This window comes from Arachis hypogaea, chromosome 16 (assembly GCF_003086295.3).
Source record: "Arachis hypogaea cultivar Tifrunner chromosome 16, arahy.Tifrunner.gnm2.J5K5, whole genome shotgun sequence".
NCBI lineage: Eukaryota > Viridiplantae > Streptophyta > Magnoliopsida > Fabales > Fabaceae > Arachis > Arachis hypogaea.
The window spans coordinates 79,828,230-79,900,318 of NC_092051.1; the positions used below are offsets into that span (position 1 = coordinate 79,828,230).

Genomic DNA, 72,089 nt, shown 5'->3' on the forward strand with positions numbered 1-72,089 from the left:
GGTTGTCATAGGTTAGGTGGGAAGTTTAAGTTAATCAAAGATTCAAATTTCAAGCTCACTTGACCATATGCATCCTACCTTGACCCTAGCCCCATTACAACCTATGGGAAAGCCCTCATGATATTTGTATGCATGCATAAAGTAATTGTTGATTGTTAGATGAAAAACAAATCTTGGAAAACATGATTAGGGGAGGATTGAGTGAATGAACCCCATACACTTGAGTGACTGGAGCGGATACACATCCGGTGAGGGTTCGATTGCTCAATTACATGTTTCTACCCATGATCATCTCTTTTCTTGCAAGTTTGTAAAATCTTTTTAATAATTCAATTCAATTGTGGGTTGAGTGATTGTTATTGCCTTAGCCCTTGTGTTTGTATATGTATTCTTGGAAATTGATTTATTTTGACTAAGTGGATGCATTCATGTAGATAGATTGCATATAGATAGGTTGCATGTAGTTAGTTTGCATTGAATAAATGTTGATACCCTTTGTTCTCTCTTGATTTTAAGCATGAGGACATGCTTGGTTTAAGTGTGGGGAGATTTGATAAACCCCGATTTCCTGGTTTATTTTGTGCTTATTTTGGGGGATTTATCCACCTTTTCCCGCATTTATTCAATGAAATAGCATGGTTTTGTAATTCTCCCTTGAATTGTGCTTGAATGTAAAAACATGCATTTTAGTCCCTAAAATGGTGATTTTAATTCACTTTAATTCCATTTGATGCCTTGATGTGTTTGATGAGTGATTTCAGGTCCATAAGGCAAGTATCGGATGGAAGAAATGAGGAAAAAAGCATGCAAAGTGGGAGAACTCATGAAGAAATGAAGGAACTGTAAAGTTGTCAAGTCCGACCTCTTCGCACTCAATCGACCATAACATGAGCTACAGAGGTCCAAATGAGGCGGTTCTAGTTGCGTTGGAAAGCTAACATCCAGGGCTTCAAAATGATATAAATTTTGCCATATGTTGCTTCACGTTCAGGGGCGCACACGCGCACTTTGCACGCGTGCACCGATGCTGTCCGTGGCCCACTTTAATGAAATCGCCCCCAGCGATTTCTGAAGCACTTTGGGCCCAACCCAACTCATTTCTGATGCTATTTGAGCCAAGGATTGCAGGGGAGTCAACACACTTAGTCATAGTCTAGTTTCATTATGCTTTAGTTTAGTTTTCTAGAGAGAGAAGCTCTCACTTCTCTCTAGAATTAGGATTAGGATTAGGTTTAGTTCTTAGATCTAGGCTTTAATTCATGTTTTCTTCTACTCCTTCTTCTTAATTCCTTGTTGTTACATTTATCATTCTTCCATTGTTGTTATTACTCTCTTCTACTTTGTTTGTAGATCTACTTTTGCTCATCCTAATTTCTTTTTGTGTAATTTGAAGTAATTCATTTAGATATTGTTTCCTTTGATTGTTGTTATTGATTTCTTACATTCAATTGTTGTTAGGATTTACTCTTGTCACAAATTTACTATGCTTTGCTTTTTTGCCTTCTAAGTATAGTTGGATCTCTTATTAATTCTTACATTTTGTGATGTTTACTTTTCTTGCACTCTAGGTGTTTGTTAAAATGCTTCCTCTAGTTTTTGAGTAGTGTTCTTTACTCTTGGCCTAGGCTAAGGGAATTGAGTGACCTTGAGTCATTGGGTCTCATTGAATTGGTGATTTGAGAACCCTTGGTGATCAATTTGATACTCATTGACGCCAACCCACTACTAATCTAAATTAGTAGGTAGGTTGGGACTTATGGGTTGATGTGATCAAAGCCATTTGACGTACTTCAAGCCTAGGAGTAGACATGACGTACTTAAGGTTTTGGAAGTAGACTTAATGAGCTTGGCCTCTCATAATTATCAATATATGGTTTGTTGACAAGGATGGTGATCTCAATTACCTATGTCTAGCCAAGAGTATTTTTTCCTTTATTTTATTAGTGCTTGTTATTTTACTTTCTTGTCATTTTAATTTTTCTTGTCATTTATATTTTCTTGTCAAATATCAAATCAATCCCCCCTTTGCATTTTCATAGCCAATAATTAAACACTTCATTGTAACTCTTCGTGAGACGACCCGGAGTCCAAATACTCCGGTTATAAATTCATTTGGGGTTTGTTACTAGTGACAACCTAAATTTTTGCATGAGAGGACTATTGTTGGTTTAGAAACTATACTTTGCAAAGAAACTTCAATTGTGAATTCTAAACCGTCAAAAATTCTCTTCATCAGTAATTCATGTCAATTGTTTCGTTGATTGTTGTTGTTAATTTTTTACAATAAAATGTTGTTAGATTTCATTGTTGTTGTCAATTTACTATGCTTTCCTTTTATGCCTTCCAAGTGTTTGCCAAAATGCTTGAAAGGATGTTAGAGTAGAATTTTATGCTCTTGGCTTGGGAAGGTGTTCATACCCTGGGTCGAGCTACCCGACCTGGGATGATTGGCGACAAAGCGACCGACTTCTTCAGGTCAGACTATCCGACCGCTTCCTAAAAGAGCTCGGCCAAATCGACAGGAAAGCCCAAAAAAGGGCCCAACCCAAGGAATACGCCCCAGATCCAAAGGCAGCCCAAAGCCGATAGAGATAAGGGCGGTTCCATAGAAGATAAGCTGACCTCGCCAAAAGATAAGATAAGATAAGATATGATAACTAACTTATCTTATCTAAAAAGGTCACTCTACACCATTATAAATACACTGGAGCACCCAGGTATAACTCATACTCTGATTCTACTAAAAACCTGTTTAATACCCATGCTAACTTAAGCATCAGAGTCTCTTGCAGGTACCCCCCACCCTCCGGTGATGAAGAATCAGCAGTGTAGCTAGATCAACGAGTCGAACGCAACCGTTCCGGCCACCACTCACCAGCCGTACACGTCGGCACCGACCCGTACAGAAGATCTCGACTGAGATCGACCTCCAGTTTCAGGTAAAACTCGGAACATTGGCGCCGTTGCCGGGGACCTGGAAGTCATCCCATCATCATGGCGGACGACCATGACAACGACCATGATTCAGATCTAGAGGACCGAATGCCGCACAAAAACGTGGACGCTACACCAAAAGATTCTCCGGAATCTAACGGAGACAAAAACTCATCACATCTGGGAGTAATAGAAGCGCTTCAAGATCGCCTAAAGCAACTTGAAAAATAAAGCCAGAATCAACGAGAAGTTGGCAAAGATCTACAAAGAGAGGTAAGGTGACGTCGAGAGCTAGAAGATAAAATCCTACAACTCGAAGCCGATCTCAAAGCAAAGGCTACCCGGACCACCCCTGAGGACAATTCATGCAAAGATCAAGATCCATTCACTAGGGACATCATGAAAACTAAAATTCCTAAGGACTTCAAACTCACGGATATGACTCTGTATGATGGCACTACAGATCCCAACCATCACCTCAGCAACTTCAGAAGCAGAATGTACCCCACCGACGCCTCGGACGCTGTTCGCTGCAAAGCTTTTCCAACGACCCTCACGAAGATAGCAATTAGATGGTTTGACAACTTACCTCCTAAGTCCATCTCAAGCTTTGACGACCTAGCTAAAAAATTCCTGGCTAGATTCTCCATCCAAAAGGACAAGGCTAAGCACGCCCCCAGCCTACTAGGAATCAGGCAAGGAGATCGGGAAAGTCTTCGCAACTACATGGAGAGATTCAACAAAACATGCCTAGACATACAAAGCTTTCCAACAGAGGCCGTCATCATGGGCCTCATCAATGGTCTACGAGAGGGACCTTTCAGCCAATCTATATCGAAGAAATATCCCACATCTCTGGATGAGGTGCAGGAGCGAGCAGAAAAATATATCAACATGGAAGAAAACTCTCGGTTGGGAAAAACCTCAAAATCCAGATTCTCCTACCGAGACAAAGATAAAACATCCAAAAAGAAGGAAGATTGACAAGGGGAAAAAACTAAAAAATATCATAATTACACCCCTCTTAGGGTGTCCCTGGTAGATGTCTACAAAGAAGTCTGCCATACGGAAAAGATACCCCCAGCTCGACCAATCAAAGGCAAAAGAGGAGGAGGAAATCGGAACAAATACTGTGAATATCGCCAAGTCCGAGGGCATTCCACCAACGAATGCTTCGACTTAAAAAACATTATAGAAAAATTAGTAAGAGAAGGAAAACTAGATCAGTTTCTGGCCACCCGAGATGATGATCAAAGAAAGAGAAGAAGGGATGAAGATGTCGGACGAATCGAGCGATCACCTCGTACGCCAGAAAGACATGTCCATATGATACACGGAGGATTTGCAGGAGGAGGAATCTCCAAAGCATCCCGCAAAAGATATCTCAAAGAAGTATATCATGTCGAAGGAAAGGAGGAAGCTCCCGACATCCCTGCAATCACATTTACCAAAGAAGATGTATCCGGTATCATCTCAGGACACAACGACCCCATGGTCATCACCATCATACTGGCAAACGCCAATCTCCACCGCACATTAATAGACCAAGGGAGCTCCGCCGACATCTTAGTCAAAACTGCCTTTGACAAGCTCGGCTTAGAAGAAAAGGAGCTCAGAGCATACCCGAACAACCTGTTTGGACTGGGAGATACCCCAGTACAACCACTAGGATACGTGTCACTACATACAACCTTCAAAAAAGAGAACCAATCCAGAACACTCAAGATAGACTACATCGTGGTCGACGTGAGTTCAGCCTACAACGTCCTAATAGGTCGGACAACACTAAATCAACTCGGCGCAATAGTCTCAACTCCACATCTATGCATGAAATTCCCAACTATAGAAGGGATAGCTACAATAAAAGTAGATCAAAAGACGGCACGCAGAGGAGAAGAGTTCCATACAATTGAGCTTGGTGGAATTCAGAGACATGAAGAACTCCGTCCGCAGCCCGAGGGTGAAGTAGAGAAAGTTCAGATCGGAGACACCTCAAACAAAACAACTAATATTGGCACGATCCTGACGGGAGATGTAAAAGAATTACTAGTACAGTTTTTACGAGATAATGTCGATCTCTTCGCATGGAAAGCTGCAGACATGCCAGGCATAGACCCCAAGCTAATGTGTCACAAGTTGGCGGTCTATCCAGGATCTCGGCCGATACAGCAGAGACGAAGAAAACTTGGGCCAAAATGATCCCAAGCTGTGGAAGAACAGGTACAAGCACTACTGGAGGCAGGATTCATAAGAGAAGTCAAGTACCCACTATGGCTAGCTAACGTCGTCTTGGTGAAAAAATCAAATGGGAAATGGCGAATGTGCACCGACTACACCGATCTCAACAAAGCCTGCCCAAAAGATCCTTACCCACTCCCAAGTATCGACGCTCTGGTAGATGCTTCATCCGGATATAGATACCTCTCGTTTATGGATGCATATTCAGGATACAACCAAATCTCCATGTATCCACCAGATCAAGAAAAGACCTCGATTTTGACGCCAAAAGCAAATTACTGCTACATTGTAATGTCTTTCGGTCTCAAGAATGCGGGAGCTACGTATCAAAGGCTAATGAATAAAGTCTTTTCAGATCATATCAGAAAAATCATGGAAGTCTACGTGGATGACATGTTAATAAAGACACAAAGCGAAGAGACATTACTGTCCGACCTGGCCAAGTATTCGACACTATAAGGAAGCATGACATGCGACTCAATCCCGCAAAATACACCTTTGTAGTAGAAGCGAGCAAAGTCTTAGGTTTCATGCTCACACAAAGAGGAATTGAAGCAAATCTGGACAAATTCCAGGCCATACTCGATATGGAGAGTCCAACTTGTGTCAAAGAGGTACAACAACTCAATGGGAGATTAGCAGCCTTATCCAGATTCTTAGCGGGATCAGCGATAAGATCTCTCCCCTTCTGTGCTACTTTAAGGAAAGGAAAGAAGTTCGTATGGACAATGGAATGCGAGCAAGCCTTTCAGGATTTCAAAAATTTCCTGGGACGACCACCTATCCTAACTCGACCACGAGAGGAAGAACCACTCGTATTATACCTTGCGGTAGGAATTCAGGCAGTAGCCTCAGCGCTGGTTCGAGAGGATGACAAAGTGCAACAACCTGTATACTTCATTAGTAACGTGCTCCAGGGATCCGAGCTGAACTACCAAAAAATAGAAAAGTTCACCTACACTCTCATACTGACATCTCGACGACTCCGCCCGTACTTCCAGGCTCACACCATTAAGGTTCGGGCCGACCAACCCATAAAAGGGATACTGCAGATAACAGATCTAGCAGGCAAAATTTTACAATGGGCGGTCGAGTTATCCGAGTTCGACCTCCAATATGAAGATCAGACAGCCATCAAATCACAATACTTGGCCGACTTCATTGCAGAATTTACAGATACCCTGGAAACCCCAACAGAATGGAATCTCTACGGGGACGGGTCTTCAAATAAGACTGGAAGCGGCGCAGGTGTGATAATAGAAAGCAACCAAGGAACTTAAGTTGAGCTTTCCCTCAAATTTGGGTTCCCGGCCTCAAACAACCAGGCGGAATACAAAGCGTTACTAGCTGGTTTGAAGTTGGCTAAGGAGGTTGGAGCTCAAAAACTCAACATCTTCAGTGATTCACAAGTAGTCACCTCACAAATAACAGGGAGCTACCAAGCCAAAGATCCCACCATGAAAAAGTATTTGGATAAAACCAAGGAACAGCTCGGACAACTCGAGGAATATAAGATCTGCCACATACCCCGCGAACAAAATGCCCGAGCCGATGCACTCTCAAAATTAGCCAGCACCAAACCAGGGGGCAACAATAGAAGCCTCATCCAGGAAATGCTGCAGAATCCATCAATCTCGAAAGGATGGATGACCCCCATAATTAATTACCTCAAAATAGAAACACTCCCCATAAATGAAAAGGAGGCAAAGAGGTTAAAACGGGAGGCTCAGTACTACACCATCATAAACAACACCCTATATAAAAGAGGGATTTTAATACCACTACTAAAATGTGTGCCGACCTCCAACACAAGGGAAGTTTTAGAGGAAGTACACATTGGCATTTGTGGTAATCATCTCGGAGCACAAGCTCTCACCAAAAAAGTACTCTGGGCGGGATTTTATTGGCCAACTCTACAAAAGGATGCTACAGAGTTTCTAAGGACATGCCCACCATGCCAGAAACATGCCAACTTTCACATCGCCCCGCCAGAAGAGCTCATCAGCGTAACATATAGGAAACGCCACTTCACAAAGGAGCCGAAAATTCCTATATAGGAATATTTTCACAAGGTTTGGGGTTCCATACTCCATCACTACAGACAATGGCACCCAATTCACAGACGCGGGCTTAAGAAAGTTAGTAGCCGACTTAAACATAAAACACCAGTTCACCTCCGTTGAACATCCCCAAGCCAATGGACAAGCCGAAGCGGCCAACAAAATCATATTGGGTAGGTTGAAATGGAGACTGCAAAATGCGAAGGGAGCTTGTGCTGAAGAACTTCCACAGGTCCTATGGGCATATCGAACTACGCCACATTCCACCACAAACGAATCACCGTTTCGATTAGCATACGGAGTGGAGGCAATGATCCCAGTAGAGGTCGAGGAAGGGTCGCCTAGAGTAATCCACTACAATGAAGAAGCCAACTCTCAACTTCAAAGAGAAGAGCTCAACCTACTTCCAGAAATCCAAGAAAGAGCTCGGATCAGGGAAGAAGCGCTAAAGCGCCAAATGGCTTCAAGATATAATCAAAAGGTAGTGCCAAGAGGTTTCGCGGAGAATGATCTCATCCTAATCAGAAATGATATTGGAACAACTCGACCCGGAGAAGGAAAGTTGGCAGCAAATTGGAAAGGACCCTACCGAGTCATAGAAGTACTTGGAAAGGGCTACTACAGACTGTCCGAACTCGATGGACGAGAGCTTCCCAGATCGTGGCACGCCTGCAACCTAAGAAGGTACTATAGCTAGAGAAGGTAAAAGATCTCATCATAGGATGCACTCTTTTTCCTGAAAAGGTTTTTCAATGAGGCACCAAGTTGAGATCCAGAAATTATCCAACTTAAAAGGATGAAAAACTCCAACATGTATATATTTGCACTTTCTTTTGAATAAAATATATTTTAGATATTCTACAAATTCTCAAGACGCATTAATTTGAAGCATTCATCATCCGATTATAAAGCAACAGATCGGCAGAAAGTGAAAAACATATTTACTGCACAATCACGATAAAAGACCAATAAAGATGAAAACGCGATTCATCTAAAGGTCGACCAAAGAAAGATAGAAACCACCTTCTACAAATCGGCAAAGATGAACACAGAATAATGCAAGAAGTTATCGAAAGTGATCCGAAAAAAGAACCTGACGAGGTCTTATGGATTGCTAAATAATAACTTAAAGACTGGACGACATTGAGAACTCGGACCAAGTCAACCCAAGTTATCAGCAAATCCCTAGAAAGAGGTCTCGCCAACCCTATAAAAGAGGAATTGCTATAACTTAGAAGAGATCGACGTGACGAAGTCAGTTTCCAACAAAAAACAAGTTATAAAAGTAATCCCTAAAAGAGACCTGACAAAGGTCCAAGAAAGAGGATTACAAAAAATAACTTAGAAGAGGACGACGTAAAGAAATCGACCTCCTACAAACAACAGGTTATAAAAGTAATCCCTGAAAGAGACCTGACAAAGGTCCAAAAAAGAGGATTACAAAAAAATAACTTAGAAGAGGACGACGTAAAGAAGTCAACCTCCTACAAACAAGTTATAAAAGTAATCCCTGAAAGAGACCTGACAAAGGTCAAAGAAAGAGGATTACAAAATAACTCAGAAAAGAACAATGCAAAGAAGTCGGTCTCCCACAAATAAGTTATAAAAGTAGTCCTTGAAAGAGACCTGACAAGGGTCCAAGAAAGAGGATTACAAAAATAACTGGAAAGCGGACCAACGTGAAGAAATCGGTTACGGAATGCTAGAAATAAATACAAGTAAAAGCGAGAAAATCGAAATACAAGTTGGACCCACATATCCACAACCTCAAAGGATCCAAGCTACAAGCAATAAGCACAAGGCAATCCAAAGAGGCCAAGCAGCAAGGCTCTAACACTCTCAAAACCCAGAAAGGTGTCAAGACAAGTGCAAACAAGCATAATATAAAATATTATAACAAGCTTCAGGGTCAGGCCCAAAAAGCTTGAAAGCTACTTGTTGTTTTTTCAAAATCAAAAGTTGTTAAACAAGCAACCAAAAGGAGTATCAACAGTCAGCATAATATTCAAGACTACAAAATAAAGAGTTTAAAAGCCCACAAGTCGGGCTATCCGCACAAATATCCAAGAAAATTCAGCTAAGACTAGAAGACTTCTTGGCAGCATCAGTCTGAGGTGAAGGAGGGCGAGCCTGAAGAGGCACTGCATCCACTGTACCGTCGTCCCTATTCAGAATTTGACAATCGGGATCTAACTCCGGACGAACGATCCCAGCGGGAGGAGCTATAGAAGTCGACACTTTAGCAACAGGCACAGGGGGAGGCCCGACGTCATCATCATCCTGGTCGTTCGGGACAATCTTACCATCCCTTACAACGTTGTCCAAGCTGAAGAGAGTAAGGTTAACCTCAGGAGCAAGAACTTGAACCTGCTCCTTTAAATTATCATAAGCAGCATTTACGCTGCCGACAAGATGACCTTGGAGCTCGGAGTAGTCAACTCGGGCAGACTCCAACTCCTCCCTCAGACGTATTACCTCCCGATAAGATGTGATGTAACTGTCCTTATGCCTCAAAGCAGTGTCCTCGGCCAACCTCACAGAGGCCGCCAGGGCAAGAGAGCTAGCCTTCTCGTTCTCCAGATCCTTCTCCAGTTTGGCTACTTTCACCTCAAGCTCCTCCTTCAAGCCCTTCAACTGATCAAACTCTTGTTTGGCCTCCTCCATGAAGGCTTTGGTGGCATGAAGAGGAAGATTTTGAGCAGTCCGATACAGGGCAGCCCCTATATAGGCCATCTTGATGCTACTCCGAGTTATGAAGTCCAAATGGCGAAGAAGAGAGGCGTCGTCAGTAGGGACGACACCATAAGGACCGATCTGCTAGTCAACAAACTCCACCGCATCAATGTCAGGAGCGTCAAGGTTGAAAGGCTCAATTGTTTTTTGTTTTTTGTTGGGAGGAGCACCAGAAGTAGCGACAGAAGCCTGTGGAGGGTCAGCCAGACGAACTCGAGGAGTGGGGATCACCTTCTTCAGCCCAGGAGAACTCGGCACGGGCGGCTTCATTGGAACTTGAGAAGATCCCTCTCCTGCCACCTTGGCTGAGATATTTTGAGCAGCAGCAGCCTTCTTTGCCTTTTTGTAGGCCTTCATGGAATCATTATTTTTCGACATCTCTGAAAATACAGAATCGACCACAGTAATGGGTTACAATCACAAAAAGAAGAAGCAAAACTAAAAAGCAAGTATAGAAACAAGTCAGACAGTACCCAAAGCAGTTCGAATCAAAGATGTATCACTCAAAAATCTTTTCGTATCAAGATGGGGTGGTTCCCCCCATAAATCTTCAAGAACAATTACAAAAGCCCGCTCAACCTCGTCAAGCATCTCCCATGTATAGCGAGACACTCTCACATTCTTTTGCCATTCTAGAGGAAAGGCAGGCTCATCATTTTCATCAAGAAAAAAGGGGCGGCCCCCTCAACAGCACAGACTCGGAAGAAATAATTCTTAAAATCTTTAAAAGATTCATTGTACATGGCAAAAACTTTATGCCCCTGGGCCGACCTGAAAGAAACCCAGGAAGCTTTCTTTTTGGAAGACCCTCCAGGCTTGGCAGAAACAAAAAGATAGAGGAAAAGAGTCTGAGAAGGTGTTATGCCTAACTCTTGGCAAAGCAGCTGAAAAGTCTTGATAAAAACCCCAGGAATTCGGATGAAGCTGGGATGGGGCAATATTACAAGACCACAATAAGTCGGTCTTGAAAGCAGTAAAAGGAAAAGTAATGTCCAACTGGCTGAAGAAATATTCATAGGCGTAGAAAAAGGGACGCTCCCCCTCGACAGAATTAGGAAAGCAAACCCTCTTGTCAGAGTCCGGCGCCACAAGCTCATAATCTCTCTCTCGGGCACCACCACCACAAACCCTATGACGTTTCCTCAGCTCTAACAAAACTCAGCATCCACAACAGAGACACACATTAAGACAAGGGAGTCCAGCCAATCGGACATCCCCTCGGGAACTGATGAGCGGATAATTTATATGATTTTTGGCATTGTTTTTAGTAGAATCTAGTTACTTTTAGGGATGTTTTCATTAGTTTTTATGTTAAATTCATATTTCTGGACTTTACTATGATTTTGTGTGTTTTTTTGTGATTTCAGGTATTTTCTGGCAGAAATTGAGGGACTTGAGCAAAAATCATATTCAGAGGTTGAAGAAGGACTGCTGATGCTGTTGGATTCTGACCTCCCTGCACTCAAAGTGGATTTTCTGGATCTACATAACTCAAAATGGCGCACTTCCAATTGCGTTGGAAAGTAGACATCCAGGGCTTTCTAGCAATATATAATAGTTTATACTTTGGCCGAGTTTAGATGACGTAAAAGGGCGTTAAACGCCAGTTCTATGCTGCTGGCTGGAGTTAAACGCCAGAAACACGTCCCAAGCCAGAGTTGAACGCCAGAAATATGTTACAAACTTGCGTTCAACTCCAAGATTGACCTTTACACGTGTAACATTCAAGCTCAGCCCAAGCACGCACCAAGTGGGCCCCGAAAGTGGATTTATGCATCAATTATTTACTTCTGTAAACCCTAGTAACTAGTTTAGTATAAATAGGACTATTTACTATTGTATTAGAGATCTTTGATCAGTTTTATGCTATCTTAGACCTTCATGGGGGCTGGCCATTCGGCCATGCCTGAACCATTATCACTTATGTATTTTCATACGGTAGAGTTTCTGCACTCCATAGATTAAGGTGTGGAGCTCTGCTGTTCCTCAAAGATTAATGCAAAGTACTACTGTTTTTCTATTCAATTCAACTTATTCCGCTTCTAAGATATTCATTCGCACTTTAACCTGAATGTGATGAACGTGACAATCATCATCATTCCCCTATGAACGCGTGCTTGACAACCACTTCCGTTCTATCTTAGATTGAATGAGTATCTCTTGGATCTCTTAATCAGAATCTTCGTGGTATAAGCTAGATTGATGGTGGCATTCATGAGAGTCCGGAAAGTCTAAACCTTGTCTGTGGTATTCCGAGTAGGACTCTGGGATTGAATGACTGTGACGAACTTCAAACTCGCGAGTGCTGGGCGTAGTGACAGACGCAAAAGGAGGGTGAATCCTATTCCAGTATGATCGAGAACCTCAGATGATTAGCCGTGCTGTGACAGAGTATTTGGACCATTTTCACAAGAGGATAGGATGCAGCCATTGACAAGGGTGATGCCTCCAAACGATTAGCCATGCAGTGACAGCGCATCGGACCATTTTCCATGGAGGATTAAAAGTAGCCATTGACAACGGTCATGTCCTTACATAAAGCCAGCCATGGAAAGGAGTAAGACTGATTGGATGAAGACAGCAGGAAAGCAGAGATTCAGAGGAACGAAAGCATCTCTATACGCTTATCTGAAATTCTCACCAATGAATTACATAAGTGTTTCTATCCTTATTTTCTATCTATTTATTATTTATGTTCGAAAACTCCATAACTATTTTATATCCACCTGACTGAGATTTACAAGGTGACCATAGCTTGCTTCATACCAACAATCTCCGTGGGATCGACCCTTACTCACGTAAGGTTTATTACTTGGACAACCCAATGCACTTGCTGGTTAGGTGTATCGAAGTTGTGAATGAAAAACAATTTATTAAGACGTGCGTACAGAGTTTTTAGCGCTGTTGCCTGAGATCACAATTTCGTGCACCAAGTTTTTGGCGCCGTTGCCGGGGATTGTTCGAGTTTGGACAACTGACGGTTCATCTTGTTGCTCAGATTAGGTAATTTTCCTTTTGTTTTATTTTCAAAAATTTTTCAAAAATCTTTCCAAAATTTTTCATTTGTTTTTGAAAAAAAAAAAGAGATTAAAAATTTTTTTCAAAAATTTTATTATGTTCTTCAGAATTTTTAAGAATGAATTCTAGTGTTTCGTGATGATTTGTTGAATCCTGGCCGGCTGTAAGCAATGTCTAATCTTTTAGACTGAGGTTTCAACTTATCATCACAAGAGCTTGTTGATTCTCACACACTTAGTTGCTCTATACATGGAAAGTATCAATATCTTCTAAAGCTTGACTGCCTATTCAGCCATGTCTAACCCTCAGATTGTAGCTTTAGAATAAGAGTACAAGAATCCTGGAATTCATATTAAAAATTTTAGAATCCTTATTTTTATTTTTCAAATAATTTTCAAAACAAAATCTAAAAAAATCATAAAATCATAAAAATAAAAAATATTTTGTGTTTCTTGTTTGAGTCTTGAGTCAATTTTTAAGTTTGCTGTCAATTGCATACTCATCTTGCATTTTTCGAAAATTGCATTCATGCATTGCATTCATCATGATCTTCAAGCTGTTCTTGATAAACCTTCTTGATTGATCTTCATATTTTAGTGTTTTGTGTTGTATGGTGTTTTTCATATGCATTCTTGAAATCTTAGTGTCTAAGCATTAAAGATTTCTAAATTTGGTGTCTTGCATGTTTTCTTTGCATTAAAATTTTTTCAAAAATATGTTCTTGATGTTCATCATGATTTCAAAAAGTGTTCTTGGTGTTCATCTGGACATTCATAGCATTCTTGGATGCATTCCTTGCTTTGATCCATAACTTTCATGCATTGCATCATTTTTCATGTTTTTCTCTCTCATCATTAAAATTTCAAAAATCAAAAAAATATCTTTCGTTTTTCTCTCTCAAAATTTCGAAAATTAGATTTGACTTTTTCAAAAATTTTTAAAATCTAGTTGTTTTTATGAGTCAAATCAAGTTTTTAATTAAAAAAAATCTTATCTTTTTCAAAATCTTTTTCAAAAATAAAATATTTTTCATTTTTCTTATTTATTTTCAAAAATTATGAAAATATTTTTCAAAAATCTTTTCTTAATCTTATATCATAATTTTCGAAAATCACATCATCAATTAATGTTTTGATTCAAAAATTTCAAGTTTGTTACTTACTTGTTAAGAAAGATTCAAACTTTAAGTTCTAGAATCATATCTTGTGATTACTTGTGAATCAAGTCATTAATTGTGATTTTAAAAATCAAATCTTTTTTTCAAAACTAATTTCAATCATATCTTTTCAAAAATATCTTTTTATCTTATCTTTTTCAAAATCATATCTTTTTCAAAAATTTGATTTTAAAATATCTTTTCTAACTTCTTATCTTCTTATCTTTTCAAAATGGATTTTCAAAATTTGTTAAAACTAACTAACTAACTTTTTGTTTGTTTCTTATCTTTTTCAAAACTACCTAACTAACTCTCTCTCTCTAATTTTCGAAAATATCTCCCTCTTTTTTTTCAAAAATTCTTTTTAATTAACTAACTATTTTAATTTTTGATTTTAATTTTCAAAAATTACTAACCTTTTTCAAAAACAATCTTCGAAAATCACTAACTCTTTTTAAAAAAAATAATTTTCGAAAATTCTCTCTCTCTCTCATCTCCTTCTATTTATTTATTTATTTACTAACATCTCTTCCTCACTTACCAAAAATCCGAACTCTCTCTCTCTCTCTGAGTTCAGATTTTCTCTTCTTCTTTTCTTCTACTCACATAAGGGGACCTCTATACTTGGGTAAAAAGGATCCCTATTATTATTATTTTTCTGTTCCCTCTTTCTCATATGAGCAGGAGCAAGGACAAGAATATTCTTGTTGAAGCAGATCCAGAACCTGAAAGGACTCTGAAGAGGAAACTAAGAGAAGCTAAATTACAACAATCCAGCAAGCACCTGTCAGAAATTTTCGAATAGGAAGAGGAGATGGCAGCCGAAAATAATAATAATGCAAGGAGGATGCTCGGTGACTTTACTACACCTAATTCCAATTTACATGGAAGAAGCATCTCCATCCCAGCTATTGGAGCAAACAACTTTGAGCTGAAACCTCAATTAGTTTCTCTGATGCAGCAGAACTGCAAGTTCCATGGACTTCCATCTGAAGATCCTTTTCAGTTCTTAACTGAATTTTTGCAGATCTGTGATACTGTTAAGACTAATGGAGTAGATCCTGAAGTCTACAGGCTCATGCTTTTCCCTTTTGCTGTAAGAGACAGAGCTAGAGTGTGGTTGGACTCTCAACCCAAAGATAGCCTGAACTCTTGGGATAAGCTGGTCACGGCTTTCTTAGCCAAGTTCTTTCCTCCTCAAAAGCTTAGTAAGCTTAGAGTGGATGTTCATACCTTCAGACAGAAAGAAGGTGAATCCCTCTATGAAGCTTGGGAGAGATACAAAGGACTGAGCAAAAAGTGTCCTTCTGACATGCTTTCAGAATGGTCCATCTTGGATATATTCTGTGATGGTCTGTCTGAATTAGCTAAGATGTCATTAGATACTTCTGCAGGTGGATCCATTCACCTAAAGAAAACACCTGCAGAAGCTCAACAACTCATTGACATGGTTGCTAATAACCAGTTCATGTACACTTCTGAGAGGAATCCTGTGAGTAATGGGACACCTATGAAGAAGGGAGTTCTTGAAATTGATACTCTGAATGCCATATTGGCTCAGAATAAAATATTGACTCAGCAAGTCAATATGATTTCTCAGAGTCTGAATGGAATGCAAGCTGCATCCAACAGTACTCAAGAGGCATCTTCTGAAGAAGAGGCCTATGATCCTGAGAACCCTGCAATAGCAGAGGTAAATTACTTAGGTGAACCTTATGGAAACACCTATAACTAATCATGGAGATATCACCCAAATCTCTCATGGAAGGATCAACAAAAGCCTCAACAAGGCTTTAATAATGGTGGAAGAAACAGGTTTAACAATAGTAAACCTTTTCCATCATCCACTCAGCAACAGACAGAGAACTCTGAACAAAATACCTCTAATTGAGCAAACTTAGTCTCTGATCTATCTAAGGCTACTGTAAGTTTCATGAATGAAACAAGGTCCTCCATTAGAAATTTGGTGGCACAAGTGGGCCAGCTAAGTAAAAGGATCACTGAAATCCCTCCTAGTACTCTCCCAAGCAATATAGAAGAAAATCCAAAAGGAGAGTGCAAGGCCATTGACATAGTCAACACGGCCGAACCTGGAGAGGAAGGGGAGGACGTAAATCCCAGTGAGGAAGACCTCCTGGGACGTCTAGTGATCAATAAGGAGTTTCCCTTTGAGGAACCAAAGGAATCTGAGACTCATCTAGAGACCATAGAGATCCCATTGAACCTCCTTATGCCCTTCATGAGCTCTGACGAGTATTCATCTTCTGAAGAGAATGAGGATGTTACTGAAGAGCAAGCTGGGAATAAAAAGCAAGAGGCAAGAGCAAAAAGCCAAGAGGCAAGAGCAAAAAGCCAGTAACCCTTAAAACCAAAAGGCAAGGGCAATAAAAAGGATCCCAAGGCTTTGAGCATCAGTGGATAGGAGGGCCTAAAGGAATAAACTCCTGGCCTAAGCTGCTAAACCAAGCTATCCCTAACCATGTGCTTGTGGCGTGAAGGTGTCAAGTGAAAACTTAAGACTGAGCGGTTAAAGTCAAGGTCCAAATCAAAAGAAGAGTGTGCTTAAGAACCCTGGACACCTCTAATTGGGGACTTTAGCAAAGCTAAGTCACAATCTGAAAAGGTTCACCCAGTTATGTGTCTGTGGCATTTATGTATCCGGTGGTAATACTGGAAAACAAAGTGCTTAGGGCCATGGCCAAGACTCATAAAATAGCTGTGTTCAAGAATCATCATACTGAACTAGGAGAATCAATAACACTATCTGAACTCTGAGTTCCTATAGATGCCAATCATTCTGAACCTCAATGGATAAAGTGAGATGCCAAAACTATTCAAGAGGCAAAAAGCTACAAGTCCCGCTCATCTAATTGGAGCTATGTTTTATTGATAGTTTGGAATTTATAGTATATTCTCTTCTTTTTATCCTATTTGATTTTCGGTTGCTTGGGGACAAGCAACAATTTAAGTTTGGTCTTGTGATGAGCGGATAATTTATACGCTTTTTCGCATTGTTTTTAGTATGTTTTTAGTAGAATCTAGTTACTTTTAGGGATGTTTTCATTAGTTTTTATGTTAAATTCACATTTCTGTATTTTACTATGAGTTTGTGTGTTTTTCTGTGATTTCAGGTATTTTCTGGCTGAAATTGAGGGACTTGAGCAAAAATCAGATTCAGAGGTTGAAGAAGGACTGCTGATGCTGTTGGATTCTGAGCTCCCTGCACTCAAAGTGGATTTTCTAGAGCTACAAAACTCAAAATGGTGCGTTTCTAATTGCGTTGGAAAGTAGAGATCCAGGGCTTTCCAGCAATATATAATAATCCATACTTTGGCCGAGTTTAGACGACATAAAAGGGCGTTGAACGCTAGTTCTACGCTGCTGTTTGCAGTTAAACGCCAGAAACACGTCACAAGCTAGAGTTGAACGCCAGAAATACGTTACAAACTTACGTTCAACTCCAAGATTGACCTCTACACGTGTAACATTCAAGCTCAGCCCAAGCACACACCAAGTGGGCCCCGGAAGTGGATTTATGCATCAATTACTTACTTCTATAAACCCTAGTAACTAGTTTAGTATAAATAGGACTGTTTACTATTGTATTAGAGATCTTTGATCAGTTTTATGCTATCTTAGACCTTCATGGGGGCTGGCCATTCGGCCATGCCTGAACCATTATCACTTATGTATTTTCATACGGTAGAGTTTCTGCACTCCATAGATTAAGGTGTGAAGCTCTGCTGTTCCTCAAAGATTAATGCAAAGTACTACTGTTTTTCTATTCAATTCAACTTATTCCGCTTCTAAGATATTCATTCGCACTTCAACCTGAATGTGATGAACGTGACAATCATCATCATTTCCCTATGAACGCGTGCCTGACAACCACTTCCGTTCTACCTTAGATTGAATGAGTATCTCTTGGATCTCTTAATTAGAATCTTCGTGGTATAAGCTAGATTGATGGCGGCATTCATGAGAGTCCAGAAAGTCTAAACCTTGTCTGTGGTATTCCGAGTAGGTCTCTGGGATTGAATGACTGTGACGAACTTCAAACTCGCGAGTGCTGGGCGTAGTGACAGACGCAAAAGGAGAGTGAATCCTATTCCAGTATGATCGAGAACCTCAGATGATTAGCCGTACTGTGACAGAGCATTTGGACCATTTTCTCAAGAGGATAGGATGCAGCCATTGACAAGGGTGATGCCTCCAGACGATTAGCCATGCAGTGACAGCGCATCGGACCATTTTCCAGAGAGGATTAAAAGTAGCCATTGACAACGGTGATGTCCTTACATAAAGCCAGCCATGGAAAGGAGTAAGACTGATTGGATGAAGACAGTAGGAAAGCATCTCTATACGCTTATCTGAAATTCTCACCAATGAATTACATAAGTGTTTCTATCCTTATTTTCTATCTATTTATTATTTATGTTCGAAAACTCCATAACTATTTTATATCCGCCTGACTGAGATTTACAAGGTGACCATAGCTTGCTTCATACCAACAATCTCCATGGGATCGACCCTTACTCACGTAAGGTTTATTACTTGGACGACCCAGTGCACTTGCTGGTTAGTTGTATCGAAGTTGTGAATGAAAAACGATTTATTAAGACGTGCGTACAGAGTCTTTAGCGCCGTTGCCTGAGATCACAATTTCGTGCACCAGGAACTTTAGAAGACATCTCTACAATGTTATGACGAGAAGACATGAGGCCAACTAATCCTACAATAAGAAAAGAAGATTGGATTACTAAAAAACATCTCAGCCGAAGGGCAAAACAACTCTACTAATATGACATAGAAGAACAAACAGCAAAGGAAAACCCCAAGACTCAAACCAAAGCCCTGGGGCATCCTTTGGAGGCAATAACAAAGCAAGGATTCAAGAAAATCTACAGTTTACGTCCATCTCTCAAACAAGAAAAGTCAAAACACAAAAACAAATCAAAGCCACTATCTTTTTATAGTCTATCAGCAAAAAGCATCGACAACATCAAACACGCCAAGCGGAAATCGTCAAAGGCACAACCTTTTTTCAGAATCAAACAAAATCATCATCAAAGGCACAAACAGAAACGGTGATAACATGCAAAAGCCTTAAGAACATCAAGCAACAGGAAAGACGAAAAGGTTCATGCAAAAGGGCGAAGAAACTCCCAAAACACGCATTACAACAGCAATCAGGCACAGCAAAAGCTAAAAGATCCAAACTTTCTCCAAACAAAATCAAAACTTTACCACAAAAATAAAGACAAAGCAACCAAGATGAGAAGAAATTGCAAATGGAACCAACCTGGAAAAAAGCAGAGCTTCAGAAGGGTTGAAGATGGAAAGACGGAATCGCCGGATCGCTGAATGACGCTGCAAAGGCAAAATGTAGGCGAAAAGCAGAAGGTGAGAGAACGAATAGAAAAGTTACAAAGAAAGATGAAGGAGAGAAACCGTTTTCTGAGTGCAGAAATTCAAAATAAAGCCAAAGAAAATGGGGCAATTAATACCAATTAATGAAGGTATTAAACCCTCGCACGTTCTCAAGAACAAAGCGCTAATACACAAGCGCACGCTTTTTAGAAGAAAAAACGTTTTACATTCAAAAAGGTCCTACAAAGGAAGGAATCGACTAAATGCTTGAGTTCGGCTTCACTAGAGAAGGATCGAAGTCAAGGACTCGACCTCAAAAAAGAAGACCGAGCTCTAGCAGGGGCACTGTTCATACGTTGGGTCGAGCTACTCGACTTGGGATGATTGGCGACAAAGCGACCGACCTCTTCAGGTCAGACTATCCGACCTCTTCCTAAAAGAGCTCGGCCAAATCGACAAGAAAGCCCAAAAAAGGGCCCAACCCAAGGAATACGCCCCAGATCCAAAGGTAACCCAAAGCCGATAGAGATAAGGGCGGTTCCATAGAAGATAAGCTGACCTCGCCAAAAGATAAGATAAGATAAGATAAGATAACTAACTTATTGTTCATACCCTGGGTCGAGCTATCCGACCTGGGATAATTCGAGATAAAGCGACCAACCTCTTCAGGTCAGACTATCCGACCTCTTCTCAAAGAGCTCAGCCAAATCGACAGGAGAGCCCAGATTAAGGGCCCAAATAAAGGAGCACGACCCGAATCCTAAGGCGGCCTAAGCCTATAAAGATGAAGGCGGTTCCGTTGAAGATACGCTGACCTCAACTCAAAGATAAAAATAAGATAAGATAACTAACTTATCTTATCCAAAAGGTCACATCTCACCATTATAAATACACTGGAGCACCGAGGTATAATTCATACTCTAATTCTACATAAAACCTGCTTAATACCTGTGCTAACTTAAGCATCGGAGTCTCTTGCAGGTACCCCCCACCCTCCGGTGGCCAAGGATCAGCAGTGCGGTAAGTCCAACGAGTCGGACACGATAGCTCCGGCCGCCACCAGCCAGCCGGACACGCCGTCTCCGACCTGTACTGAAGATCTCATCCGAGATCGACCTCCAGTTTCAGGTAACCCTCGGAACATTGGCGCTGTTGCCGGGGAACCTGGAACTCATCCCAACACCATGGCGGACAACCATGACAACGATCACGATTCAGATCTGGAAAACAGAACGCCGCACAAAAACGCGGACACTCCACCAAACGACACCCCGGAATCCAACGGAGACAAAAATCCAACAAACCTGGGGGCGATAGAAGTACTTCAAGATCGCTTGAAGCAACTTGAAAAAACCCAACAACAACGAGAAGTCGGGAAGGATCTACAAAGAGAGATACGGCGACGTCGAGAATTGGAAGAAAAATTACAGCCATTGGAAGCCGATCTCAAATCAAAGGCCCCTCGGATCACTCCTGAGGAAAGCTCACGTAAAGAACAGGATCCATTCATCAGAGAGATCATGAAAACCAAAATCCCAAAGGACTTCAAACTCCCAGATATGACTTTATATGATGGCACCACAGATCCCAACCACCATCTCAGCAATTTCAGAAGCAGAATGTACCTTACCGACGCCTCAAACGCCATTCGCTGCAAAGCTTTCCCAACAACTCTCACAAAGATAGCAATCCGATGGTTCGACAACTTACCTCCAAAGTCCATCCCAAACTTCGACGACCTAGCCAAAAAGTTCCTGGCCAGATTCTCCATCCAGAAAGATAAAGCCAAGCACGCCCTCAGTCTACTGGGGATCAAACAAGGAGATCGGGAGAGCCTCCGCAACTACATGGAAAGATTCAACAAAACATGCATGGACATACAAAGCTTACCAACAGAGGCCACCATCATGGGACTCATCAATGGCCTATGAGAGGGGCCATTTAGCCAATCTATATCAAAGAAGTACCCTACCTCATTAGACGAAGTACAGGAGCGAGCAGAAAAACCCATCAACATGGAAGAAAATGCTCGATTAGGAGAAACCTCAAAATCTGGGAATCCCTACCGAGATAAAGACAAAAAGAAAGAAGACTGACAAGGGGAGAAAATTAAAAAATACCATAATTATACTCCCCTCAGAGCATCCCTAGTCGAAATATACAAAGAGGTCTGCCATACAGAAAAGATTCCCCCAGCACGGCCCCTCAAAGGAAAAAGAGGAGGAGGAAATCATAAGGAATATTGTGAATATCATCGGGTCAGAGGACACGCCACCAACGAATGCTTCGACTTGAAAAATATCATAGAAAAATTGGTGAGGGAAGGAAAATTAGATCGATTCCTGGCCACCCGAGATGATGATCAAAGAAAAAGACGAAGGGATGAAGATACCGAACGAGCAGAACGATCACCTCGGACACCAGAAAGACACGTCCATATGATACATGGCGGATTCGCAGCAGGAGGGATCTCCAAATCTTCCCGCAAAAGGTATCTCAAAGAAGTATGTCATGTCGAAGGAGAGGAGGAAGCACTCAACATCCCAGCGATAACATTCACTAAGGAGGACGCGTCCGGCATCATCACAGGACACGACGATCCTATGGTCATCACAATCATATTGGCAAACGCCAACCTACACCGCACCTTAATAGACCAAGGGAGTTCTGCCGACATATTATTCAAGACAACCTTTGATAAACTCGGCTTAGAAGAAAAAGAACTTAAGGCGTATTCAAACAGTCTGTTCGGGTTAGGAGATACCCCGGTTCGACCACTAGGATATATATCACTACATACAACCTTTGGAAAAGGAGACCAATCCAGGACCCTCAAAATAGACTACATCGTGGTCGATGTAAGTTCAGCTTACAATGCTCTCATAGGTCGGACAACACTCAACCAACTCAGCGCAATAGTATCAACCCCACACCTATGTATGAAAATCCCAACTCCAAAAGGAATAACCACGATAAAAGCTGACCAAAAGATGGCACGTCGCTGTTATAACGAAAGCCTAAACCTCAGAGGCAAAGGAGAAGAGTTCCACGCAATCGAGTTGGGCGGAGTTCAACGACGAGAAGATCTTCGCCCCCAACCAGAGGGCGAGATAGAAAGAATTTAGATTGGAGACACCTCGGAAAAAACAACTAATATCGGCACGATCCTCAAAGGAGATTTAAAAGAATTGCTAATACAATTCTTGCGAGATAATGTCGACGTCTTTGCATGGAAAGCAGCGGACATGCCAGGCATAGACCCTAAACTAATGTGCCACAAGTTGGCGGTCTATCCAGGATCTCGACCGATACAGCAGAGACGAAGAAAGCTTGGGCCAGAGCGGTCCCAGGCTGTGGAAGAGCAAGTACATGCACTACTGGAAGCTGGATTTATAAGAGAAGTTAAATACCCGCTATGGCTAGCCAACGTCGTCTTGGTGAAAAAAATCGAACGGGAAGTGGCGAATGTGTACCAACTACACCGATCTCAACAAAGCTTGCCCAAAAGATCCATACCCGCTCCCAAGTATTGACGCCCTGGTAGATGCTTCCTCTGGATATAAATATCTCTCGTTTATGGACGCGTATTCAGGATACAACCAAATTCTCATGTATCCACCAGACCAAGAAAAGACCTCGTTTTTAACACCAAAGGCAAACTACTGTTACATCGTGATGCCCTTCGGTCTCAAGAACGCTGGAGCTACTTATCAAAGACTAATGAATAAAGTTTTTTCGGATCACATCGGAAACATCATGGAGGTCTATGTGGACGACATGTTAATAAAAACACAAACCGAAGATACATTGTTATCCGACCTGGCTCAAGTGTTTGACACCATAAGGAAACACGACATGCGACTCAATCCCGCAAAATGTACCTTCGCAGTAGAAGCAGGGAAATTCTTAGGCTTCATGCTCACACAAAGGGGAATCGAAGCAAACCCAGACAAATGTCAAGCCATACTCAACATGAAGTCCCCAACCTCTGTCAAAGAAGTACAACAACTCAACGGAAGATTGGCCGCCCTATCCCGATTCTTAGCAGGAGCTGCGATAAGATCTCTCCCCTTCTATGCTACTTTAAGAAAGGGAAAACGGTTCGAATGGACAACAGAATGTGAGCAAGCATTCAAAGACTTCAAGGAGTTCTTAGGACGACCACCTATCTTATCTCGACCACGAGAAGGAGAACCGCTCATATTATATCTCGCAGTAGGGAGTCGGGCAATAGCCTCAGCACTAGTCAGAGAAGACGAAAATGGGCAACAACCCGTCTACTTCATTAGCAAGGCACTACAGGGATCCGAGCTGAACTACCAGAAAATAGAAAAATTTGCCTATACTCTTATCCTAACGTCTCGATGACTCCGCCCGTACTTCCAGGCTCACACCATTAAGGTTCGAACTAACCAGCCCATAAAAGGAATATTGCAGAAAACAGATCTAGCAGGCAGAATTCTACAATGGGCAGTCGAGTTGTCAGAGTTTGACCTCCAATATGAAGCTCGGACGGCCATCAAATCACAGTATCTGGCCGATTTTATCACAGAATTCACAGATGCCCTAGAAACCCCCATAGAATGGAACCTTTACGTGGATGGTTCTTCAAATAAAACTGGAAGCGCTGTGGGCGTGATAATAGAAAGCAACCAAGGAACCCAGGTTGAGCTCTCCCTCAAGTTCGGGTTCCCGGTCTCAAACAACCAGGCGGAATATAAAGCATTATTAGCTGGTTTGAAGCTGGCTAAAGAAGTCGGAGCTCAAAAACTCAACATTTACAGCGATTCACAAGTGGTTACATCACAAATAACAGGGAGCTACCAAGCCAAAGATCCCACCATGAAAAAGTATTTGGATAAAACCAAGGAACAGCTCGGACAAATAGGGGAGTATAAAATCTGCCACATACCCCACGAACAAAATGCCCGAGCTGACGCACTCTCAAAACTAGCCAGCACCAAACCAGGGGGCAATAATAGAAGCCTCATCCAGGAAATGTTGCAAAACCCGTCAATCTCGGAAGAGGAAAAAGTCTTGACCATAACAAGTTAGAACCAAGGATGGATGACCCCTATAGCCAACTACCTCAAAACAGGAATGCTCCCCACAGAAGAAAAGGAGGCAAAGAGGTTAAAAAGGGAGGCACAGTACTACACCATTATAAACAACATCCTGTACAAAAGAGGAATCTCGAAACCTTTACTAAAATGTGTGCCAACCTCCAACACAAAGGAAGTGCTAGAAGAAATACACGGCGGTATTTGTGGCAATCATCTCGGAGCACGAGCTCTCGCAAAAAAAGTACTCCGGGCGGGATTTTATTGGCCAACTCTACAGAAAGAAGCCACAGAATTTGTAAAGACATGCCCACAATGTCAGAAACATGCCAACTTTCACATCGCCCCACCAGAAGAGCTCATCAGTGTGACCTCGCCTTGGCCGTTTGCAAAATGGGGACTCGATCTTCTCGGTCCATTCCTACAGGGATCAGGACAAGTTAAATTCCTCATAGTAGGGGTAGATTACTTTACAAAGTGGATCGAGGCAGAGCCCCTGGCCAATGCCACCGCTCAAAGAAGCCGAAAATTCTTATATAGAAACATTGTCACAAGGTTCGGGGTTCCATATTCAATAACCACGGACAATGGCACTCAATTCACAGATGCAGGCTTCAGAAAACTAGTAGCCGACTTGAATATAAAGCACCAGTACACCTCCGTCGAACATCCACAAGCCAATGGGCAGGCCGAAGCTGCTAACAAAGTCATATTGGCTGGATTAAAACGGAGATTACAGGATGCAAAGGGAGCCTGGGCAGAGGAGCTTCCACAGGTCCTGTGGGCATATCGAACAATGCCACATTCCACCACGAAGGAATCCCCCTTCCGATTAGCACACGGAATAGAGGCGATGATTCCAGTAGAGATTGAGGAAGGGTCGCCCAGAGTAGTTCACTACAATGAGGGAGCAAACTCCCAACTTCAGAAAGAAGAGCTCGACTTGTTACCCGAAATCCAAGAAAGAGCCCGGATCAGGGAAGAAGCTCTAAAACGCCGAATGGCCTCCAGATATAATCAAAAGGTAGTGCCGAGAAGTTTCACAGAAAATGACTTCATCCTAATCCGAAATGATATCGGAACAACTCGACCAGGAGAGGGAAAGCTGGCAGCAAACTGGAAAGGACCCTACCAAGTGGTAGAAGTACTTGGAAAGGGCTACTACAGACTGTCTGAACTCGATGGACGAGAGCTTCCCAGGTCATGGCACGCCTGCAACCTCAGAAGGTACTACATTTAGAAAAGATAAAAGATCTCATCATTGGATGCACTCTTTTTCCTGAAAAGGTTTTTTAATGAGGCACCAAGTTGAGACTCAGACAAATCCCATATGTATATATTTGCATTTTTCCTTTAAATAAAATATATTTTAGATATTCTACAAACATTTCAAGACGCATTAATCTAAAGTATTCATCGTCCGATTATAAAGCAACAGATCAGCAGAAAGTGAAAAATAATTTCACTGCACGATCATGATAAAGACAACCGTCCGATAATGGTGAAAATGCGATTCACCCAAAGGACGATCTAGAGACGACAACCGCTTTCTACAAATCGGCAAAGATGAACACAGAATAATGTAAGAAGTTATTGAAAGTGATCTAAAAAAGAACCTGACGAGGTTTTACGGATTGCTAAAATAATAACTTAAAGACTGGCTGACGTTGAGAAGTCGGACCAAGTCAACCCAAGTTATAAGTAAACCCTAGAAAGAGGTCTAGCCAACCCTATTAAAGAGGATTACTTTAACTTAGAAGGGCTCGACATGACAAAGTCAGCCCAAAATGAAAAGTTATAAAAGTAATCCCTAAAAGAGACCTAACAAAGGTTCAAGAAAGAAGATTACAAAAATAACTTAAAGGAGACCGATATAACGAAGTCGGACTCCTACTACTAACAAGTTATAAAAGTAATCCCTGAAAGAGACCTGACAAAGGTCCAAGAAAGAGGATTACAAAAATAACTTAAAGGAGACCGATATAACCAAGTCGGACTCCTACTACTTAAAAGTTATCAAAATAGTCCCTGAAAGAGATCTGACAAAGATCCAAGAAAGAGGACTACAAAAAATAACTCAAAGGAGATCGGTATAACCAAGTCGGACTCCTATTACTTAAAAGTTATCAAAGTAGTCCCTGAAAGAGATCTGACAAAAATCCAAGAAAGAGGACTACAAATAACTTAAAGGAGACCGACCTAATGAAGTTGGACTCCTACAATTGGAAAGTTATAAAAGTAATCCCTGAAGGAGACCTAGCAATGGTCCAAGACACAGGATTACAAGAATAGCTTAGAAGGGGACCAACGTTAAGAAAGCATACAAAGCGAAGAAAACCAAAGAAACAAGTTGGACCCCCACAACCACGACCTCAAAGGATTCAAGCTACAAATAACATAACAAAAACAACCCAAGGAGGTCGAGCCGCAAGATTTCGACATCAGCAGAAAACAGAAAAGATGCCTAGTCAAAAAACTACTTTTTACAGAGTTATAAGGACTCGAAAGGTCACCAAAAACTACTATAAAAAAGATAGCGATCTATTGTTTGTTTTTCAAAATAAAAGTTGCTAGATAAGCAACTAAGAAGTATCAGCAAATAAATAAAAGAGTTCTAAAAAAGCCCACAAGCCGGGCCAACTACACAAATTTTAAGAAAGGATCAACAAGCATCAGGAGCCTTCTTGGCAGCATCAGGACAAGGAGAAGGAGGGCGAGTCTGGATCGGCACAGCGTCCACAGTTCCATCCTCCTGATTCAGGATCTGGCAATCCAGGTCGGGCACAGCGGGAGGAACCGATGAGGTCGGCACTTTGGTAGAAGACACAGGAGGAACGACATCATCATCATCACCCTCATCATCCGGGACAATCTTGCCATCCCTGACAATATTATCCAAGCTAAAAAGGGTGAGATCGGCCTCGGGAGCAATGACCCAAACTTGCTCCTTCAAGTTCTCGTAAGCAGCAGTCACGCTGCCAACGAGATGACCTTGAAGCTCAGAATAATCTTCCCGGGCATGGTCGAGCTCCTCCCTCAGGCGCAGCACCTCTCGATAAGAGGTAACATAACTATCCTTGTGCATCAAGACTGCGTCCTCAGCCAACCTTAACGAAGCTGCCAATGACTGAGAACTCGCCTCCTCATTCTTCAAGTCCTTCTCCAGCTTGGCCACCTTCGTCTCAAGCTCCTCCTTTAACTCCTTCATCCGATCAAACTCTTGTTTCGCCTCCTCCATAAACGCTTTAGTGGCGTGGAGAAGGAGATTCTGAGCAGTCCAATATATGGCAGCCGACATATATGCCATCTTCACATGATTTTGGGCCATGAATTCCAAGTGATGAAGGATGGACACATCGTCCATGGAGAGAGCACCGTAGGAACCGATTTGTTGATCCACGAATTCAATAGCATTAAAATCAGGAGCATCAAGGTCGAAGGGCTCAGTAGTCTTTTGTTTTTTATTGGGAGGAGCAACAGAAGGAGCAACAGAGGCGACGTGAGGATCTACCAAACAAACTCGGGGTGTAGGGATCACTTTCTTCACCCCGGCGGAACTCTGCACTGATGGCTTCTCGCGCGCCTGGGAGGATCCCTCCCCAGCTGCCCTGGCAGCAACATTTCTGGCAGTAGTCGCCCTCTGTGCCCTCTTAAAAGCTCTCATAGCTTCATTATTCTTCATTGCCTCTGCAAGCAAAACAGAAAATTCAGCTACAAGTCGGATAAGTCAGAAAAGACAGCTACAAGCAACATAACCAAAAAACACAAGATACCCAGTTCAGTTTGAAGAAGAGAAGGATTGGTTAGAAATTTCTTTGTGTCAAGATGGGGAGGTTGACCCCAGCGTTCTTCCAAGATAGTCACAAAGGCTCACTCGACCTCATCCAACATCTCCCACGAATACCGGGAGACCTCACATCTTTTTGCCATTCCAAGGGAAAGGCAGGTTCATCATTCTCATCCAGAAAAAAGGGCCGAGCTCCTTCAACAGCTCGGACCTTGAAAAAGTTGTTCTTAAAATCACGGAACGACTCGTCAAACATGAAAAAAACTTTCTTTCCTTAGGTAGAACGAAAAGAGACCCAAGCTGACTTTTTTTTTACCACACCGGGCTTAGTCAAGACAAACAGATAGAAAAAGAGAGATTGGAAAGCAGGAATACCAAAACCATCGCACAGCAATTGGAAAATTTTAATAAAACCCCAGGAATTGGGGTGAAGTTGAGAAGGGGCAACATTACAAGACCATAACAGGTCGGTTTCAAATTGAGTAAAAGGAAGGGTAATATCCAGTTGACCAAAGAAAAAATTGTAAGCATAAAAGAAGGGGCGATTGTCAACAACTCGAGTCGAGAAGCAGACTCTCTTGTCAGAAGAAAGAGGAACAAGCTCATAGTTCTTCTCGTCACCAGAATTACTACAGACACTATGAAACTGCCTAAGCTGAGCACAAAACTCAGAATCAACCAGCGAGACACACATGAGAACAATGGAGTCCACCCAATCAGCCATACCCGCAGGGACCTGGGAAGGCATCTCTACAATGTTATTTCAGGAAGACATGAGGTCAACTAAATCCTACAAAAAGAAAAGAAGAATGGATTACTTAAAAACATCTCGGACAGGGGGCAAAACATCTCGACGGGTGAATAAACAAAGAAGGGAAAACCCCAAGACTTAAGACAAAAAGTCTTGGGGCATCCCTTGGAGGCAGTAAACAAGCAAGGTCTTCAAGTTATTTCTACAGCCTACATCCCAGCACTCATCAAAATAAAATCCAGAAAGAAAACAAAGGAAGCAAAAACGCAAAAGGTCCACCCTTCTACAGTTTATCAGGAAAAGCATTTGCTCCTACAGTTTACCAGCAAAAAACACTACTTCTACAGTATATCAGAAATACCAAAAAGGCCAAGCAGCAAAGGCGCAAACTTTTCAAGCAAAAAATCATCAGCCAAGGCACAAACAGAAACGGCGGCAATATGCAAAAGAAAAAAGATTCAGACAACAAGAAAAAGATTCTCACCAAAAAACGAAGAAATTCCAGAGCATGCAACAAATCAAGCATGATAAAAACAGAAAAGATCCAAACTTTCTCCAAAAAGAAGATCAAAAGGAAAACTCCATCGCAAAGTCAAAAACAACAAGGAAAATACGAAATGGGACTAACCTGGAGACGGAAGAAGCTTCGAGGAAGAGTGGAAGCATAGAGATAAGGGCTGCCTAGAAAAACTCCAAGCGACGCCGCAAACACAAGAAAGCAGAAGCGCAAGCGAAAGACAGAAAGCAGATGAGAGAAACAGAAAACGAGAGAATAAAGGGAGAAGTTACGAAGAAGAAATGAAGAAGAGAAACCGTTTTTGATCACGAAATTCAAAATAAAAGCCAAGAGAGAATGAAGGGCAATTTAATGCCAATTAAATACGGATATTAAAACCGCTTGCGTTCCCAAAAAAGCGCTAATACAAAAGCGCGCGCTTTTAGAGGAAAACGTTCTACATTCAAAAAAGACTTTACAAAGAAAGGAATCGACAAATGCTTGAGTTCGACTTTAAGAAGGACCGAAGTCAAGGACTCGACCTCAAAAAGAAGATGGAGCTCAAGCAGGGGCACTGTTCATACCCTGGGTCGAGCTATCCGACCTGGGATGATTCGAGATAAAGCGACCAACCTCTTCAGGTCAGACTATTCGACCTCTTCTCAAAGAGCTCGGCCAAATCAACAGGAGAGCCCAGATTAATGGCCCAAATAGAGGAGCACAACCCGAATCCTAATGCGGCCTAAGCCTATAGAGATGAAGGCGGTTCCGTTGAAGATACGCTGACCTCAACTCAAAGATAAAGATAAGATAAGATAACTAACTTATCTTATCCAAAAGGTCACATCTCACCATTATAACTACACTAGAGCACCCAGGTATAACTCATACTCTTATTCTACATAAAACCTGCTTAATACCCGTGCTAACTTAAGCATCGGAGTCTCTTGCAGGTACCCCCCACCCTCCGGTGGCCAAGGATCAGCAGTGCGGTAAGTCCAACGAGTCGGACACGACAGCTCCGGCCGCCACCAGCCAGCCGGACACGCCGTCTCCGACCTGTACTGAAGATCTCATCTGAGATCGACCTCCAGTTTCAGGTAACCCTCGGAACACTTATCTTATCTAAAAAGGCCACTCTACACTATTATAAATACACTGGAGCACCCAGGTATAACTCATACTCTGATTCTACTAAAAACCTGTTTAATACCCATGCTAACTTAAGCATTGGAGTCTCTTGCAGGTACACCCACCCTCCGGTGACGAAGAATCGGCAGTGCAGCTAGTTCAACGAGTCAGACACAGCCGTTCCGGCCGCCACTCACCAGCCGTACACGTCGGCACCAACCCGTACAGAAGATCTCGACCGAGATCGACCTCCAGTTTCAGGTAACCCTCAGAACAGAAGGTAACATAGGAATTCTTGAGTTACTAATGTCCAAGTGATTGATAGTTGGTAGCCATTGACTCTAGCTCTCATTAATCCAATTAGTGGATGGCTAAGACTTATGGACTTGGATTGATATAGCTCACTTGACTTTCCTTTACTTGTTAAAGGATGACTTAGTGGGATTGATCCTTGCAATTATCATATTATGGTTAGTGATAAGGATAGAGATCCTTGACCACCAAACCTTGCCAAGACCTTTTCATCATTTGAATTCCTTTGCAATTTACTTTCCTTGTTTCCTATTCAAAACCCCAAAATATACATGTCCATAGCCAATAACAAGAACACTACCCTGCAATTTCTTTGAGAGACGACTCGACATTTAAATACTTTGGTTATTAGATTTATTAGGGATTTGTACTTGTGACAAACAAATTTTTGCATGAAATGATTATTGTTAGTTTAGAAACTCTACTTCGACGAGATTTCATTTGTGAATTCTATACCATCAAAAATCCATTCATCAGAGCCACTGATACAATTCCTAAAGGATAATGCCGATCTCTTTGCATGGAAGGCAGCAGACATGTTATAGATCCCAAGCTAATATGCCATAATCTGGCAGTATACCCTGGATCTCGGCCCGTGCAACAGAAACACAGGAAGCTCGGGCCAGAAAGATCCCAAGCTGTAGTAGAGCAAGTGCAAGCTTTACTAGAGGCAGGGTTTATAAGGGAGGTCAAATACCCGTTATGGCTAGCCAACGTTGTCTTAGTGAAGAAGTCAAATGGCAAGTGGAGAATGTGTACTGACTACACGGACCTCAATAAGGCTTGTGAAAAAGATCCCTACCCGCTCCCAAACATAGATACTCTAGTGGATGCCTCTTCCGGATATAAGTACCTCTCCTTCATGGATGCCTATTCAGGATACAACCAAATCCCAATGTACCTACCTGATCAAGAGAAGACCTCGTTCCTACCCCCAAAGGCAAACTATTGCTATATAGTTATGCCATTCGGGATCAAAAACGCAGGAGCTACCTACCCAAGATTGATGAACAAAGTCTTTGTTGACCATATTGGAAAGCTAATGGAGGTTTACATAGACGACATGCTGGTAAAAACACAAAGTGAGGAATCATTGTTGTCCGACCTCACCAAAGTGTTCAACACCATCAGAAAGCACGGTATGCGACTTAATCCCGTAAAGTGCACCTTCGCAGTAGAGGCTGGCAAACTCTTAGGCTTCATGCTCACCCAAAGAGGAATCGAGGCAAATTCAGATAAATCCTGGGCTATACTCAACATAAAAAGTCTGCCTTACGTCAAAAAGGTACAACAGCTCAACGACAGACTGGCAGCTCTGTCCAGATTTCTGGCCGGATCAGCCATAAGATCTCTCCCCTTTTACGCAACATTAAGGAAGGGAAAGAGGTTTGAATGGACAGCAGAGTGCGAGCAAGCGTTCCAAGATTTCAAAAAATTCTTGGGACAACCACCCATTCTTACCCGAGCACGGGAAGGAGAAGCACTCATATTATACCTCGCAGTGGGAAGTCGGGCAATAGCCTCAGCACTAGTTAGAGAAGACCAAAATTGGCAACAACCCATCTATTTCATCAGCAAGGCTCTTCAAGGGGCCAAACTAAACTATCAAAAGATAGAAAAGTTCGCTTACGCCTTCATACTCACTTCTCGGTGACTCCGCCCATACTTATAAGCTCACACTATCAGGGTTCAGACCAACCAGCCCATAAAAGGTATCCTACAGAAAACAGACTTAGCAGGAAGAATCTTACAGTGAGCAATCGAATTATCCAAATTTGATCTTCAATATGAAGCTCGGACAGCCATCAAATCACAGGTACCTGGCCGACTTCATTGCAGAATACATTGACATCCCGGGAACCCCCACAAAATGGAATCTCTACGTGGATGGATCTTCAAATAAAACTAGGAGTGGCACATGTGTAATTATAGAAAGTGTTAGGGAACCTAAATTGAGCTCTCACTAGAGTTTGAATTCCCTGCTTTAAATAATCAAGCTGAGTTTGAGGCACTACTGGCTGGTTTGAGGCTAGCTAGGGAAGTAGGACTTCAAAAGCTTGTCATCTTCAGTGATTCACAAGTAGTTACCTCACAAATAGAAGGAAGCTACCAAGCTAAGGACCCCACCATGAAAAAATATCTGGACAAAACCAGAGACCAGCTCGGACAATTCAGGGAATATGAGGTCCAACATATACCTCGAGAATAGAACGCTCGAGCTGATGCACTCTCAAAACTAGCCAGCATCAAACCAGGGGCAATAACAAAAGCCTCATCCAGGAAACATTGCCAAGTCCATCGATCTCGGAAGAAGAAAAGGTCCTAACCATATCAAGTCGGGATCAAGGATGGATGGCCCCCATAATCAACTACCTCAAATCAGAGATACTTCCCACAGATAAGAAAGAGGCAAAAAGGCTAATACGAGAGGCACAGTACTACACCATAATGGGCGACATCTTATATAGGAGAGGGATCTCAACACCCCTCCTAAAATGTGTGCCGACCTCCGATACAAGGGAAGTCTTGGAAGAAGTACATAGTGGCATGTGTGGCAACCACCTGGGGGCATGAGCTCTTTCTAAAAAGGTACTCCAAGCCGGTTTCTTCTGGCCAACCTTGGGAAAAGAAGTAACAGAGTTCATCAAAACATGCCCACTATGTCAGAAGCATTCTAACTTCCATATCATTTCACCAGAGGAGCTCATTAGTGTTACGTCACCCTGGCCATTCGCAAAATGGGGGCTCGACCTCCTTGGACCCTTCCCCTAGGGGTCAGGACAAGTCAAATTCCTCATTGTGGGAATAGACTATTTCACAAAGTGGATTGAGGTAGAGCCCTTAGCTAATGCTACCGCCCAAAGAAGTCGGAAATTTCTATATAGGAACATTATCACAAGGTTTAGGGTCCCTTACTCCATCACCATAGACAATGGCACTCAATTCACGGACACAGGTTTAAGAGATTTGGTAGCTAACTTGAAAATAAAGCACCAATCACATCTGTAGAATACCCACAAGCCAACGGACAGGCAGAAGCTGCCAATAAAGTCATACTGGTTGGGTTAAAAAAGAGACTACGGGACGCGAAGGGAGCTTGGGCTGAAGAGCTCCCACAAGTCCTATGGGCATATCGGACAACTCTACACTCTACCACAAGAGAATCACCCTTTCGACTCGCTTACGGGATGGAGGCAATGATCCCAGTAGAAATAGAAGAAAGATCTCTTAGAATGATCTTATACAATGAAGAGGCCAACTCACAAATTAAAAAAGAGGAGCTCGACCTATTTTCAGAAGTCCAAGAAAGAGCTCGGATTAGGGAGGAAGCATTAAAGCATCGAATGGCTCTAAAGTATAACCAGAAGGTAGTCCAACGAAGCTTCACCACCAACGATCTCATCTTAATCCGAAATGACATCGGAGTAGGTCGATCAGGAGAAGGGAAGCTAGCAGCTAACTGGAAAGGACTGATGCGAGGAATACCATCGGTAAGAAATTTCACAAGAGTTTCGCGTTGCAAGTGTAGCCCTCAACTGACAAATAATCCGCGAATCAAATTTTAAAGGAATTGGTTGTCACAAGTTCAACTTCAATAAAAGTAACCGAAGTATTCAAACCTCGGGTCGTCTCACAAGGAATGGGTAAACATGTGCCTCAACATTGGTTAGAATTCTGGGGTTGCAAAACATGAACAAGAATTTAAACTAAAAGACTCAATAAAACAAGAAATCTTAAGATGCAAGAAACTAATTCAAGTAGCTAAATCAAGGTATGAGCAATTCCAACTAATAAGAGAACGAGTAATATAATTCTACTCTAAAACTAACAAGTAGCTATAACTAAAATAAAGCAATTGAAATTTTGGGTTTTCAAATAAGAATAATAAAAGCAACTCTTGGCTAGGCATGGGTAATTAAAATCGACATCCATGTCTACATACCAAATATTGATAATTTTGAGGTACTAACCCATTAAGTCTACTTCTCAAAAGCCTTAAGTACGTAGTGTCTACTCCTAGACTTGAAGTACGTCAAATAGGTTTGATCACATCAACCCATAAGTCCCAACCTATCTACTAATTAGATTAGTAGTGGGTTAGTGTCAATGGGTATCAAATTGATCACCAAGGGTTCTCAAACCACCAATTCAATGAGACCCAATGACTCAAGGTCACTCAATTCTCTTAGCCTAGGCCAATAGTAAAGAAAACTACTCCATAATCAAAGGAAAGATTTCATCAAATACATGGTAAGCATTACTAAAAGACATATTCAAAATGGAATTGAATTGAAATTAACAAGTACCACACTAATAATTATCAATATAAAATCACTCAAACAACACAATTAACCATGGAAATCATCAATGTAACATTAACAATTCAAGATCCACAAGATTCATGAAATGGGTAGAAAATGACAATTGACGAGAAAAAATAAATCTAACACAAGATCTAAACAAAATTATACTAAGGAATTCAAATTAAGTAATCACAACTAGAAATCAACAAGATCCAATTCAGAATTCACAAGGGAAGATCAAATCAAACTAGATCTAGAGAGGAATAAGGGTTTCTCTCTCTAGAAGAACAAAAACCAAAAACTAGCTAAAAATTGTATCTAAGTGTGAATGAATGATCCCCCCCCCCTTTTCCTCTAGCATCCTTGGGCCTTTTCCATGCAGAACCAGCTTGAATTTGAGCTTGTTGAGCCTCAGAAATCACCAGGCATGATTTCTTTTAATGAGGTCACGTACAACTTCATGCACACGTGCGCGCCGATTGATTTTTGCGTTCCACGCATGCACGCCATATACGCGTGCGCGTCGGTGGGGATTTCTCTAATCCACGCGGATGCACCCATCTTCGCGCGCCGCTTCCAACTATCCGCATCCACGCGTGCACGCGAGGTACGTGATAAACCACTATTTTATGGTTTAAATTGTGTTTAATTGTGTGGTTTTGTCATAATCCTTGCCCACTTATTCATCAATTTAGCATGCATTTATTTTTCCTTCCTAAATTCAGTACATGTTTGAAAATTGCTTCCTAGAGACTTTAACTATTTACTTTTAATTCTCCTTTATTCCATTCGATGTCGTGATCTGTGTGTCAAGTGTTTCAGGCCTTATAGGGCATGAATGAGATGGAGATTGGAGAGGAAGCTAGCAAAAATGGAAGGAACACAAGAATTTGAGGAGATAACCAGCGAGAAGTGACGCGGTCGCATGGCTCACGCGACCGCGCGAAGGAGCACAAATCGCAGTGACGTGGCCGCATGGCTTGCACGGCCGCGCGGATTGGAAAGCGCAAGCGACGCGGTAGCATGGACGACGCGAACGCGTGGAGAGGAAAAAGCGCAAACGACGCGTCCGCATGGACGACGCGATCGCATGACATGTGTGATCTGCATAATCTGCAGAATTCGATGGGGGCAATTTTGGACCTTATTTCGGCCCAGTTATCGGCTCGGAACAGAAGACTAGAGTCAGAGAATATGCAGAAACAACACACATTCATTCAGTAGTTTGAGATCTAGTTTTTTTTCACTCTCTTAGGTTTTTCTGTCTAGTTTTTAGAATTTTAATTTTCAATTGGTCTTAGCATTGGAACATTGAGAAGAGTTATTTCCTCATCAAGACTTCATCACTCTAGTTTGTTCTCTTAACTTGGTTTTATTCTTCCATGTTCTTTGTTATGTTCAATTTTGTCATTCAGATACTTTTATGATTAATTAATGCAAGGATTATTTCTCTTTAATTCAATTTCAATTCCAATAATCATGTCTTCTTTTAATTCCCTTTTATATGCCATGGATTCTTTATTTACAATGCGTGAGTAGTTTCATTACTTAATAGGGAGTTGATTAAAATGAATTCTTGAATTGGAAGGATTGAAAGAGAAATTTATAGTTGGGTTAAATGTTGGATTGCTATCCTATTACCAACGCCAATCCCTTTGAACTAAGTGGGTTGTAACTCGTGAATAGATCTGGCAGTCCAACTTGTTTGACTTTCCCTTACCTAGTAAAGGATAACCAAACAGAGTAACCGTTAATTATAAATCAATCTTAAAAATCACTCCATCAATGATAGAGATTCTAACTAATCAATTCCCAGTCAAGGCTTTTATTTATATTATTTAAAATTCCTCAATTTAAATTCCAATTTACTTAGCTCAACTTCTTGGAACATCTGATTAATAAAACAGCACACTTTTCTGCAACTCGTTGGGAGATGACCTGGGACTTAAAACTCCCAATAATTTTAATTTAAACTCTCTGTGACATATTTCTAAATTGATAGGCAGATTTTCAGTGAGTTAAGAACTATACTTGCAATGTAACCATTTTAATAAATTTTTAATTCACCAGCTTCTGCTTCCCATCAGTACGCGTGCGCGCCCATGCTGAAATCGCCAAAATCCAAATCTTCATGTTCCTTCCACTTGTGCATGCTTTCTTTCTCTCTTCTAGGCCATTCTTGCCCTATAAATTCTGAAATCATTCAACAAACACGTCACGGCATCGAATGGTAATGAAAGAGGATCAAAATATAGCAATTCTAAGGCAAAAGAAGAATGTTTTCCATCATGAAGCAATATTAGGAAGAGAACACAAAACCATGCAATTCTTGTGAATAAGTGTGAAAAATATTGACAAAACCCCTCAAATTCTACACAATATAAACCACAAAATTGGGGTTTATCAAGGACCCTACCGAGTTGTCGAAGTACTAGGGAAAGGTTACTACAAGGTGTCCAACCTCGAAGAGCGAGAGCTACCAAGGTCATGGCATGCCTATAACCTAAGAAGGTACTATAGTTAAAAAATAATAAAAAAGGATCTTAGGTTAAGATGCACTCTTTTTCCTGAAAAGATTTTTTAACGACGCGCCAGGCCAAGATCTACAAAATTGCCCGACTTAGAAGGGTAAGAACTCATATGTATATATTCCTGTTTATATTCCTAATTGAATAAAGTTTTTCAAATTCGCTAAAAAGTTTCCTACCAAGACGCATGAATCTAAGCTCACAAAAATAAAAAATTCATCGACCGATTATAAAGAAGTCAGCAAGGTGAAAATCAAATTCATCGACCGATTATAAAGAAGTCAGCAAGGTGAAAACCAAATTCATCGACCGATTATAAAGAAGTCGGCAAGGTGAAAATGGACGAGACAGATTAATGCAAGAAGTTATAAAAAGTAATCCATAGAAAGCGGCCTGACGAGGTCTGACTAAAAATAACTTAAGGCCCGACAGAGAAGTGAGACCTATGAAAGGATCACTAAGAAGGGACAAAGACATCTCGCAAAGGCCAAAGAAAGGCCGGGAATGCTTTGCTGAAAGGTACGAAGTCTTGAGAAAAGACATTACTTAAAAAGCAAACGCACAAAACCAAAGGAAGGGCTAAAAATTCATCCAACTAAACTATAAAGAAAAGGTTCCCCTTGGAACACTACCTAAAAAGTTGGAATATGACTGAAAAGCTCAAACAAAGAGGTCGCGCAATCAAAGAAGCCCAGGAATGACCTCAAAGAAAGGAAAAGGCCAAAAAAAGGTAGAAAAACAACCTAAAGCTCAGAAACGTGCGCTAAAAGGGACACAACTCTGCCCAAAAAGCCACGACTCTATGACAAGGCTATCAAAATCGTTCGGACAAACTAAAAAGATTCTACGAAAACACTAAAAAGTTGTCGGAAGAGTTAGCTGCGAGGATTACCCCGCCCAAACAGAAAATAGACAAAATAAGAAATGACCAAAAAGAGGTCAGACAGAAAAATACCAACCCTCTATAAAAACCCACAAAAGGGGTGCGAAGGTATGGTCAACATATCAGAGAAACATATCCATCAAAATAAAACATTAAAGACTCAAAAGGCCACCTAAGGGGCATCCTCAGAGTTTAAAAGTGTTTTGTTTTTCCCAAAATAAAGTTGCATAGAAGCAACTAAATGTCAAGAGAGCCAACCATATAAAAAGTTACAAAAAACTAAAGTTCAAAAGTCCACAAGCCGGATTATACAAATACACAGAGATCATAAGGGGTTCAAAGTCTCCCCGGTAGCAGCATCCTGGGCTGAAGGAGGAGGAATGGTCTTCAAAGGGGTTGCATCCACAGTCCCATCCTTCCGATTCAGAATTCAAACATCAGGATCAGACTTGGGATGGTCGACCTCAGCTTAAAGAGTTGAAGAAGTCGAGGCAGCAGTAGCTTTGGCCGGCGACACAGGGGGAGGACCTTCATCCTCATCATCCAGGGCAGGCACAATCTTGCCGTCCTCCACTACATTATCCAAACTAAAGAGAGTCAAGTCGAGTTCAGGGGTAAGAACCCGGACTTGAGCCTTCAAGTTCTCATAAGCATCAATCACACTGTCCACCAGGTGACCCTCTAGCTCGGTGTAATCAACCTGGGCAGACTAAATCCTTTCCCTGGCCTCCAACAGCTCGCCATAAGTGCGAGTATAGCTATCATTATACTTTTTCGCCGCTTCCTCAGCCAGGTTTGTAGCAGCCTCAGCAGCAGTAGCCCGGGACTTCTTCCTCTCCACATCCAGTTCCAACTTTGCCACTTTAGCGTCATGCTCATCCTTCAAACCCTTGATTCTATTGAATTCGGACTTGGCATCCTTCATAAAAGCTTTAGTCGCACGGACCGGAGAACACTGGACCGTACGGAACAAAGCCGCACCCATATGGGCCATCTGAACACTATTGCTGGTGATGAAATCCAAGTGACGAAGGATGGACATGTCATCCATTGGAAGTTGGCCATAAGGAGCAATCTGTTCATCAACAAACCCTACGGCGTCAAAATCCTGGGCATCCAAGTTATAAGGACCAACAGTCTTTTGCTTTTTCAGAGGAGGACCAGCAATAGGAGAAGAAGTAGCACCGGAAGTCGGTTGAGCTGGGTCAGAAGGAACCGTCCGAACCTGAGGGGTCGGAATGACCTTCCTTGGCCCAGAAGCACCCGAGGTCGGCTTCTTTGGAGGTAGTTGGGAAGACCCTTCAGCAGGAGTTTTTGCGGACATATTCTCTGCAGCTGTCGCCTTCTTTGCCCTACAAAAGGCCTTCATGGAATCCAAAGACTTCACTATTTCTGAAAAAGAAGCCAGCAAAACCAAGTAAGAAAGGGATAAATCGGCAAACAAACAATGAAAAGAAAAGCTAAAAAGAAGTCGGCGACTACCCAGTTTAGCTCGGAGAAGGGAAGGATCTCCCAGAAATCTCTTTGTATCCAGGAGAGGGGGCTCCCCCCCAGTTCTCCTCTAACACACGCACAAAGGCTTGTTCTAACTCGCTTAGGCTCTCCCAAGAGTACTTAGTTACTACTGGATTCTTTTGCCATGATAAAAGGAAGGTGGGTTCATTATTTTCATCTAAAAAGAAGGGCCGAGCTCCCTCAACAGCTCAGACCTTGAAGTAATAGTTCTTGAAGTCGCGAAAAGACTGATCATACATGGAAAACACTTTCTTCCCTTGAGAAGCTCAGAAAAAAATCCAAGAGGCTTTCTCCTTAGCTACCCAAGGCTTTGTCAAAACAAAAAGATATAGGAAAAGAGTTTTGGTAGGTCAGACTCCCAATTCTTGGCACAATAGTTGAAAAATTTTAATGAAATCCCATGAGTTCGGATGGAGCTGGGAGGGGGCTAATTGCAAGACCACAACAGGTCGGTCTCGAAACTGGTAAAAGGGATGGTGATATTCAATTGACTAAAAAAGTAGTCATAAGCATAGAAGAAGGGCCATTCCCCCTGATTCAAGGGAGGAAAACTAACCTTCTCCTCAGTGTCAGGCGACACCAACTCATAATTCTTCTCCTCATCCCTATTACTACAAATTCTATGAAACCTCCTAAGTCGCATACAGTACTTGAGGTCAGCCACAGTAACACACATTAAAACTATGGAGTCTAGCCAGTCAGACATGCCGTCAGGAATCTTAGTAGACATCTCAACAATGTTTTTGCAGGAAGACATAGGCCAACTATTCCTACAGTAAGAAAAAAGAAAAATTGGATTACTACCAAAAAACTCGGACAAATAAAAAATAGCAAGTATCAGATTCGGCAGTAAAAGGGAGACCCCAGGACTCATAATAAAGTCAAAGGCACCCTTTGGAGGCAACAACAAGGCAAGAACGCCAGAAAAATGGAAAGTCGACAGTCTATGCCCTAACACCTCTCAATAGAAAACACAAAGAGATCAATCCTTTCCTGGTAACACCACTCTATACAAACAGTATGAAAGCCATCATCATCAATAAAAATCATCAAGAAAGCTACAACCCTTTTCTAGCAACAGTTAAACAAAAACTAAAACTTTGGGCAAGAAGATGTCATGCAAGGATGAAAGGAGACAGAAACAGCGACAAGCAAAAAGTCATACGAAAGACAAAACTACCAAAAGGCGCACATTTTCCTCAAGCAGGAGTGGCAGGGAAAAAACACACAACAACGATCAAGACGCAAAGATGCAATCTTTTTTATTAAAGATTCAAACTTTTTCAATGCAAACTCAAGTAAAAATCAAAACTTTACAGTGAAGGCATACAGAAGAAACAAATATCGAAAGTAAAAGGAAGAAAAATCAACCTGCAGAGGAGAAGATGGTAGCTGCTCGAAGCCAAAAATGACGAAATTCGTGCCAAACAATTGCTTGGAGACAAAGAATATAGAAGGCTTGGAAGCGTGAAAACAAGTGAATGAAGTGCTACAGCAAAATAACAAACAAAAAGCAAAGAGGAAGGAGAGAAGAAATGGAAGAATGATTCTTTGAAATTCAAAATGAAATGCAAAAGAAGGAAGAGAGGAAATGGCGAAGGGAAATTAATGAGTTTTTTAACTCTCGCACGTTCCCAAGAAAGCGGAATGCGCGCTGCAATTAAAAAGAAAAACGCCTCGCATTCAAGGAGTCCCAACAGGAGTTATACGGGAGATCAACTGAAGACAAAATGCTCGACCTCGACTTCCTCAAAGGGTCGAAGTATAAAAGATACGACCTTAAGGGAAATATCGAGCCCAAGCAGGGGCACTGTTCATACCCTAGGTCGAGCTATACAACCCAAGCTGGTTAAAGACACGAGTGACCGACCTCTTCAAGACGGTCGCCACCGATCTCTTACTAAAAGTGTTCGGCCAAATCACCATAGAGGCCCAAGCAGGCCTAAACAAAAGGAGCAAAGCCCATTCTAAAAGCGGAAAAGCTAAGAAAAATAAGGCAGTTCCCCTAAAAAGATACGATAAGATAACTATCTTATCTCATGGGAAGGTCACTCTACACTACTATAAATACACTAGAGCACCCAGGTATAACTCATACTCTGATTCTACACAAAACCCTGCTTAAAGCCCGTGCTAACTTAAGCATCAGAGTCTCTTGTAGGTACCACCACCCTTCGGTTATCAAGGATTAGCCACATCTCAAGGCTCAGCAAGTCGGACACGATAGCTCCAGCCACAATAGCAGATCTCCTCCGAGATCAACCTTCAGTTTCAGGTAACCCTCGGAACAGGTCCCGACTTAAAAGCTCGGGTCAGGGTATGAATAGTTTTCAAGCATGAAAACGAAAATTTAAAAAAAGAACTAAAAAATAAAGGAAATAGCAATGGATCAGAAGATAATTAATGCAAATTGGAAGAAAACAAGATCAGAACTAATGAAAATAGAGTGCAATGTATAAAAGAGCCTTGACTTGGGAATGAAAATTAAGAAATCCTATCTTTGTCATAACCACAACTATGGAAATTATAATGAGTTAATCTCATTTTGTCAACCCCTAACATCGAGGAGTAAGTCAGCAAGCATGATTGACCTTAATCCATAAATCCTAGCTAACTTACTAATTAATTTAATAAAAATCTAGCATTAATGGACACAAGAGCAACTAAAAACCCAAAAATTACCACTAAATATCGGATATAATGACTCTAGTATCCTAGGAACTCATTTCCCAAGCCAAGGGTTGAAAGTCTACTCAAAGTCCATAATTGGAATTTTCACAAACACTTAGTGAGCATAAAAGAAAAACATAGCAAATTACAGAAGAGAATGAAAACTATAACCAAACTATGCACAAAATCAAAAATAGAAACTCAATCAAACATATATATATATATATATATATATATATCATAAAACATCAAAATCATTAACAAAAGACTCAAGAAATCAAAATTGGATATATTAACAAAGTAACTTCAACTATAAGAAAATGTGACAAGAGTAGTGTAATTAAAGAGAAGATTAAAGATTACTTACAATGAAGGCAAGCAAATATCCAAGATCAAAATTATAAATTGGTAAATTCTACTATAAACCCTAATAAAACCAAAGAAATAATTTCCTAAAACTAACCTAAACCTAACTAAAACTATCTAATATGGTGTGTAATGATGCTCTCCTTTCATATGCCATGTTTTCCCCTTTGATATAGCCTCCAAATCAGCTTCAGGAACTCCGAAATTGGGCCAAGAAGACCCTAAAACTACAAGCCACGTGACTTTTTAATGAGGTCACGCGTTAGGACTTGGCGTACGTACAGTGGTGTGTGCTTCTCCTTTGTTTTCTTCATGAAATCTCTCATTTTGCATACTTCCTTCCACTTCTACCTAGCCATCCTTGCTTATTGGACTTGAAATTAATCAACAAAACATATCATGGCATCAAATGGAATAAACGTGGAATAAAATTGATTAATTTAAGCATAGAAAAGCATGTTTTCACATTTAGCACAATTTAGAGAGAAATCACAAAAGTATGCTATTCATGTGAATAAATGCAGGTTTGTGTGATGAAATTCACTCAATTCAATCCAAAATTTATCATCAAATATAGACTCATCATATACCTCACTGCAATTCCTTTGAGAGACGACCCGAGATTTAAATATTCTTGGTTTTTATTGGTTTGCATTCTGACAAACAAAATTAGACTTTGACGGGGAGTTGTTTATGATGCACGAAAACTTGTCTCTCAACAAATCTCCCTTCGGCAAGTATACCGAATTGTCGTCAAATAATAACTCACAAAAGAGTGAGGTCGAATCCACAGGGATTAACGGATTAAGCAATCAATGGTTAATTGATTATCCTAGTTAGACGAATCATTAAGGAGTGATGAGTAACAAGGAAATGTAAATGGCATAAAAGTGAAGAAAGCAATAAAGTGCAGAAAAATAAAATGGCAAGAAAAGTAAATGTAAGAACTAAAAATAAAATGAACATTGGGATCAAGAGATATTACAATCCTCCGGATCAAGTCATTCTCATCTCTTCCTCAATCAATGCATTCATTGATCTCCTTGGCAATCTTAAGTTATTGGATCCCAATTCCTTGGCAATCCAATCTCTCTAAGCTTGAACAATTTCCCAATTCCTTGATTTAATTGCTCATGGGAAGAGATGAAGTTTGGTCACTGATTATACCACACACATTCAAAGATCAAAGTATTGGTAGGATTAAATGTCACAATATCCATCCAACCCCTAACCTAATCCAATGTGAGAGAGCATTTCTAGCATGATTTCCTCATTCCTCTTCCAAGGTTCAGAGGAAATCCAAGTATGAGCAATTTCTCTTCCAAGACAATTACCCAATTGGATAAAGAACAAAATCTCTCTAGTAAAATCAAGAGATAAGAAAGAAGAATAAGAACTATAATTGATCCATTGAATCACAATAGAGCTCTCTAACCCAATGAAAAGAGTTAGTTGATCATTGCTCTACCAAAATAGAAAAGAAAGAAAGTGCAGAAAAGTAAAGATGAAGATTAAAACTGAAATTGAAACTTCAAAATTCATAAATGAAAATTACAACTAAAATGAAACTACTCCTAAGGAAGAAAAGAAGAGAAAAGGAAGAAGAGTGTAGGAGGCGAGGGGTCCGAAGACCCACTCCCCATGGAGTGTGCCAATTCACAGAAGTTCGAATTGGTCTTCACTCTCTCCCCCTTCCTTCAATTTCCCCCTTTTTGAAATTTTCCTTGAATGTAAAAACTAAGGCCTTTATATATGCTCTCCTAAATTACAAAATGAAATGAAATTAGAAGCAAATTACAATGAAATGAAAATTTCTATTCTAGATGCTTCTTGTGGCCTTGATTTGTTGACACTTATGGGCTTGCTTGCTTGAACTTTGAAGTGGACTTGAGAGAGAAGTGAATCAAATTGAGATCCAGGGTGACTTGGCTTTATTGCTTCCGTTAGCCACACTAACGCTACAAGTGTGGCATTAGTGCTGAAGTTAGTGTGGCTAACGTCACACTTGCTACCCAGTTGGTGTTTTTGGGGCTTAAAAGATGCCTACTGTTTGTGATCCAATTTCATGGCCACTATAAAGTATTATATATTGTTAGAAAGTTCTGAATGTCTGCTTTCTAACGCAACTAGAATCACCTTAATTAGATTTCTGTAGCTCAAGTTATGCTCCTTTGAAGGGGACAGGGTTGCTGGCATAGTCGCTGGCGCTATTCGCAAAAGTGAGTGCCAATAACGTCTGCATTCAGGGGGTTAGTATTGCCAGGTTCTGGAGCTCAAACTTAATGTCCACCCCATACTATTATATATTGTTGGAAAGCCCTGGATGTCTGCTTTCCAATGCCTTTGGAAGTGCATTATTTGAAGCTCTACAACTCGAGTTACACTTCTTGGAAGGTGAAGAGATCAGCTGGCCTTACTACAGGTTGATACCATGTTCATCTTTGCACTTTTGGGGCAAGTTTTCTCCCTCAAATTTAGTGTCCACCATGTAGTGCCATATATGCTTGGAAAGCTCTAAATTTCTACTTTCCAATGCCACTTGAATCACCTCATTTGGAATTTTGTGGCTCAAGTTATTCTTGTTTGAAGAAGGCATGGTCAGGCTGCTGGGTGAGATTTTGCCCACGTTAGTGGCACTAATGTGGCCACTAACGTAGGCCTTCTTTGCTTCGTAAATGTTAGTGGCGTTCACTTTTTCCACTAATGTTGGAGTTTTCCTTTTCTTCCACGTTAGTTCCCACGTTAGTGTAACTAACGTGGCCTTTAACGTGGGTCTTCCTTTGCTTCACTAGCGTTATTGGCACTCACTTTTGCCAATAACGTTGCTCCTTCTTCAAAGTTAATGCCATTAATGTTCTCACTAACATTCCAAACTTTCCTTCTTTCCACGTTAGTGCCCATGTTAGTAGCACTAACGTAGCCACTAACGTGGCTCTTCTTTGCTTCTTTTGGCCTGAAATCAAACAAACAAAGTGCATCAAGGTAACATACAAGATGATCTTTATATACTAAGTGTGCTAATAATACTCAAAATCAAAACTTCACTTAGTGTGATCTATTTTATCATATTTACCCTGTATATTAACTAAAATTCACCTATGCTTTAGATTTTGTTTCATGAAGAGATTTTTCATGCTATTACTTATTTATTGGCAAAATTTGTATGAAAACTAAACAAAAATCTACTGAAATAACTACTAAAAATAGGTAATGATGCACCTGCATCAGTTTGTCGGTTTGGAACTATACTTGTAATGAAAAGATTATTTTATTTAGGAAATTCTAAACTGACGATAATTCTCCCGTCATTACCACACAGAGCACACCCGTTCCCATCATTATAAAGACCAAGGTTTTTGAAATAACATTACATGTTAGATGTCATTCACTTCATCTTTTTTTTACAATGATTTTTTCATTATGAAATTCATTGCAAAATTAAAATAAATCATAAAGAAGAAAAATTCTAAAAAAAATCCAAAATTAGCAATAAATCTCAACAAAATTAAATTCCTAAATTAGAATTAAAAAATAAAAAAAATTATCACTAAATCTTAATAAAACCCCAAATTCCCACATTAGGATTTACTACTGGAAAATAATAAATTACAGACAGATTTTAAAAATAAAATTTTACTGTCAAAAATATCAACAGATAAAAAAATTGAAAATATTATTAAATATTCATTAATAAATTATAATATCTACCGATAATTATATCGTTGAAATTAAAATTTTAATTTCAAACTTATTACCAATAAAAAATCCGTTTATAATCAATTAATAAATTTGAAGCAAATTTAAATTATCCTAACTTAAACACAATCTCGACTAAATCCCATAGTGGTTGGTGCATGAAATTATCTCCCCAATATTCACACAGATAGACCGGCAAGTGCACCGGATCGTCCAAGTAATACCTTAGGTGAGTGACGGTCGATCCCATGGAGATTGTTGGTTTAAACAAGCAATGGCTATCTTGTAGATCTTAGTTAGGCGGATAGAAAATATAGTTGTTGTGGAAAAATGCGTAAAAACAGAATAAATAAAGATAGAACTACTTAATTGGTGTGAAATTAGTGATAAGAGAACGGTTGAGACTTTGGAGATGCTTCCTCCTTCTGGATCAACTTTTCTCACTATCTACTTCAACTTCTAATGATTCCTTCCATGGTAGGCTGTAAGTGATTAATGCTAGGTCAGTGGTCATTAATCTCCTCTACTTCAGATCAAATCCCAGGTCAGTAGGCATCCAATCCGAATGGGGGTGAAGCTCCTACAGTCCATTCCCTTGGTGATCCTACTCAAAACGCCACAGAAAAGGTCGAATCTTCTGGATAAGAGAACGCTGCTCCTTGATTCTGGCCTCTACCATAAAGGCCCTAATTGCCCCGTATCTCGGCTGAACTGATGTCTCCAAGTCACCTACGAAGTTGTGGGTTAGCCGTTTAAGAGATGTATAATCAAGCTTGTAGTTCAATACTATCCCGTCAAGAACTTGTAGGAACCCATGTAGAATAGGGATGACAGTCAAGTTACACTCCCAATTCATTAGGATGAAGAACGAAGATACATCTTAGAATAGAATCAAGCATAGATTGAAATAGAACAATGATATTATTAATCCATAAAAGGCAAAAGAGCTCCTAACTTTAACCTAGGAGGTTTAGTTGCTCATAGCTTATAGAAAGGTAATGTAAAATGTGTAGAGTGGCCAAGAGCTCCTAACAAGGGTCAACTCTTGTCTATATATACTAATCTAATAACTAAGAATTACAGAAATAAGATAAGCTAGTCTTGTAGTGCAAAAATCCACTTTTCGGGCCCACTTGGTGAGTGTTTGGGCTGAGCTTGAGTGATGCCACGAGTAGGTACTCCCTCTAGGGTGTTGAACGCCAGCTTTGGACTCCTTTTTGGGCGTTGGACGCCAGCTGCTCCCTTTTGGTGTCAAAGTAGAATCCAAAAATATGAATTTTGCACTAAACCTATGGAAATATCATAAAACTTAAACAAAACATAACAAAAACTATATGAAAATGATGCCAAAAGGTGTATAAAATATCCACTCATCAGAACACCAAACTTAGACTGTTGCTTGTCACCAAGCAACCAAAAAAAAAGTAGGATTAAAATGAAGAGAAGGATACAACAAATCTTAGAGTTTTAAATGAAGATCAATTTCAATTAGATGAGTGGGACTAGTGGCTACACTTCTAAATAGTTTTGGCATCTGATAAGTGGATATTTTTTACGCTTTTTGGCATTGTTTTCATATAGTTTTTAGTATGTTTTGTTTAAATTTTATTATATTTTTATAGGTTTTAGTGTTAAATTCACATTTTTGGATTCTACTATGAGTTTGTTTTTTTTGAAGCAATTTCAGGTATTTTCTGGCTGAAATTGAGGAGTTGGAGCAAAAGTCTGTTTCAGAGGCAGAGAAAGCACTGCAGATGTTGTCCGGATCTGACCTCCTTGCACTTGAAAGAGATTTTCTGGAGATACAGACATCAAAATGGAGCATTCTCAAAGGCTATGGAAAGCTAACATCTAGAGATTTCCAGAAATATATAATAGTTTATGCTTTGCTTCAGAATAGAAGGCACAAAACTGGCGTTCAACGCCAGCCATCTACCCCAGTCCAGGCGTCCAACGCCCGCCAAGGGGAGACCAGCGTCCAAACGCCCAAGAAGGACCCCCTAGCATGCGTTCAACGCCCTAGAGCCCTCCTAGCTCGTGGATCTCATCAAAGCTCAGCCCAAACACTCACCAAGTGGGCTCGAAAGTGGATCTTAGCACTAAAAGACTATTTTACCCTTTTTATGTAATCGTTAGTCATTAGTTTAGTATTTAAAAGATATTTTACATAATCTTCGTGGACTTTATTCCATATTTTCGTTTATCATTGTATTTTCTATCAGTATGAGATTCTAAACCTCCTAGGTTGAGGGGAGCAGCCCTGTTGAGTTTTATGTATTAATAAAAGTATTACTGTTCTAGTTAAATCTGTGTTTGATTCTATTCTAAGTTGTATCTTCGTTCTTCAACCCGATGAATGGGATGACCTGTGACAATCATCTTCGTTCTTCAATCTTAGAACTACGTGCCTGACAACCATCTGTGTTCTACTTGGGTTCAAAGTGCGTCTTTCATCGGACAATGATGAACTACCAGCTTGATTATACATCTCTTAGACCGCTAATCCACGACTTCGTTGGGGACTTCTCGAGACACCCGTTCAGCCAAGGTATGGGGAGATTATAGTCTTTGTGGTAGAAGCTAGAATCTAAAAGCACAGCATTCTCTGATCCGGAAGATTCGACCTTGCCTGTGGCGTTTTGAGTAGGATCATGAAGGAGAATGAACTACAGGAGCTTCACCCTCAATCATAATGGATCCAAACTAACCCTGGGATTCAGATCTAGAAGAGAATTGACGGCCTCTCAACCGGCGTCAATCATATACAGCCTACCATTGAACAAATCATTCACAGTTGAAGAAGACAGTAAGACCAGAGTTTATCCAGAAGGACAAGCATTTCAAAGCCTTAACCATCTTCTTATCATTGTAAACAGGTCAACCTAGTTTAGATCTCTTTATTTTATTTTTATGCATTTAAACAAATCCAACAACTCTTCTATCCACCTGACTAAGATCTACAAGATAACCATAGCTTGCTTTAAACCACAATCCTCATGGGATTGACCCTGACTCGCTCAGGTATTACTTGGACGACCCAGTACACTTGCTGGTTAAGTTGTACAAAGTGTGGGAATTCGTGCACCAACATCTCCCTTTCCTTTGAAGTTTAGAATAATTGGCATCTTTAGGAACTCAGAATCCCAGTGATACAATTCATTCTCCTAATTTAGATCTTTTTTATTCTTGAACATAGTTTCTTTTGAGTCTTGGCCGTGACCCTAAGTGCTTTGTTTTCAAGTATTACCACCAGATACATAAACGCCACAGACACTTAACTGGGTGAACCCTTTAGGATTGTGATTCAACTTTGCTACAATCCCCAGCCAGTGGTGTCCAAAGTTCTTAAGTACACTCTTTTGCTTTGGATCACGACTTTAACTGCTCAGTCTCAAGCTTTTCACTTGACACCTTCACACCATAAGCATATAGTTAGGGGAGGAGCTCATTTGAACTTTTTAGGCCAAGATTTTGTTTCTTTTATGCCCTCCTAACCATTGATGCTCAAAGCCTTAGATCATTGCTCTTGCCTTTTAGTTTAAAGAGCTATTGCCTTTTTCTTTTTCTCTTTTTATTGCATATATATATATATATATTTTTTTTTTCTTTTTGCTGCTTTTTCTTGCTTCAAGAATCAATTTTTGAATTTTTCAGATTACCAATAATACTTCTCTATTTTCATCATTCTTTCAAGAGTCAACATTCTTAACTCCAACATCAAATATGCACTATTTATTCATACATTCAAAAAGTGAAAGCAATGCCACCACATCAAAATAATTAAACTATTCTTATGATATAACTCGAAATTCATGCATCTCCCTATGCTTTTTCAAATAAAATTTTCTTTCAAGCAAGGTGAGAGATGCATGGAATATTTCATAGTTTTAAGACATAGATAAAGATGATTATGCACTAGAAACAAGAAACAGATAATGAAATACAATGGAAAACAAAAAAATAATATAAGCAAAGGGGAACATGGCTCTGTTGTTCTTCCCTCATGGCTCTTTGATCTTCTCTTATTTCATGGAGGATGGTGGAGTGGTCTGAATGTTCCATCCTCAACTGATCCATGTTGGAGCTCAAGTCTCCTAGAGAAATATGCAATTCATCCCAATAGCCTTGGGGAGGAAATTGTGTCCTTTGAGGCATCTCAGAGATTTCTTGTTGAGGCGGCTCCACATGCTCTTGGTGAGGTGCATGTGTAGGCTCTCTAGTTTACTCCATTTTTTTTAATGATGGGCTTGTCCTCTTCAATGAAAACGTCTCCTTCTATGACAATTCCAGTTGAATTGCATAAGTGACAGATAAGGTGGGAAAAATCCAACCTTTCTAAGGTGGAAGGCTTTTCAGCTATCTTGTACAGTTCTTAAGGTATTACCTCAAGTACCTCCACCTCACTCCCAAGCATGATGCAATGAATCATGATGGCTCGGTTAATGGTCACTTCTGACTGATTGCTAGTAGGGATGATAGAGCGTTAGATGAATTCCAACCATCCTCTAGCTACGGGCTTGTGGTTAAGCCTTCTTAGTTGGACAGGCTTGCCTTGAGTATCCCTCTTCCACTGATCTCCTTCCGCACAAATGTCTGAAAGGACTTGGTCTAGCCTTTGATCGAATTTGACTCTTCTAGTGTAAGGATGTGGGTCTCCTTGCATGATTGGCAAATGGAGCTCCAACCTTACACTTTCCGGGCTGAAGTCCAAGGGTCGCCCTCGGACCATGGTGCTCCAATTTTTGGTGCTTGGGTTCACGCTTACATCATGATGTTTAGTGACCCATGTATTGGCATAGAACTCTTGTACCATCAAGATTCTAACTTCCGGAAAAGGATTGGTTAGAACTTTCCAACCTCTCCTTCGAATTTCTCATCAGATTTCCGGGTGCTCATTCTTTTTTTAGCCTAAAGGGGACTTCAGAAATCACCCTCTTCTTTGCCACTACTTCATAGAAGTGGTCTTGATGAGCTTGGTAATAAATCTCTCCATCTTCCAAGGTTCGGAGGTAGAAGCAACATCTTTCCCTTTCCTCTTTCTAGAGGATTCTCCGACTTTGGGTGCCATAAGTATGAATGGGAAGAAAAAAGCAAGGCTTTTTCAACACCAAACTCAAAATCTTTGCTCGTCCTCGAGCAAAAAATGGAAGAAAAGAGTAGGGGAAGAAGGATTGGTTGAGAAAGAGTGAGAGAAGGATTCGGCCAAATGGGGGCTTTTTGTGTATGAAGTGTGTGTTGGAGAGGTGGTATGAGGGGGGTATTTATAAGGGTGGGATGGTGTAGGGTTCGTTTGTGAAGGGAGGGAATTGGGTGGGAAATATTTGAATTTGAAGTGGATGGGGTTGGTCGGAGTTATGATGGTTTGGGGAAGAGATAAGGATGTGATTGGTTGAGGGTTTATGGGGAAGAGTGTGTGGAGAAGAGTGAAAGTAAGAGTGAGAAGAAGGTGGGGTAAGTGGAGATTCTGTAGGATCCACTGGTTCTGAGAGGCTAGGGAATTGAATTCCCTGCCCCCTTGTGGGCATTGAACGCCCAGCTGATGAGCAGATATTTTATACGGTTTTTGGCATTGTTTTCATATAGTTTATAGTATATTTTATCAAAGTTTTATTAAGTTTTCATAAGTTTTAGTGTTAAATTCACATCTTTGGATTCTACTTTGAGTTTGTGTGTTTTTGTACAATTTCAGGTATTTTCTGGCTGAAATTGAGGAGCTGGAGCAAAAGTCTGATACAGAGACAAAGAAAGCACTGCAAATACTGTCTGGATCTGACCTCCTTACACTCAAGAGACCTTTTCTGGAGCTACAAAAGTTCAAATGGAGATTTCTCAACGGCTATGGAAAGATGACTTCCAAAGCTTTCCAGCAATGTATGATAATCCATATCTTGCTTCAACGCCAGCCTCCTACCCCATTCCAGGCGTCCAGTGCCCAAAGGAGGAGACCATTGTCCAAACACCCAGAGAGGACCTCCTAGCCAGCGTTCAACACCCTAGAGACCTTCTAACACATGGATCATATTAAAGCTCAGTCCAAACACTCACCAAGTAGGTCCCATAAGTGGATTTTAGCACTAAAAGACTGTTTTACCCATTCTTATGTAATCCTTAGTAATTAGCTTAGTATTTAGAGACTTTTTACATCTCTCACAAGGGAGATTTGCGAATTTTTCATTTTTGATATTGTATTTTGTAACAACCCTAGTTTTTGAAAATCAAATAATTAGCTATTTGTGATTTATTTTATTTGTTGATAATTTTATTTTAAGAAAATTATTTTACTAAAGGTAATTAAATAGAGTTTCATGATAATTAGAGTTTAAATTAATTAGAATTTTTATATAAACTTTATTACATATTTGGTATAATTGAAATTATAATTTTGATAATTGAAAAATAAGAATTGTATAATTTAATTTAAATAAATTCTATTTTGAATGAATTATGTTATTAATTTGAACTCCTAAAAATTATTTTATAGATTGAAATTAAAGTTTCGGAGATAGAAAAATAATGAAAAGTTATATCATTTAATTTGAATAACTAATATTGAGTTAAACTATATTTTATAAAAATGTGATTAATATATTTATTTTATAATTTAAATTAGAAATAATTAATTGAATTTAGCAATATGATAAATAATGTTCCAAAATATTTCTAATAGAGTATATTTGGTTTTAAAATTCTTCTACCATCCAATTTTATCAAAATATCTATTCATATCTATCCATATTCTTTTATAAAATCCCAAATTTCTAACCCTAATTCCCAATTCAAAGCCAGAAATCCTAATTTCCCAAATTGAGAAACCCTAACCCACTAACCCCACACCCCAGCGCCGTTTCCCCCTTCATTCACCTTCAGCTTCATTCCTCAATATACACACACACAAAGCGAGAGAGAAACGGAAGATGGAGGAGCTGCTGCCGCCACCGTGCCCAGCCATCAAGCCACGCGTTGCTGCCATTTTTGCGCCGCCGCCGTCGCCTTCATCGCCGCTCTGTGGAGGCCGCAGAGAGGAACGCGAACCAGGTGCCTCCATGTCGCGCCACCGATCCGTCACCGTGCTACTACATCGCCGTTGATGAAGCTTCTGCCACTACCGTGAACTACGAATAGAGGAGAGGGAAAGAGAGGAGTTCGCGAGGGAGAAGAGGAAGCAGCGCTGCCCTTCGTCGCCGCTGCTGCCAAGGTTTGTGGAAGAGAGTGTCGTCGTCACCGTGGGTGGAGTCCACCGTCCGAGCTGCCACTAGAGAGAGCCGCTGCTACCATGTGTATAGAGAAGAGAAGCGCCGCGAGAATCAAGGGAAGAAGATGTTGTTTTGCCTCTGCTTCTAGGTTTTGGAATCTGACATAAACGCCACTACCGCTGTTGGAGTTGATGTTGCTCTGGCCTTGCTCTGGCTCTACTCTGAATTGTTACTGCTGCTGTTTGGCTGATGCTGAAGCCTTCCACCATCACTGGAGCTGCTTAAAACCACCATGGTTGCTACCCAGGAAACAAAATGAGTGTTGGAAATTGTTACTGAAGCTACCCAAGAACACTGTGTTTGCTGCCAAGGGGACAGAACGGATGTCAGAACCTGACAGAGTACTGCTGCTGTCGATCGGAGATGCTAAAATTACTGCTGCTGCTGGTGGCTTCGAAATACTTTGTTGTTGTATTTAGACTCTGCAATTTCGACATTGAGGTAGGGAATTTATTTTTAAAGTTAAACGTTTTTAATTTAGAATGCCTACAAAGTTATCTGGATAAGTGCAAATGGTTAATAATGGTTAAGAATTTATTAATTGACATGAACGACTTGAAATGCATTTGAAATTAGTTAGTTGTTGTGATTATTCTGAGCTATGACTGGAATTAGATGCTGTTGTGAATAATGATTAATTTAGTGCGATTTATTAAATTAAAATATACTGAGTTAATTATTGAAAAGCTGTCGTATGGATAATTGATGAATTAAGTTTGGATTATTGTTGTGGATGTGACTGGTTTTGTTGTTATGAGAGGTTAATTGGTGGAAAAATCTTGGGTTGAGGTTGTGAAATTTTGATTAAGTTTGATGATGTTTTAGTGTTTTAATTGGAGCATTGAATTCAGGTTATGGCTGTGAATGTCGCTGGGTGTTGTCATTATGAGTAATTAATTTGACAAGGTTAATTTTGGTTAATGTTGTGACTGATATTAGTTTCCTGATTTTGATGGGTTTTGTTGAAAATCCTGATCTTATGTGATATTGCTAAATTGGTTGAAATGTGGTTGTGAATGGTGATTCATTTGATAGTACTTGTTAAATTGAAATTTGATGAGTTAACTATAAATAAGTTGTCGTATTGATATTTGATGAACTAAGTTGGATTTGTGTTTGGTTTGGGATTATTGTGGCGATGGTTTGAGTTGTGGCTATATTTTGATTATTGAGAATAAGCGTTTGCTGTTCATTTTGGTAATCTGACGTGTCGGAATGGCCGTGAAATTGACTTGTAACTGGCTGGAACTGGTTTTGGTAATTGTTGATGTTGGTTCATGACTAATTAGAATTATGTTTGAGAACTATTAAAAGATTGAAGCTTGATTATTAAATTGACTTTTTATGAAATCTGAATTTAGAGATAAAAACAATAACTCTAAAAGTATAAGTATAACTTGTGATAATTAGAAACTATATGGAGCAGAATTTTTGGGTGAACATAGTAGTTAGTTATAAGAGAACTGAAATTTTGTGAATAATACATATTCTATGTGTTTTGGTGTCAATATTGCTGATATTTTGGTTAAGTTAGGAGATAATGTGTTTTAGGTATTTGAAAAGTGAAAAACTGTTTGTCCTTTATGTTAAAATAATTTTATGAATTGATTAAATTGAAGTTGGACTGATGGATTATGTGGGACTTGCGGATTATGGTTGAATTGTTAATTATTGTGGATTGTTAAATTTTAGATTGATTGAGAATATGCTATGATAATTGTTGAGAAAGGTTTGATGAGATGTAAAGGAAGAGGGAACCCGTAAGAGTGGTTAAGTCCGAGTTTTAGGGGAGGTGCTGCCAAAATTTTATAAAAATATAAGGTTTTATTTGAAAAGCCATTTTAAAAGATTTGAACTTGAAAAATTATATTATTTGAGTTTTGTCTAGATAAGAAAAGAATTATACTATTTTGAATTTGGAATTACCAAGGAAAGGTTTATGTTTCAAGTTTGAATTATTTAAGAAAGGAATTATGTTTTGAATTCAATTTAATATGAAAAGAGTTATGTTTTGGGCTAGAAATAAAGGATTACTTTTCAGGAGTTTGGTGAATTTTATAATATTTGGATTCGAATGATAAAGAGAAATGGTTTGAGCCAAGATATTGTAAAAGTGACAGATGTAAAGTTTGTATAGTATGATTGAACAGAGAAAAAAAGAGGTATTGCATAAGAATGTGAAAGTGATGATGAATAATGAGAATGATAATGAATGGTGGTAATGAGAATGATTATGTGATGATCTGCTACGTGAAGGCAGTCAGATAGATAGTGGTACGACCACAGAGCATTTTCCAGTGCTACACAGCTATTGAGAGTTATACCTGCAACTGATAACCTGGGATCACTTGCAGAGGATATTAGTTCATACACGGCTAGAATGCCACACCTATAAGGCAAGGATTGCTTATAGAGGATATGATTTCATACACGGCTAGAATGCCGCCACCTGTAAGGCAGAGTCTGCTTACAGAGGATATGATGCATATGTCAGTTAGTGAGAACTGTACCTATGCTGACTGGAAAACCATACCCGTTTCAGCTGCTTCGGGTTATGTCAGGAACGGGTAGAAACCGACAAATGAGCTCATTACCTGCACTAGGGCTAGACATGCATCATCCTTCTTTGTGCATTTGCATTTGATTGGGTTTACTCATTGTACATTCCTGTGATTGTGCTGTTTGCCTTGCTGTGACTTGTTTGTATGTTGAATTGAATCTCTTGCTTGTACTATTAGTTTGTGAATGTTTTAAAATGATTAAGAATTGATGTTGTGATTGAAAATTAATTATGTAGTTGAGAGATGGTTAATGTGACTAGTTTATATTTAAAATTTGTCTTGAGTTTAGAAATTTTAAAAGACATAATAAATTAGCTAAAGTAAAACCAAGAGTATTTTCAAAAAAATTTTGATAAAGATATGGTTTCCTTGGACATGTTAAATATTTGCATTCTATTTCATTACTTTTACGGCATTTCTATTCCCTACTGAGAACATGTGGTGTGTTCTCACCCCAAAATCTTCCACCCTTTCAGTGACACAGGTTTGAAGACTCAGTTTGACACTGCAGGCGATTGATATACTATATTTATGAGTTAAGTTATTTTCATAGAGTTCCCTCGTCCTTGTTACTTTTGTTTTAATTTTATACAGAGGGATAGGAGTTGTATCTGAGTTTCATTTAAATTCTTTTGTATAATATTTATTATTATTAATAATTATGTGATTATTATTACTTGGTGATGTTTGCTATATGAATTTAATTAATAAAAACAAATTTTTTCTAGAATTTTCTATAAAACTAAATCGCGATATCGAACTAAAGGCTCAATAGTAAATAGTTAATAAAGGAAAGCAAGTTAGTAACGCCTTACTTTCGGTACGATCATGACGTTCTGGAAGTTAGGTCGTTACATATTCTCTATCACTATGAGTTTCAAAACCTCCTAGGTTGAGGGGAGGAGCCCTGCTGAGTTTTATGGATTAATAAAAGTACTATTGTTTCTCTTCAATCCGTGTTTGATTCAATTCTAAGATGTATACTCGTTCTTCAACATGATGAATGGGATGATCCGTGACAATTAGCTCCGTTCTTCATACTAAGACTGCGTGCCTGATGATGAATGAGAGCTCGATGGTCTAGAATTTCTCTTATAGAAATAAGAACTTCATTGCAAGCATAGCTCCAAACCAACAAACAATTCTCACATCAAAAATTTGAGTTGTCACACGTACAAACCCCAATGAAAATTAACCGAAGTATTTAGACTCCGGGTCGTCTCACAAGAAATTTCAATGAAATGGTCAATTATTGGCTATGAAGAAAAAGGGGGTTTGGTTGATAAAAGGGGAAATAAAATAAATGACAAGAAAAGTAAAGAGAACAATTAAAGGAAGCAATTAATAAAGAGAGACATTCATGGCAAGGGTTGAGAATATAGGCTTTCTATCCTAGTCATTAATCATAACAATAATTAACAAGAATTTATCTTATTTCGTCATCTCCAACATTGGAAGAAGGTGTAAGTTATCTTCCATGAGAGAAAGTCAAATAAGACTAGTTAATCTCAAGTCAAAAATCCTAATCAACTCACTAATTGAATTAGCAAGAGATTAGAGTCATTGAAAATGATATTAACTAACAACTCTAGATCACCAACATAGGTTGGGTTTCATGAATCAAGATTGCCCAATTACTCTTTCCGAGCCAAAAATGCTCAAAATCTATTCTAAAGTCCAACCAAGCATTTTGTTAAACACTTGGAAGGCATAAAAGAAAAATGTTGTAAAAATACAAGAATAATAAATCTACCAACTACCAATTGCAAGGAAAGTAAATCAATAACTCAAATCAACAATTATAAGACATCAAACATTAAATTTCATTAAAAGAGATCTAAATCCAACATGAGCATCCATGAACATAAAAGAGAGCATAAAAGGGAAATTAACAAGAAAACTAAGAGAATCAAAGTGTAGAAGCATGAAATTGTAAAGAGAACAAGATGAGAACAATAATCAAAACCTATATCTAAGATGGAATTAAGCCTAAGAACCCTAATTCCAGAGAGAAGAATGAGCTTCTCTCTCTAGAAACTAACCTACATGATGCTATACTACAAAACAATTGCTCCCCCTTGCCCAAGCTTGAATTCTGCATGAAATAGCATCAGAAATGAGTTGGATTGGGCCGAAAATAAGCAACAAATCACTGGCCACGATTTCAATTTAGTGAATCACGCTGATCCATCGGTGCATACGAGTACAGTGCGCATACGTGTCCCTAGACGCAAAGCAACTATGGCAAATTTTATATCATTTTGAAGCCCCAGATGTTAGCTTTCCAACGCAACTGAAACCGCCTCCTTTGGACCTTTGTAACTCAAGTTATGGTCGATTGAGTGCGAAGAGGTCAGGCTTGACAGCTTTGCAGTTCCTTCATTTCTTCATAAGTTCTCCCACTTTGCATGCTTTTCTCCTCACTTCTTCCATCCAATACTTGCCTTATGAACCTGAAATCACTCAACAAACATATCAAGACATCAAATGGAATTAAAGTGAATTGAATTTAGCTATTTTAAGGCCTAAAAAAACATGTTTTCACATTTAAGCACAAATCAAGGGAGAATTGCAAAATCATGCTATTTCATTGAATAAATGTGATAAAAGGTGATAAAATCCCCCAAATTAAGCACAAGATAAACCACAAAATTGGGGTTTATCACCTAACAACCACCCGTGTCTTCTTGGGTTCGTGTGAATACGTGACTGAAAAGCATCGAACCGACAGCTTGATTATACATCTCTTAGACTACTAATCCATGATTTCGTTGTGGACTTCTCGAGACACCAGTTCAGCCGAGGTATGGGGAGATTAGGGTCTCTGTGGTAAAGGCTAGAACCTAAAGGTGCATCATTCTCTGATCCGGAAGATTTGACCTTGTTTGTGGCGTTTTGAGTAGGATCATTAAGGAGAATGGACTGCATGAGCTTCACCCTCAATCAGAATAGATTCGCACTAACCCTGGGGTCCTGATCTGGAGGAAATTGGCAACCGCGGCCGTACAACATTGATCACATACAACCTGCCATAGAAGAAATTATTCACAATTGAAGAAGATAGTAAGACCAGAGTTAATCCAGAAGGACAAAGCAACTCCATGCCTAAGCTATCTTCTTATTCTTATAATCAAACCTTGTAATTCCATCTTCTAAATCAAACCAACTCTTCTATCCGCCTGACTAAGACCTACAAGATAACCATAGCTTGTTTTAAACCACAATCCTCATGGGATCGACACTGACTCGCTCAGGTATTACTTGGACGACCCAATGCATTTGTTGGTTCAGTTGTACGAAGCGTGGGGATTCGCACACCAAGTTTTTAGTGTCGTTGCCAGGGATTGTTCGAGTTTGGACAACTGACGGATTATCTTGTTCCCTAGACCAGGAATTGTCTTTAATTTTGTTAGAGTCTTTTATTTTATTTTATTTTATTTTTTTGGGAAAAAAATCAAAAACCTTTTTAAAAAAAAGTTCTTCTTTTCTTTGTTTAATCTTTGTTTTTGGTTTGAATCTTTTGTTTTTCTTCTTGTTAGATTTTCAAATTCCTTGAGTCTTTTTTTTTTCTAAAAATTTTCAAAAATAGTTTCTTTTATTTAATCTTGTGTCAGTCTTTAAATTTGGAGTCTTCTTGTGTGTTTTCTTTAATTTTTCAAAAATTGTTTGTTTGGTTTTTAAAAAATTTTAAGTTTGGTGTCTTTTGCATGTTCTTGTGTTCTTTGAATTTTTTGAGTTTTGTTCTTGGTGTTCTTCTTGATTTTCAAAATGTTCTTATTTTTCTTTCTGTTTTGATATTAAAATTTTTAAGTTTGGTGTCTCTTTGTGTTTTTCCTTCAAATTTTCGCATAGTAGGTGTCTTAGGTCTAAAAATTTTAAGTTTGGTGTCATTTGGTTGTTTTTCTCTTTTCTCATTAAATTAAAAAATAAAAAAAATATCTTTTCTCTCTTTATTTTAATTAAATTTTTGAAAATTACATTAAAAATTCAAATTTTAATTTCAAATTATTATCTTATCTTATCTTAGTTTTAATTTTCATAATTCAAATCTTTTCAAAAATCTTATCTTTTTCAAAATCTTATCTTATCTTTTTCATCTTTCTTTAAAATTCAAAAATCTTATCTTATCGAATTTCAAATTAAAATTTTAAAATTCAATTTCAAGTTTCAAAATTTTAAATTTCAAATTTTAAAAATTAAACCTTTTCAAAATCCAAATCTTTTTCAAATCTTTATCTTATCTTGTTTCAATTTCAAAAATTAAAATTTTAAATTTCAAAATTTAAATTTTAAAATTCAAATTGCAAACTTCAAACTTCAATAATTCAAATTTCAAAATTCAAAATTTAATTTTCAAATTCAAATTTTAAATTTCAAATCTTTTTAATTTAAAACTTATCTTTTTCTTAACTTCCTTATCTTATCTTATCTTACCTAACTTATCTTATCTTTTCTATCTTATCTTTTTCTAAATTTTAAAATTAAATCTTTTTCAAATCTTTTTAATTCTTATCTTATCTTGTTGATTTTTTCAAATATTTTTAAATTCAAATCTTTTCTAATCTTCTATCTTATCTTATTTTCAAATTTTTTCTTAATTAATTACTTATGTTCTCTCTCTTCTTTTTCAAAACTTCCTAACTAATTTTTTCTCTTATTTTTGAAAATTCTCTTCTACTTCTGTCTCTTCTATTTTTGAATTTCATTAATTAATTTTCAATTCTTTTTAATTAATTAACCTCTATTTTCTAATTTAATTAATAAATAAAATAAAAACAAAAATATTTTAATTACAATTTATATTCTTTCTCTTCTCCTACCTTTCTTCATCATGAACCCAAATAGAAATGAAGAGTTCAGAAGAACTCTGGGGTCTTATACAAATCTCACTGCTGACTTCTATGGAAGAAGTATTAGCATACCCCCCATCAGAGCAAGTAGCTTTGAACTAAACCCTCAACTCATTACTCTGGTGCAGTAGAACTGCCAGTACTCTGGACTTCCATAGGAAGAACCTACTAAGTTCCTGAAAAATTTCTTAAAGATTGCTGACACAGTACATAATGAGGGAGTAGACCAAGATGTCTACAGACTATTACTCTTCCCTTTTGCTATAAAGGACCAACCAAAAAGGTGGCTGGATAACCAGCCCAAAGCTAGCTTGAAAACTTGGAAACAGTTAGTAGACAAGTTTTTAAATCAATACTTCCCTCCAAGGAAGATGACCCAGTTGAGATTGGACATCCAAGGCTTCAAACAAGGAGATAGTGAAGCTCTTTATGATGCCTAGGAGAGGTATAGAAGGATGCTAAGAAAATGTCCCACTGAAATATTTTTAGGATGGGTACAATTAGACATCTTCTACTATGGACTTTTAAACATGGCTAAAATGTCTCAGGACCACTCTGCTGGTGGTTCCATACATATGAGAAAGACCATTGAAGAGGCTCGCGAGCTTATTAAGACAGTTGCCACTAATTAGCATTTGTACTCATCTGTTGAGACTTCTACAAAAGGAGAGGTTAAGGCAATATCTACTGAATCTAACCCTCCAAAGCAGGATGGCCCATTGACTTAGCAACTGCACGCCCTTGCCCAGTAATTACTGGAACTGCAAGAGGCTTTGCTAGAAACTCAGGCTTCTAACAGGAATGTAGAAGCCCAGCTGAGTCAAACAAGGCAGTAGTTATCTAAGCAGATAACAGAGGAATGCTAGGCTATTCAACTAAGGAGAGGGAAATCCTTAAACACCTAACCTCAGTGCAGTAGGAGACCAAGGGAAGAAAAGCTAACAGAGGAACACCAGACTATTGTCCAAGAAGTCTCTGAAGGCATTGAATGCCCAAGAAGGAATGTCATTAGCATTCGATGCCAAGAAGGGGTATCCATCCCTGGCATTGAACGCCCAATCAGGGACAACAATAAGGGCGTTGAATGCCCAAAAGGGAATAGTAGCCCTGGCGTTGAACGCCAAGAAGGAGGCAGCAATATGGGTGTTGAACGTCCATGCAAGAGAGGCCAGTCACATATTGATAAGAACCCTCCTAAGCAAGCTAGTAACCCCCCTTCTAATACACAAGGTACTCGGCCTTCATCAACCAAGATTGATGAGTATAAGGCTAAACTGCCATTTCCTCAGAAACTCCGTCAAGAGGAAAAAGATAAACAATTTGCCCGCTTTGTGGAGTATCTCAAAACACTAGAGATCAATATCCCTTTTGCAGAGGCTCTTGAACAGATACATTCTTATGCTAAGATCTTGAAGGACATCTTAAGTCATAAGAAGGATTGGAGAGAGACAGAAACAGTCCTCCTCACTAAAGAGTGCAGTACAATCATTCAAAACAGCTTACCAGAGAAACTTAAGGATCCTGGAAGCTTTATGATACCATGCACTCTAGGTAATGCTTGCAGAAGGACATCCCTATGTGACCTTGGAGCAAGCATCAACCTAATATCTGCTTTATTAATAAAGAAGCTCTGCTTGACTGATGAAGTCAAACCAACTCGCATATGCCTTCAACTTGCTGATGGTTCTATTAAGATACCATCAGGCGTGATTGAAGACATGATTGTTAGGGTTGGACCCTTTGCTTTTTCCACTGACTTCGTTGTGTTGGATACAGAAGGGCACAAGAATGCATCCCATATCCTAGGGAGACCCTTTCTAGTTACAGGACGGACCCTCATTGATGTTGAAAAAGGAGAAGTAACCCTGAGAGTCAATGAAGAAAAGTTTGTAATGAATGCTGTCAAAGCTATGCAGCATCCAGACTCCCTAGAGGAATGCATGAGCATTGACCTCATTGATTCCCTGGTGGAAGAAGCAAACATGGCTGAAGGACTCAAAGAAGGGAAGGATGACATCCTTACTGATGCCCAACCTGACTTAGGGGAACCTCTGGAAACTCCTAAGGAAAAGGAGAAACCTCTAAGGCTTGAGCTCAAGCCATTACCATCTTCCCTGAAATATGCATTTCTGGGAGATGAAGAAACTCATCCTGTAATCATAAGCTCTGCATTAGAGCCACAGGAAGAAGAAGCACTAATTCAAGTGCTCAAAACACACAAGACCGCCCTTGGGTGGACTATAAGTGACCTTAAGGGCATTAGCCCGGCCCGATGCAAGCATAAAATCCTGCTGGAGGATAACGCCAAACTATTGGTGCAACCACAAAGGCGACTGAATCCGGCTATGAAGAAATTAGTGCAGAAGGAAGTTACTAAGCTCTGGGGGGCTGGGATTATTTATCCCATTTCTAATAGTCCCTGGGTGAGCCCTGTTCAAGTTGTTCCCAAGAAGGGAGGCATGACAGTGGTTCATAATGAAAAGAATGAACTGATTCCTGCAAAGACAGTTACAGGGTAGGGTATGTGCATTGACTATAAAAGACTCAATGACGCCACCAGGAAGAATCATTTTCCTTTATCATTTATTGACCAAATGCTAGAAAGACTAGAAGGGCATGCTTTTTATTGTTTCTTGGATGGATATTTTGGGTACAATCAAATAGCAGTGGATCCACAAGATCAAGAGAAGACAGTATTCACATGCCCACCTGGCGTGTTTGCCTACAGGCGGATGCCATTTGGCCTATGCAATGCACCTGCCACCTTTCAGAGATATATGCTATCCATCCTCTCTGATATGGTAGAAAAGTTCCGTGAAGTGTTCATAGATGACTTCTCTATTTTTGGAGACTCATTTGACTCCTATCTTGATCATTTGGCCCTAGTTCTGAAAAGATGCCAAGAGACAAACCTAGTTCTAAACTGGGAAAAATACCACTTTATGGTGACTGAAGGCATTGTTCTTGGGCATCGGATTCCAAATAAGGGAATAGAAGTAGATCAAGCTAAGGTGGAAGTGATTGCCACCACCTGCTAATGTCAAGGCCATCAGAAGTTTCCTAGGACATGCAGGATTCTACAGGAGGTTCATAAAAGATTTTTCAAAAATTGCAAAATCTATGTGTAATCTCTTGGCCACTGATGTTCCATTTGTCTTTGACCAAGAATGTCTGCATGCCTTTGAAACCCTGAAAGCCAAGCTTGTCACTGCTCCTATCATCTCTGCACCCAATTGGGACTTGCCATTCGAACTGATGTGCGATGCAAGTGACCATGCCATTGGCGTAGTTCTGGGACAGAGACATGACAAGCTTCTGCATGTTATTTATTATGCCAGTCGTGTATTAAATGATGCACAGAAAAACTATACTACAGAAAAGGAGTTACTTGCAGTAGTTTATGCCATTGAAAAGTTCAGATCCTACCTAGTAGGATCTAAGTTCATTATCTATACTGACCATGCTGCTCTAAAGTATCTAGTCACCAAGCAGGATTCTAAGCCCAGACTTATAAGATGGGTATTACTCCTGCAGGAGTTTGATATAGAAATTAGAGACAGGAAAGGGACAAAAAATTAGGTGGCTGACCAATTGTCCCAGATTAAGCCAGTGGTAGGGAATTCTCCTCCCTCCACTGACATATCCAAAATCTTTCCAGATGAGCAACTCTATGCCATCCGGACAGTACCTTGGTTTACAGACATTGCAAACTACAAGGCTATAAGGTTCATTCCCAAGGAGTTCAATAGGAAGCAAGCCCGGAAACTCATGCATGATGCAAAGTATTACCTTTGGGACAAGCTAGATCTGTTTAAGAGATGCTCGGATGTAATAATCTGACGATGTGTGTCTGAAGAAGAGGCACAGAGAATCCTACGGCATTGCCATGGCTCAGACTATGGAGGACACTTTGGAGGTGAATGGATAGCCACCAAGGTTCTCCAGAGTGGCTTCTATTGGCCCACTCTCTTCAAGGATTCTAGAGAGTTTGTTCGTAACTGTGACAGTTGCCAGAGAGCTGGTAATCTCCCTCATGGTCACAGCATGCCTCAGCAAGGGATCCTAGAGATTGATCTATTTAACATATGGGGTATAGATTTCATGGGACCCTTCACACCTTTATACTCAAACATCTTCAATAGATTTTGTGTCCATAGGACACTAATTAGTGATGAAGTTACTCATTTCTACAACAGACAGCTGGATTCTGTCTTAAGCCGTTACGGAGTTCGCCATAAAGTAGCAACACCATATCATCTCCAAATGAATGTGCAAGCTGAAGTCTCAAATAGAGAACTAAAGTGGATCCTAGAAAGGACAGTAAGCGCCAATAGAGAGGATTGGGCTAGAACGCTTGATGATGCTCTGTGGGCATACAGAACAGCTTTCAAAACCCCCATTGGAACTTCACCATATCAGCTGGTATATGGAAAATCCTGTCATCTGCCAGTAGAACTAGAACACAAAGACTATTGGGCTACTAGATTCCTTAACCTTGATGCTAAAGCTGCAGGGGAGAAACGGCTTCTCCAACTAAATGAGTTGGATGAATTCCGCTTAGATTCATTTGAAAATGCAAAGATCTATAAGGAAAAGGCAAAAAGGTGGCACAACAGGAAGATATCTTCCAGAGTTTTTGAACCAGGATAGAAGGTCCTGCTCTTTAATTCAAGACTCAAACTATTCCTTAGGAAACTCAAATCTGATTGGACGGGACTGTTTATGATTACCAATGTATCACCTTACGGGCACATAGAACTTCAAGGTAAAGAAAACAGGTTCACTGTCAATGGACAGAGAGTCAAGCATTACCTTGAAGGAGATATAGAGCCAGGAGGCTCAACACTGGTACTAAGTACAGTGAAGTCCAGCTAAAGACATTAAAGAAGCGCTTGTTGGGAGGCAACCCAATGATTAATTGTATATCATTTTCTAATTTTCTAATCATTTGGTTTTAATTAGTTTTTCCTCTTAATTTGTTTTTAATAAAGGTGATTTTAATGTTAGTGATCATAAACATTATTTAAATAGAGATAGAATGATGCAGAACAGCAAACAGAACACCCTGGAGAAGGGATCTCTCTGGCGTTAAACGCTAGAAAGAGGTGGCAATTGGGCATTCAAACGCCCATGGAGGCAGCTGGCTGGGCGTTTAACGCCCAATGGGGAAGACAAGCCTGACGTTAAATGCTAAACCCTAAACCCTAAACCCCAGCAAGCAGAGACAGTAGCATTAAATGCCAGAATGCGATCATTCTGGGCGTTTAAATGCCAGCAAGACAGCATGGGAGGTAATTTCCAAAATCTTATCTTTTCTTTATTCAATCTATTTTTTTTCAAATTCAATTTTGATTTCTTTGATTTTTAAATAAAATCTCATTTAAATATTTCAAATTCAATTTAATTTCAAATTTAAAATATTTTCAAATCTTTTCAAATCTTTTTCAAAATCTCATATCTTTTTCAACTTGTTTTCAAATCCTTTCAAAATCTTTTCTTATCTTTAGTAATTCTTGTTCATATCTTTTATTAAATTTTAAAATCTTTTTCATACTTCTTATCTTATCTTTTATATCTTTTATATCTCTTGCATATCTTTCAAGTTTAAAAACTTATTGATGAGCGGATAATTTATACGCTTTTTGGCATTGTTTTTAGTATGTTTTTAGTAGAATCTAGTTACTTTTAGGGATGTTTTCATTAATTTTTATGTTAAATTCATATTTCTGGACTTTACTATGAGTTTGTGTATTTTTCTATGATTTCAGGTATTTTCTGGCTGAAATTGAGGGACTTGAGCAAAAATCAGATTCAGAGGTTGAAGAAGGACTGCTGATGCTGTTAGATTCTGACCTCCCTGCACTCAAAGTGGATTTTTTGGCGCTACAAAACTCAAAATGGCGCGCTTTTAATTTCGTTGGAAAGTAGACATCCAGGGCTTTCCAGAAATATATAATAGTCCATACTTTGGCTGAGTTTAGATGACGTAAAAGGGCGTTGAACGCCAGTTCTACGCTGCTGTCTGGAGTTAAACGCCAGAAACAAGTCACAAACCAGAGTTGAACGCCAGAAATACGTTACAACCTTGCGTTCAACTCCAGAAAGAGCCTCTGCACGTGTAACATTCAAGCTCAGCCCAAGCACACACCAAGTGGACCCCGGAAGTGGATTTATGCATCAATTACTTACTTCTGTAAACCCTAGTAGCTAGTTTATTATAAATAGAACTTTTTATTATTGTATTAGACATCCTGAGTTTTATCTTCAGATCATAGAGTCTTGGTTACCCCGGTTCCCCTCTGGGGCCGAGACCAATGAACTCCATTATCACTTATGTATTTTCAACGGTAGAGTTTCTACACTCCATAGATTAAGGTGTGGAGCTCTGCTGTTCCTCAAAGATTAATGCAAAATACTACTGTTTTTCTATTCAATTCAAATTGTTCCGCTTCTAAGATATTCATTCGCACTTCAACCTGAATGTGATGAACGTGACAATCATCATCATTCCTTATGAACGCGTGCCTGACAACCACTTCTGTTCTACCTTAGATTGAATGAGTATCTCTTAGATCTCTTAATCAGAATCTTCGTGGTGTAAGCTAGATTGATGGTGGCATTTATGAGAATCTGGAAAGTCTAAACCTTGTCTGTGGTATTCCGAGTAGGATTCAGGGATTGAATGACTGTGACGAGCTTCAAACTCGCGAGTGCTGGGCGTAGTGACAGACGCAAAAGGAGGGTGAATCCTATTCCAGCATGATCGAGAACCTCAGATGATTAGCCGTGCTGTGAGAGAGTATTTGGACCATTTTCACAAGAGGAGGAGATGTAACCATTGACAACGGTGATGCCCTTTCATAAAGCCATCCATGGAAAGGAGTAAGACTGATTGGATGAAGACAGCGGGAAAGCAGAGATTCAGAGGAACGAAAGCATCTCTACACGCTTATCTGAAATTCTCACCAATGAATTACATAAGTGTTTCTATCCCTATTTTCTGTTTAATTAGTATTATTTTCGAAAACTCCATAATCAATTATTATCCGCCTGACTGAGATTTACAAGGTGACCATAGCTTGCTTCATACCAAACATCTCCGTGGGATCGACCCTTACTCACGTAAGGTTTATTACTTGGACGACCCAGTGCACTTGCTGGTTAGTTGTATCGAAGTTGTGACAAATTATGAATTGAGATTAGAGCACCAAGTTTTTGGAGCCATTACCAGAGATCACATTTTCGTGCACCAAGTTTTTGGCGCCGTTGCCGGGGACTGTTCGAGTTTGGACAACTGAAGGTTCATCTTGTTGCTCAGATTAGGTAACTTTATTTTCGTTTTCTTTTCAAAAAGTTTTCAAAAATTTTTCAAAAAATCTTTCAAAAATTTCTCCTTTGTTTTTGGAAAAAAAAATTTTTGTGTTTTCAAAAATATATTTTTCTTCAGAATTTTTAAGAATGAATTCTAGTGTTTTATGAAGCATGCTAAAGCCTGGCTGGCTATAAAGCCATGTCTAAATTCTTTTGGACTGAGGTTTTGGCTTAAAATTGAATGAATTACACTCATATTTTTACTAAAGTTTGGCTGGCTATTAAGCCATGCCTGACCCTTTGATTGGAGCTTTAGACTAAAAAGCATAAGATTCCTGGAATTCATATTAAAAATTTTGGAATCCTTATTTTTCTTTTTCATATAATTTTCGAAAAAATCCAAAAAAAAAAAAATTAGAAAATCATAAAAATCAAAAAAATATTTTTTGTGGTTCTTGTTTGAGTCATGTGTCATGTTATAAGTTTGGTGTCAATTGCATATTCATATTGCATTTTTCAAAAAATTCATGCATTCATGGTGTTCTTCATGATCTTCAAGTTGTTCTTGGTAAGTCTTCTTGTTTGATCTTGATGTTTTCTTGTTTTGCATCTTTTCTTGTTTTTCATGTGCATTTTTGCATCCATAGAGTCTAAACATGAAAGATTTCTAAGTTTGGTGTCTTGCATGTTTTCTTTGCATTAAAAATTTTTCAAAAAAACATGTTCTTGATGTTCATCTTGACATTCAAAGTGTTCTTGGTGTTCATCTTGACATTCATAGTGTTCTTGCATTCATCACATACTTTGATCCAAAATTTTCATGCATTAAGTCTTTTTCATGTTTTTCTCTCTCATCATTAAAAATTCAAAAAAAAAAATATATCTTCCCCTTTTTCTCTCTTAAAATTTCGAAAATTAGATTTGACTTTTTCGAAAATTTTTAAAATCTAGTTGTTTTCATGAGTCAAATCAAATTTTCAATTTGAAAATCTTATCTTTTTCAAAATCTTCTTCAAAAATCAAATCTTTTTCATTTTTCTTAGTTATTTTCGAAAATTATAAAAATATTTTTCAAAAATCTTTTTCTTAATTTCATATCATAATTTTCAAAAATAACAATAACAATTAATATTTTGATTAAAAAATTTCAAGTTTGTTACTTGCTTGTTAAGAAAGATTCAAACTTTGAGTTCTAGAATCATATCTTGTGATTTCTTGTGAATCAAGTCATTAATTGTGATTTTAAAAATCAAATCTTTTTCAAAACTAATTTCAATCATATCTTTTCAAAAATATCTTCTTATCTTATCTTTTTCAAAAATTTGATTTCAAAATACCTTTTCTAACTTCCTAACTTCTTATCTTTTCAAAATTTGTTTCAACTAACTAACTAACTTTTTGTTTGTTTCTTATCTTTTTCAAAACTACCTAACTAACTCTCTCTCTCTAATTTTCGAAAATATCTTCCCTCTTTTTCAAAAATTCTTTTTAAATTAACTAATTATTTTAATTTTTGATTTTTTATTTTTGAAAATTACTAACCTTTTTCAAAAACCATTTTCGAAAATCACTAACTCTTTTTCAAAAATTATTTTCAAAATTTTCCCTCTCTCATCTTATTCTAATTATTTATTCATCTACTAACATCTCCTCACCTCACATCTCTGCTCTCCTCACCCTTGTGTTTCTTTCCTTACATTACATTCTTTGTCCCCTTCCTTTCTTCCACTCCCCCAGGGACTTCTATACTGTGGTATAAAGGATCCCTATTATTATTATTATTATTTTTTCTGTGCCCTCTTCTTTGTCATATGAGCAGGAGCAAGGACAAGAATATTCTTGTTGAAGCAGATCCAGAACCTGAAAGGACTCTGAAAAGGAAACTAAGAGAAGCTAAATTACAACAATCCAGAGATAACCTTTCAGAAATTTTCGAACAGGAAGAGGAGATGGCAGCCGAAAATAATAATAATGCAAGGAGAATTCTTGGTGACTTTACTGCACCTAATTCCAATTTACATGGAAGAAGCATCTCCATTCCTACCATTAGAGCAAACAACTTTGAGCTGAAACCTCAGCTAGTTTCTCTGATGCAGCAGAACTGCAAGTTTCATGGACTTCCATCTGAAGATCCTTTTCAGTTCTTAACTGAATTCTTGCAGATCTGTGATACTGTTAAGACTAATTGAGTAAATCTTGAAGTCTACAGGCTCATGTTTTTCCCTTTTGCTATAAGAGACAGAGCTAGAGTGTGGTTGGACTCTCAACCCAAAGACAGCCTGAACTCTTGGGATAAGCTGGTCACGGCTTTCTTAGCCAAGTTCTTTCCTCCTCAAAAGCTGAGCAAGCTTAGAGTGGATGTTCAAACCTTCAGACAGAAAGAAGGTGAATCCCTCTATGAAGCTTGGGAAAGATACAAGTAGCTAACCAAAAAGTGTCCTTCTGACATGCTTTCAGAATGGACCATCTTGGATATATTCTATGATGGTTTATCTGAGCTATCAAAGATGTCATTGGATACTTCTGTAGGTGGATCCATTCACCTAAAGAAAATACCTGCAGAAGCTCAAGAACTCATTGACATGGTTGCTAATAACCAGTTCATGTACACTTCTGAGAGGAATCCTGTGAATAATGGGACACCTATGAAGAAGGAAGTTCTTGAAATTGATACTCTGAATGCCATATTGGCTCGGAACAAAATATTGACTCAGCAAGTCAATATGATTTCTCAGAGTCTGAATGGAATGCAAGCTGTATCCAACAGTACTCAAGAGGCATCTTCTGAAGAAGAAGCTTATGATCCTAAGAACCCTGCAATAGCAGAGGTGAATTACTTAGGTGAACCTTATGGAAACACCTATAATCCATCATGGAGAAATCATCCAAATCTCTCATGGAAGGATCAACAAAAGCCTCAACAAGGCTTTAATAATGGTGGAAGATACAGGTTTAACAATAGTAAACCTTTTCCATCATCCACTCAGCAACTGATAGAGAACTCTGAACAAAATACTTCTAATCTAGCAAACTTAGTCTCTGATCTATCTAAGGCCACTGTGAGTTTCATGAATGAAACAAGATCCTCCATTAGAAATTTGGAAGT

The 72,089-nt window shown here is 39.4% G+C and overlaps 2 non-coding genes across 2 annotated transcripts; both read right to left on the minus strand.

The window, feature by feature from the left end:
• Positions 1–15,349: 15,349 nt before the first annotated feature.
• LOC112760204 (small nucleolar RNA R71) lies at positions 15,350–15,457 on the minus strand. The gene has a single exon (XR_003180656.1). It is a non-coding gene; the product is annotated as a small nucleolar RNA R71 (small nucleolar RNA).
• Positions 15,458–71,328: 55,871 nt separating this feature from the next.
• LOC112761367 (small nucleolar RNA R71) lies at positions 71,329–71,436 on the minus strand. The gene has a single exon (XR_003181765.1). It is a non-coding gene; the product is annotated as a small nucleolar RNA R71 (small nucleolar RNA).
• Between the last annotated feature and the right edge of the window lie 653 nt (positions 71,437–72,089).